We start from the raw sequence: 68,226 nt of genomic DNA, 5'->3' as shown, positions 1-68,226 counted from the left end.
ATTTATCACTATAAGTTAAATATCAAACATGCCTTTTTCCTTCACAGTTTTGCTTGGCATAAGTTGTATCCCATAAGGTATTCATAAAAATATGAATTATGCATGGTGTAAGTTTATACACATAACTTGTAATGCAGTGTTAAGTTAAGGGACGTGTGTGTCCACAAACATATGCTTGTCCCGGAAGAGCATAGAATATTCGATCTAAATGTACAACAAATTTTTAGCCCGCAATATGAACTCTTTCCTTGTCAGATGGTGATGTTACATTGCCACGTTTAAACTAGGATCAAATGTTAAAAAAATGCTTGGCCAATTTGGATAGAATTGACTCATATTTTTAATATATTTTTCAGGACATGCATGAGAGGACGAATATACCAGACACCCTGTTGCCGTGTGATCACTTTTTTAATTTCATTTTTACTAGATATAATCCGTTTTATATTGGTTGTGATCAGGGAGGATAAAGTTGTATTTTCCCCTTTTTGTGCATTTTTAGATGTATATTTTTCAGAATATTTTACCAATTTTTGTGCGCGCATATTTTTTCTATACCAGTAAACCTTTTATTTAAAATTATTGTTGGAAGCAACTTTTATCACGTTTCCGCCACCCATTTCTAATCCCACCTCTTTCCAATGATCCCGAATGAATTTGACCCGTTAAGAGAGAAATTTACCTTGGAAACCGTAAACGCACCGAAAAGCGAAACCTGGAGGTCGGAACTGGGGAGAACGCGGTTTCCAAAACTGGCTTGTCGGAGATCGGTCGCTGCGGACCCTCCTGGCGCGCGCGCTAATTAGGGATACCCACGCACGACACCTTCCTACAACACAAAAGTTTTCTCTGTACACTAGATCCATCCGGATTACGGGTAGGCCCAGCGGGGAGGCCCAGCTTAATGTTTGTCGAAAAGGCCCGTATAGAACTGTGGCCTATCCCGATTTTGCAGGGGTAGGCCCAATTACGAATTCTGAAACGGGACCTCAACAAAAGGGGCTACAGGGCCCTACCCAGTTTCTGAACAAAAGACTGACTAGGAAGCTTCACTGTCGGTCACGGGCTCACGGCGAACAAGGAGCGGAGCGGGGCGCGTCGCGTCCGCTCATCAAGTCATCAGGGCAGTTGGCACTGTCGGTGACGAATTAAAAAAAAAAAAAGCTCTCCATCACTCCATGCAACGTATGCTCGCCTTCCTCGCCGTTCTGTCGGTGCGCGAGTATCTTATTTGCTCATGGCCTCATGGGTTAGTGCTAACAACTCGATAACCATATTCTTTTAGCCCGCGGCCAGTGGCATGTCCCCTTCAGTTCTCTCCCCCCATCGCCCCGTGCCTCCCCTAATCAATCCGATCCGTTGCATACTCACTGTAACCGACGCCCGCTCAATACCACTAGTACCTCTGATTTTCTGAATGATTGGCAGGCCAGGGCTTGCTCAACTCGCACCAACAAAAACTCTGATTTAGCAGGTTGCTTCTGATTTTTTTTTCTTTCTTTCAGAACCGTATCTCCTCGCTAAATCATTGAGGCGTTGTGTCGAGACACCCACACGTCAGCCACCCAGTCGGAGCTTCAGTTCATTCCCTGGTGAAACGTACGTTCTTGACCTTCACTGCGTGCCTGTGTACACCTTTTTCCGGTGAAACGTCGCTGTAGAGACGGTCGCTGGACGAGGGCTTTTGCCAGTTGCAATACGAAACTGGCTCTGGCTGGAAGATGTGTGTGCATCCAGCAGGCAGCCTCCTAGTGGCCATAGGAATTAGAAAAAGAAGAACAAGTTTCAGGGATGGATTGTATAATTGGTGCCAGCCTCTCGCCAGGCTGAACATATGGGGATGCCGGGAATCGTAAAGAAATCAGAGGAACAGGACGAAGGCCGCTGCCTGCCTGCCTCACTCGCATTCCATCATGTGTCCCCATACCATATTTGACCACGGCGAGATGGCGACCGACACACATCCGCACATGGTTGTTGAGAGCTTGCGAAACTTCTGCCTCTGATTACCGTCCTTGATCGGCGTGGCTCACACTGAAATCCTGACCTCTTGTGTCAGTCAAAGGAAGAATGACTGTAAGGCTTGTTCAGACTGAAGTTTCAGTAACTCTGGTGTTGATGACTGGAAGTCTGAATTTCTGTAACAACTGCAGCCTGAAGATTTCGAATCTAACTCTTCCTAAGCACCAGTAAACTCTGCCTGTATTTTTTTTTTTGAAAAGCTTAACTCTGCCTGTAACTATCTGGAATCTCACTCAAGCAGCAACCAGCAGTGCCTTGGCAATTGGCACTAGCACTACTGCACTACGGGCAAACTGCAACCAACACAGTAGCATCTAGCATCAACCCACTCTCTCGGTTCGAGGAAACAATTCTGGAAAGGGGTCACAGAACAGGCACATGGAACACCAAAAGGTGATGCGGACAGATTGTTTCGGCATGTTACACACCTGCGAGCATGACAAAATGCTCCCTTAAAATAGTGGCCATCATTTGGAGGTGAGGTGTGGAGAGTGGAGACGAGCAGATGCGATGCGATGCGACTATGCGAGCTCCAAGGCCAGTTCTACCCATACAACCGCGAGACGGGATCGTCCCGTGGCGCGGCGTGAGCGGCAGCAGATCATAGGGTACCCCACACGCAGCCGCCACCAGGCCGTGCTGCGTCCAGGCTCCAGTAGAACTAAAATCACGCCCTCTAGCTTAGATCTGGGTTGTTGGGTATAAAGGATTATGTACGTAATATTAAATATATATAGAATTAGATTGGAGAGCGTTGATATATTGAAAAAGTGTAAGAATTTTAGCTTGCAAATTGATCCAAACTGATTTCTTACTGCGGTTTCAAGATTTGATGTGTGGAAATATACTTGGTTGAATATAAGATGTGCGAGAGAAGGCTCCTTTTCTTTACTTACCATCTTGTCAGTTGGGTTGATGATTATCATTCCTATCGTTTCTATCTATGGTGCTGGTGGGTGCAAGTAGTATTAGGCAATTAATTAAGCTCGGGGATACTTTTCTTGTTGGTGGATTTGTTTTTTAGTTAGTGTTGATGATTCACCCGAATGGGATTGTTTTTATCAAACTGATCTGATGGTGCAAATGGATGTGTGTTAGTGTAATGGGCTTCGTGCTAATTGTTCAGTATATTGTTTGTTTAGAAGGAAAAACATCCCAAAACAGTTAATACAAGCAATTGTTTTTTTACCGGATTTTGTATTTCAATTTGAGACCGAAATTTGATATAGAACATGACGCATTGATAATTTGGCAAAGCAACAGATCCAATGCAATGAAGATTGCTGAAATTTCCTCACATTTTTAGGAGTCAAATTGAATCCATAAAAAGTCATACAACGCATAAAAGTTGTCCAATTTAGATAATTTTCATTCAAATTTGCTTCATGGTTTTGAGCTGAACCCAACTATTGCCCTTGATCTATCTTTCGTACAAGTTTGCCAAATTCTGAAATTGTTTAAAGTATCCAAATAGAATTAAAAAGAAGAAAAAGAATATTGCATATTTGTGCATTTTTCATATGAACAGAGTGACCAATGAGTATTAACTTTCTCCCTAGCTTTTTCCCTCTCCGTGCATATCCTTTGACAGGGCCTCCTTCCTTGACAGATAGTAGGCAGTAGTAGTGCAGGTTGCTGCACGAGTTGTTGTGCCACTTGCCGTATGGACAAAGAGCATAGAACAACAGATTTTTTTTTTTAACAATTGTGACTGAGGAGGCTGGTGTTTTACTGTCCATCTTCTAATTTCAATTAGAAGGTGAATATTTTTTTTTTGGCGACTGATCGCTGCTGCGACCAGGTTTCGGTAAAGATATGCCCGCCACCAAACACGAACGCATGGAAAGCGATGTGATCTACGGACTACTGATCTTCACTCGGTTTTGGGGCCCCGGGCCGGCCTCGGAGTCAAATAAAACCATGGAAGTCACTGTGTCTGCAGCTGGCCCCCTCCTGTGAGCGTGAGCGTCGCTCTGGGCCTGTGGTGAGTGGACGGATGACGGATCCGGGATCCCAAGCAATGGCACTTCCAACGAGAAGCGGTTAAAGTTTGGCGGTCCAAATGATGGGAACTTTGCAATGGTTACACGGGCGCACGGCACACACAACTTTGCACTTATGACCCTTGTGGACACAAGAGGGTGTCACTCTAGCGCCGATAGAAGGTCCATGATTATTTGGAGCTTCTCAAATTCTCTTTCGGCCCGTGGATTGTATCGTGATACTTCTTCAAAATAGATAGAGCATGAGTAAAAAAATATATAAGTTAGTCTAGACTTTTTTATATGTGAATGTGTTTATGCTAATCTCACGAGTCATCTTCAACTTTAATACTCCCTCAGTCCACAAAATTGTGGGTCGTGTTGGTTTTTCTATGCATTTAAATATAGTGTATGTCTAGATATGTATATTTATAAATCTAGAAAATTCAAAACGACTTGCAATTTGAAACCGAGGGAATAATACTATACTAGTATTGTATGAAAACAATAAATTTAAAATGCAAAAGTTGATAAATCCTGATGAATTTGCATCTAATATAAAAAAAATACACGGCTAAAAATGATGCATGACAGACAAACAACATTTCACGATTAAACTTTGGCCTTCACTGGTACAACTACGACCTGATTTCATTGCTTGTTTAAATCATAACATATACTATATTCAAATATGGCACACGAGTCACGAGTTTCCATTTCTCCTTGGTACCCGTAGCTCAAGGAGAAATTTCAACAGAAAATATTATTGCGAAGTCGGCTAAAAGAGTGCAAAGTGTAGAAAAAGTGAAAACCCCAAACCACCCTGCTCTTTCCCTCTCCTACGCGGTCACAAGAACGAACCTCCCCTAGCAGGAGCAGGAGGAAGGCCAGCAGCCCAGCACCCACCCTCCACGGGTCAACCACCCCCCTCCTCCAGTCCTCTTCAAAACTCCCCACCCCGGCCACCTTGCTCAGTCCGCAACCCACCGCCAAGAAGGCTCGCGGCACGCCACCGCTCCCGCCCCGCATCGACCCAAAGCGCCCGGCCGCGCGGCCCCTCCACGCGCCGCTGATCGCGCGCGCGATCGATCAAGCCAACCAGCCCTGCCCAGGGGAAGGCGCGAGGCGCCGCGGCTCACCTCAGCTCCGCCGCCGGCCGGCCGGCAGCTAGGCGGCTAGCTAGCAGCCATGTACTCGGGGAACCAATGGGGCGGGTCGTTCGAGATCGGCGACGGTGCGGCGGAGGACGACCACAGCCGCAACATGGACCTTGACCGCGGCGCGCTGTCGGCGCGGCAGCACCACGAGCTGGACGAGACGCAGCAGAGCTGGCTGCTCGGCCCGCCGGAGGCCAAGAAGAAGGACAAGTACGTCGACCTCGGCTGCGTCGTCGTCAAGCGCAAGGTCCTGTGGTGGGCCTTATGGTGCCTCGTCGGCGCCTTCGTCCTCATCGGCCTCCCCATCATCATCGCCAAGGCCATCCCCCACAAGAAGCCCCGCCCGCCGCCAGATGACCAGTACACCGAGGTGCTCCACAAGGCGCTCCGCTTCTTCAACGCCCAGAAATGTGAGTGCTACTGCTCTGCTACTTTCGTCGATCTTCCTCTGCTTTACTTTTGTGCTACGATGGGTTCTTGAAAGAAAAACAAAAAAACTGAATTTTGGGTACTCTGCAACTGATGCATCTTCGTCGAAGTTACTTGCTGATCTGCTGGAACCAGTGTGGATCTGCCATTTTTGCTAGTTTGCTACAACCTGAGACTCTGCGTATCAAATTTGCTTGAACGTATGAGTAGAAAAATTGCTGCCTTTAATTAGCCGTGTTTGATCGGTCATTATCTTAAGCTCCTGCGCTGTTAGATGTTGATGATCCAAAGCCGGAGAGCGATTGCAACCCCTAGCTAGCACGCTCAACAGCTGAGTACAGCTGCAACCCCACTAGTGGAATGTTCTGTCCTGTTTCCCCGTCACTACACCTTTTGCAGAAAGTGACGGTCTGAATCCGATGTGGGGGAGAAAACGCCCAAATCCCAATTGCTCCCGGCTGGAATCTCTGCACGTTCACTCACATGTAGGGCACCAAGTTGATCCATTCTTTAACATGGCGCAGAAAATTTCGTCTTTATGATCTGGATCAAATGTGCGTACAGATCTTGGTGAATAATTAGCCAGGATATCTTTCCGAATAATTTGTACTCTGTACCTGTAGATCTTTTATGCTAGTATTCTCCAAACTGTTCAAATTGCAGTACAGTCTTTCCTACTGCTGTGAATTCTTTAACATACAGATCAAGAAATGTGGAGAAATGGATGCTGTTGAATACATCTAACAACATTTTGATCCCTCTTCTTCCTGACAGCCGGCCGGCTTCCGAAGAACAACGGCGTCCCGTGGCGCGGTAACTCTGGCCTGTCGGACGGCTCCGACGCCAAGGATGTCAAGGGCGGCCTCGTCGGCGGCTACTATGACGCCGGCGACAACATCAAGTTCCACTTCCCGATGGCCTTTTCCATGACGCTGCTGAGCTGGTCGGTGATCGAGTACAGCGCCAAGTACAAGGCCGTTGGGGAGTATGACCATGTGCGCGAGCTCATCAAGTGGGGCACAGACTATCTGCTACTCACCTTCAACTCCTCTGCTTCTACCATCGACAAGATCTACGCTCAGGTAAGGAACACTAGTCCAAATTCTCAAATGCTGAAATTTGCAGTGTGAAATGTTGATTACTTCTTGACATATTGTGACATTTTTATCTTGCTCTGAAATTTTACAACTAGTTTACAGAAATACAGGGATTATAATTAACTAGGTCCATAACTGGAAATTTAGCTCTGCAGTTTATTGACGGGCACACCTAACAACCTTTGACTTCGCACATGACTTTATCATAGATTATGGTTCAGCTTCCGAACACCTACATGTGCTTAACGGGCCACGCCATGTTCCTAGAAGAAAAAAAATAGTTGCTTGCTTTGTCTGTTGTGTGATCCAGAACATTATTTTTTAACTTAACTGTGATATAGAACATGGCCGGCCACATGATAAGTACCCAAATGCTAGTAAATGTTGATCATTATTAGCACAAGATAATTTCAACCACTCCGAGAAAGTGAGAAACGAAGAAGTAATAGAAAATGAAATAACTTCGATTAATCGATTCTACTATCTAAAACTCACTCTAAAACATGTGAAGCAGTAATTACGGCAGCATCACACTCTGTTATGACTGACTGATTTGTGCAGTGTGGCGTCACGTATTGATCGATCTGGCTTGTGCTTAATTTGCTCCAGGTGGGTGTTGCAAAGATCAACGGCAGCCGGCCGGACGACCACTACTGCTGGAACCGGCCGGAGGACATGGCGTACCCTCGCCCCACCCTTGCCGTGAGCTCGGCCCCCGACCTCGGCGGCGAGATCGCCGCGGCCCTGGCCGCCGCCTCCATCGTGTTCCGCGACAACGCCGCCTACTCCAAGAAGCTCACCCAGGGCGCGGCCACGGTGTACAAGTTCGCGCGGCAGATGGGCCACCGCACCCCCTACTCCCTCCGGCAGCCGGACATCGAGTACTACTACAACTCCACCAGCTACTGGGACGAGTTCATGTGGAGCGCCGCCTGGATGTACTACGCCACCGGCAACACCAGCTACATCACCTTCGCCACCGACCCGCGGCTGCCCAAGAACGCCAAGGCCTTCTACAACATCCTCGACTTCTCCGTGTTCAGCTGGGACAACAAGCTCCCGGGCGCCCAGCTGCTGCTGTCGCGGCTGCGCATGTTCCTCAACCCCGGCTACCCCTACGAGGAGTCGCTCATCGGCTACCACAACGCCACCAGCCTCAACATGTGCATGTACTTCCCGAAGTTCGGCGCCTTCAACTTCACCAAGGGAGGGATGGCGCTCTTCAACCACGGCAAGGGCCAGCCGCTGCAGTACGTCGTCGCCAACTCCTTCCTCGCCTCGCTCTACGCCGACTACATGGAGGCCGCCAACGTCCCCGGCTGGTACTGCGGCCCCAACTTCATGTCCACCAACGACCTCCGCGCCTTCGCCAAGTCCCAGGTAAAAATTATTTTTTGGCTCAAGCTAGCAGACTGCATTTCTCTCTATATAGCTAATCGTTCCTGACAATTAATGGCGTCTGTTTGTTCTGTGATCGAGCAGCTCAACTACATTCTTGGGGACAACCCGAGGAAGATGAGCTACGTTGTGGGGTTCGGCAAGAAGTACCCGCGGCACCTGCACCACCGGGGCGCGTCGACGCCGAAAAACGGCGTCAAGTACTCGTGCACCGGCGGCTACAAGTGGCGCGACTCCAAGAAGGCGGACCCGAACCTGCTGACGGGCGCCATGGTCGGCGGGCCCGACAAGAACGACGGGTTCAAGGACTCGCGCAACAGCTACGGGCAGAACGAGCCGACGCTCGTGGGCAACGCCGGCCTCGTGGCGGCGCTGGTGGCCATCACCAACAGCGGCAGGGGGGTCGGCGTCACCGCCGTCGACAAGAACACCATGTTCTCCGCCGTGCCGCCCATGTTCCCCGCCGCGCCGCCGCCGCCGTCCTCGTGGAAGCCGTGAGGGAGAGCTATAGCTGCTGCTGCTGGTGCACCGGACGTTTAGTTCCAGCCGGGTTACCTGATCGGTGGTTCGTTTGGTCGTCATACGATTTTTGGTGATCCCGTACGCAATTCTTTTGTACAATACAACGTTAACTTGTGAGCAAATACTGCGGACGGTGGCATGCATCATGCGTGACCTGTAGATGTTTCATGCATAATCGATTACGGTTAATGAATGGATACATACATATCTTCTCAAACATCATAATCTAGTATCTATTTACCATTCACCTTCAGCAAACTGCAACACGCGTGACAGATACTGTATATATGTCTATAGACAGAATTTAACTCCAAGTTCCATTAACAAGATTTTGGAAAAATGTTGAGGTAATCTTTAATATGTTACTTAAATAAATTAGATAGCAAATTGAAGTGTACCACATCCAAGAACTCCTAAGTTACGTATCAACTAATAATCCGGCCCCTACTTCTTTTTTTTTGATTAATTGGATATATACCATTACAATTGTCACACTTTAGATGATATTGTAAAAGTGCCATTACAATTTCACAACTCTTGAAGATATACCACTACTTACCCCTTCAATGTGTTTATAAAAAAAATTTGGACCAAAATACCCCCGTCTTCCTCTTCCTCCCATCCTCTCTCCCCTTGCTCCCCGTTCTCTCTCTCCATTTCTCCCCAATCATCGCACCCGCTCCATCTCCTTCCTCCCTTCTCGCGGCAGCGAGCACGGGCTCCGAGGTGGCGAAGCTTAGGCTGTCAGGTGTCTGGTGGCCGCCGCCGCCGCCCCTGACTTCTCTCCTGCGCCGCCAGGAATCCCAGCCCTTACCTGGATGGCGGGGGCGACGGGAGAGCGGTGGCCTGCAACAAGACGGGAGCTCGCCGCCGTCTCCAAACCTGGCCCCCCTGCAGCACAACACAGTTTCTCACTTCCTTCCTCCCCGTCTGACAATGAGGCCATTTGGTGCCACGAAGCTCGGCCATGAGTAGTGAAATTGGATTTTTTTTTTGTGCCCCCTATGCCTAAGCTTAATTTTGGCATTGCTGGGTTTCATTCAGATAGTATATAGCTCGATGACAGCAGGACATCCCTTTTGCTCTTGCGGAATTTGCTTGGGAACCACCACGCTCCTGCTTTGTAGAGGAGATTGACTTGCCCTGTTCGTTGATGCTAGTGCGCGGGGGCTTATCCGTTCGAATGGGTGCGGGAACATCGGCGGAGGCATCCTCATCTCAGCAGACCTGCGACAAAGAGAAGAACCGGGATGAATTCTTCTCGCCTGCGCTGTTGACGATTGGGGAGGAATGACGGATCTCAATGGTGGGGAGAGAAAGGGAAGAAAGGACAGCAGGAGGAAGAAGGCGATAGGGGCATTATGGTCAAAAGAATTTATAAACACATCGATGGCATATGAGTGTGATGGAATGCTTACAGTATCGTGAATGGTAATGGCATATCTCCAAAGCGTGATAATTGTAGTAGCATGTATCCGATTAATTTTTTTAAAAGCAAAATTCACTTTTGGAACATGTATTAGTGCCCTTGGTGTATTTTGAACCACCTTTTAGGCTTTAGTAGCCCAAAATCAGTAGCAGGTTGCTAGGCAGCCGCAGCGCTGCAGTGATCACTGCCAAATAGTTGTGTAATAATAAGGGGTCACTTGGGAAGGATTCTTCCAAAATAATTTCACCTAGCTTCTAATTTATTTTAGACTCGATTTACAAAACAATTTGATTGTTGAAGTGAAATAAGCTCTTCCAAACTGTTAACGCAAAATTTGGACCTCAAGCTTGTGCGTTGAACAACATGGAGGACTTAGGAAATCTGCTTAACTCCAATGCAGGCTCCAAATCGGCTCGCGAGTGGTGCAAGTCATGCTAGTCAATTTAACCTAAAAATTGACAAGGTAAACGTTAAATTTCTGAGCCGATCATGGCGAAGCCTTTCGAACTCATGGTTACGACTGCGGTGTGAATAAATAAAATATTAATGGCATGTGCCATCGGCTATGCAGCCGATGGGCTACGATAAAGCATTGTAACACAACAGCCATGAAGGAAGCTTTTGTCAACCATGCGCATATCAGATAGATTAACAGATCTAGTCAATATCTTGATAAGTGTAATTGAACTTAGACAAGATAACACGAATGAGAGGGCATTGACATCAATCTAGTAACCTAAAAGATTAGAACACAGCAAACAAAGATCTCTTACCTACCGCTTACGGGCAAATTAAGCTAATAAAACCTAATCAATATCATGACCGTCATGACCGTGTAGTTGAACTCAGATAAGGTAACACGGTGAGGGGGCATTAATTTTGGCCCATTAACTTAATCATACAAGCTCGCAGCAGCAAGGCCTCGTACGCGCTCCTATCGGCTTAGTGATGTCATCATGCTTCCATGAGAAACGGATAAGATCCGATCGAAGCATCGGCTCTCAACAGCAGCATGATGACATTAGAGGCCCGACGATTAGCAATACGAGGGGTAAGGATAAAGATCTATCGGACCTAGCATATATAAATTAGTAAAAGCATGCGATATCTACCAGCCAATACGATTTGATAATTGTGAAAGTTTAAACAAAGCAAGGGAGCTGATGAACAAACCTAGCTAGATCTAAGCCGGTCGATAACTGCGAGCACTTAGGAACAACCAAGGAGCCGATAAAGACAATCTAGATAGATCTAAACAAACTAGATAACTGTGAGCAACGACAAAGGCAAGCAGAACATTGGACAAAGCCTAGAAAGTTCTATTTGCAATCTAAGATAGCTCGATAACTAGCCACACAACAATATCAGAAGATAAGACTTAACTTAGAAAGTTTTGATAGAGGTCATAATGACCGGGTGACGGTACTTACAAGCTCGCTTGAGATCAAAGCCGATGCAGCCTTGCGCGCTAGAAGGAACTCGTCGAATCTACTCTACACCTACTCCTAGGGTTTTGGCGGCGTGACGCCGAAAGGTTGCATTTGTTGATTGACGATTCTTCATTACAAGGCTCACGTGTTTATATTTATACCCTGGAGCAAGCTAAAATCCTAGTCGATTACGACATAACTATTACAGCTATTTCTAAAAACTACTAAAGATAAATCTTCACACTTTTCCTTATTTGGTGGAGTCAATTTTGTTTCGGACTAAGCCTGCCTAGTCTTCCATCGGATTTTGGAATCCTGATCAACTGCGGTTAATCTTAGTCAACGCGGGTTCACAAACAAACCCTTTTCTCTCTTTCATCGGCTGTCAGTATCTTATCCACGGTGGTTGACTCTAGACAAAAACTGGTGTCAACACAAACAAGACCTGAAAGCTATCTGTTTGTTTCCAATTTATTGCTCATAAAAAGAGCTCGAAATCGAGGGAAAATAAGCATGTTATTAGCCTTATGATAAAAGATATGTTTGGAGGCAATAAGACATCGCCTTGAATATGCGTGTGTTGTACAACGCCATTGCCCGCCCCCTATTGCCCTCTTCCCCTGCGCCGCCATGCCTCCACCAGCTGACACAACAGCCCCCATTTTCACCGCCCAAAGCTCCTTCACCACGCTGCCCACCCTGCTGCCTCCCAGCCCTAGATCCATGCTAACAGTGGCACCCCAACCTCGGATCTGGAGGAGTTCCAGCTCACCCCCTCCACCACCGCCCAGATCCAACCGTCCCACCCAAGATTTGGTTCCGGTTGTCCCACCCAAGATTCGATGGAGTTTGTGCCGGATTCGCCTATATCCTAGCCTCCTTTGTCCTACGCAGATGCCGTGCGGAGCCGTCACCTCGCCACCTTCAAGGAGGAGCTACGACGCCACCCACCAAGCCGACCTCCATTTTCTGCGGATGGGAGTAATTGCTCCTCTCGTCAGGCTGACCGCCATGAGCCGCGAAGGGGAGATCCAGCCTGGGTTCCACCTGCTGCCTCGTGTCCCGTCAATCGCTCGCCGGACCCCGACTAGAGCAAGGTACGCTCGAGGTATTGGTGGAGGAAGAAAGAGCATTCAACTCCTCATCTAGCATCGCGTTGACATGACGAGCCATCAAGCTGCGCCACCGGCCACCGCGCTCAACCCACCTTCCCAACCCTAGCTTCATTCAAGAGGAAGACTGTTGGCCGCTGCTTCGTCTGCCTCTCTTCCACCCACAGAGCTAGAGATGTCGCCACCCCATCAGGTGCTTCACCTGCCGCCGGTCAGGCACAAGGCCGCCCAGTGCTAGGAGCGGCGCCCACCGCCGCACCCTCACGGTTGACAGGAAGCACGGACGCCCCCGAAGCCGACCCCCTCATGCCCCCAAGACCGACAAGGCACGCCACCACAAGCGAAACCCCCACACCACAGGCGTGAACTAGCCTCAAAGCGCCCCGGAATTCAACGTCGCCCGTCATCGATAGAGCGTCGGGCATGGCCCTCGTCATGCCATGCAGCGACATGCACAAGCTAGCGGCCGGCCTATACCAACCGCACCACACTCCCTCCTCCACTTCGACGCACGCCCACCGCGAGGATGGTGAGGATCGGTGACCCCTCCCCCAGGCCCGACGAGGTCAGCTACCTCGTGCCCACCTCCTTCGACCTCAAGCAGGAGGTCCGCGAGTGGGAGGGGACAACACCGGTGGTGAAAGCAATAAGCACACCGTTGACCACCGGGGCCACGAAGATCGAGGCCGTCGTGCTGGACGAGCTCTACCTGCACCGCGGGGAGGTCACGGTGTCCAGGCATCAACTGGAGCCGTTTCTCATCAAGTTCAACAAGGAGCATGCGGAGGCGATGGCAAGCATGAGCCGCTTGAAGCACCATGGCATCATTATCAACGTTCAGCCATGGTGCCGCCTACAGGCTGCCTTGGGAGTGGCACTATTCTTCCGCGTGTGCCTATACCTGGAGGGCGTTCCCATCCATGTGTGGAACCTGGAGTTGATCAACAGGATCATGGGCATGATGTGCTCGCTGGAGTGCATCGACACCAACCTTCTCCACCACGACGACACCAGGACAATCGATCTCTGGGCTTGGATGGTGAACCCGAGCAAGATCCCTAAGTATCTCTAGCTGGTGTTCACCACTCGGGCACATGTGTCCTTCTCCACGACGCCGCCGGAGCGCTGGCAGCAAGGGATCAAGTACTACATCATCATGCACCTAGGGTGGATCTACGACTACACGGGGACCTTTGTCAACCCGCACGGGCTGCTGGGCACCGGCATCCAGGTGGCCATCCCTGTGCCGGAACGATGCCACCTGACCTAGCACAGGGGCGCTGTCATTGGGGCCGAGTCGCTGGCCTTGGCATTCCCACCGTTCAACGTGCCACTGCTGTACCATGATCGGCGCAGGGACCAGCCTTCGCAGGTTGAGTCCTTGCACAGGACCAAGGAGGCGGAGTGGGATGATGCGTGTCAGGATGACAGACGCTAGGGCGACCATGACGCGCGTGGCGGCAAGAAGGTCTACAACAATGAACTGTGGCACCCGGTCGACTATGATGATGACGATGGTGACCACCGTCGGGGCAGCTATCACTGCAGCGGGCTGCACGGGGCTCGATCAATGTAGCAGGAGCTAGTGTTCAGGCAGCGCGAACGCTCCCCTCGACATCACGGTGGTGGCTGCCAGTACGAGGGCAACGCCACAATGCCTCGCCGTCGAGGGATCGGGACGACAATCCGCGGCAAGACCCAGAGGTATTCAAGTTCCGGTTCTTGTTCAAGCTCCACTCTTCGTTGCCAGTACTGATAGTGTAGCTCCAACAACTATCAACGCACCATGGCATCATCAACAAGGCCCTCCAAATTGCCAACATGCTGCAGTGCCGGGGTCTAGGGCGGCAGAGGCGAGCAATGAGCAGATCAAAGTTGCGGGGGACGTGGGCGGGGGGATCCCGCTGACGTCGGTGTTCCAACATCTAAAGCTGGGCACCTCTCCAGCAGCAGGACGCGACGGCTAGGGATCCGGCTTCCTAGACCCAGGAGGCATCCGCTCACCAGGGCGGTGGAGCCCCAGCCGACATTCGCGACTTCTTCACTAAGCCGTTGGTTCCGGCCCTGCCACTGGTGACCTCACCTGCAAAGGTGCCCCGGTAGTGCTAGGTCTACGACATGACAAACGTGCGACACAGTACGCGCCTGGCTAAGAAGCCGATGATCCCAGCGGAGGTGAAGGCATATATCAACTTGTGCCGTAAGCTTCAGCTCCTCGGTATTGACAATTGACCTGATTGAGAAGGTCATCGCGGAATACGTTGCCATGTACAATGGGCTGCTGCCGGAACAGGTGGTGGCCGCCCTCTCCACGCTCTTTGGCCTCGACGACGACTACGTGGAAATGCTCGACGACGCACTCCTGGAGATGGTTGGACAGGAGGTTGATGACCTCCAGGAGAAGGTGCTGCAGGCCGAGGGAGCATAATGGTGTTCCTATTCTACTCAGAGCTCTATGGTTTCTTAGATGATTGCTTCACTTTCTTCTGCATTGCAGCGATGCCTCTTGCGAGTATCAGACTCAGTCACCTATTGTCTTTGGTCGACCATGGAGCATCTGCACGCTGCCTTCAGAACTTGTTCATGTGACGATTTGCTGCATTTTGTGTGTCTTCACCTGCCTAAGTCTATGATGGCAACTTCACGTCTTCTGTGCTCTATGTGCATCGTGATGGCAACCTCTACGTTGGGGATGGCTTCACCTCCACACTTGCTGTGATGTATTATTCTTTTCCATGGCTGCACTAAATTTAGATGTTATTTGTTGGAATGTTCGGGTCCTGAATACAGTAGCATGGTGCGTGACTGTGCACGAGCTTCTCTCCTCGATACGCTGCCAGATAGCATGCTTCCTGGAGACTAAGTTGAACAACATCGACGGCCATCTAACTGCGTTCTTGATGGGTATCGCCTTGACAATTTTACTTTCAAACCAACTGCGTGCACTAGAGGAGGGATCTTAGTGCTATGGAATAATAACTTTGTCGATCTGCACAACATCATCATTAGGCATTTCTCCATCTCGGCGACGGTAGAGCTGAAAGAATCCAACCTTTCCTTCCTTATGACGGTGGTCTATGGGCCGACTAGGGGCATGCTTAAACCCTCATTTCTAAGAGAGCTGCATCGTTGCAAGCCCGACGAGGGAAGCAAATGGCTTCTACTCGGCGACTTCAATTTGATTTATCGAGCTTGAGACAAGAATAACACAAATCTCAACCTCGACCGTATGTGACAATTCAGGGTGACACTAAACTTTTGCAAGCTACGGGAAATACACCTACAAAACCGCAAATACACATGGAGCAACGAGAGATGTCGGCCAACCATGTGCCGGCTTGATAGGGTCTTCGATAACGAAGAGTGGGACCTAACCTTTGAGCAACACGGATTGCAAGCGTTATCCACCACCTCTCTGACCATTGTCCACTGCTGCTAACAAGTCTCTTAGGGCTAAGGGTGCCAAGACCGTTCCGCTTTGAGGATTTCTGGACAAAGCTACCAAGCTTCGCCGAGGAGGTACAAGCGGTCTAGAAGCAGCTGACGACGCATATCTAACCGGTGCAAATCCTCTATGAAAAGATGGCAATGACGGTTAGACACCTGAGGTCATGGAGTCAATCCATAATTTTAGAGAATAAGCTCAAACTCCTAATGGCGCAAGAGATCATCCAGAGGCTAGACATCACCCAAGACTCTCGGTAGCTATCTTCGACCAAATTTCGTCCAAGACAGGGGCTTAAACGCAGGGTTTTGGGCTATGCGGTGATTGAGCAGGCTAGAAAGAAGCAGGCTTCAAAGTCAAAAACATGAGAGAGGGAGATGCCAACACTAAGTACTTCCATTTAAAGGCTAACGGTCGATGGCGTATGAATCATATCGCCTGCTTCCAGGATGGAGCGGGTTCGGCTATCTCTTATGAGGACAAAGCGCGACTGGCCCAGGCATATTTTGCCACTATGATGGCCCCACCACAACCTTGTGAGCTGGATTTTGACGGGAACGCTCTCCATCTCTAGTCTTTCGACCTCTCACACCTAGATGCACCGTTCACTGAAGAAGAGACCCTAGCTGTAATTAACCACACGGCTCCTGATAAAACACCGAGACCTGATGGTTACACGGGAGCTTTCTTCCGCGCCTGTTGGGAGATCATAAAAGGGGACCTCAAGACGACACTCCACATGTTACACAGCCTGCGAAGTTTAAATTTTGACCTACTAAACACGGCAAACATAATTCTCCTCCTGAAGAAAATTGGACTAGAAAAGATCACCGATTATAGGCCAATCAGCCTCATACACAGCGTTGCGAAGCTCTTCACCAAGATGTTGGCACTGCAATTAGCCCCAACAATGAATGACATCATCTCAAAGAGTCAGAGTACGTTCATTAAGGGCTGCAGCGCAACATCCATGACAAGTTCATGTATGTCCGTAGTATGGCCAGATGATTCCGCCGTAACAGAGTGCCCATGCTCATGGTAAAGCTTGACATCCAAAAAGTTTTCAACTCTGTATGATGGGACTACCTTCTTGTGCTCTTGAGCCACTTGGGATTCCAAGTAAGGTGGCGGGATTGGATCACTGCATTGCTAACGACTTCCTCTTCTCAAGTGCTCCTCAATGGTATACTGGGCAACCCAATCATGCATGGTAGAGGGCTCCGCCAGGGGGATCCGCTTTCTCCCCTACTCTTCATTCTTGTGATTGATCCTCTACAACGGTTGCTGCAGCTTGCAACTGAAGCCGGTTTCCTCAGCAAGATCAGTTGTAGTCCCTACAAACTGCGCACATCCCTATATGCAGACGACGCAGTTCTCTTCATGAAACCGATTAAGGCGGAGATCAACAACCTCGCCAAGCTCCTAGAATACTTTGGGAAAGTCACCGGCCTACACTCCAACCTCCAGAAATCCACAGTGGTGCCCATAAGGTGTCATGACCTTGACCTGGACGATATTCTGCAGAAGTTCCACGCTCAACGGGGAAAATTTCCAATTAAATACCTTGGCCTACCCCTAACAGTGTGACGTCTAAGAAGGGCAGACCTACAACCCTTAACAGATAAGGCAACTGGAAATTGAAAGCTTGGTGGGGATGCAATTTAACGCAAGCTGAGTGAGTTCAATTGACCAAATCAGTTCTCTCATCGCAACCTATCTACCTGCTTACGGTCATTTTTGCTCAGCTGAATTCCTGGAAAACCTTGACAAAATTCGAAAGCGCTTCCTCTGGCGGGGGATCAGGCAATGTCGGGCAGCAAATGCAAGGTGAATTGACCAACGGTGGGACGGTCGTTGCAGCTAGGAGGACTTGGGGTGCTCGACCTCAAACTTTTTGCAAGAGCGCTTAGGTTGCGATGGTTATGGCAGGAGTAAAACAAACCAGATAAACAATGGGCGGGTCTAGGAACACCATGCTCAGATACTGACAAATTGCTCTTCGCGGCCTGCACAACCATTCATATCGGAGACGATTCACGCCTATCCTTTTGGCACTCCACCTGGGCGCAGGGGAAGAGGCCCAAGGACACCGCACCGAGCATCTATAGCACTTCTCGAAAAAAGAATCGATTTCTTCGAGAGGCACTCCATAACCGCATGTGGGTGAAGGACTTGAACATTCCCGCTTGTCTTTCAGTGGGACACTTACATGAATTCGTCGCATTATGGACTGAGGTCCAAGCAGTGCAACTTGAACAAGGGGAGCAAGACCGGGTAACATGGAAACTCATGCCATCCGAGGTGTACTCCTCGACTTCGGCTTACCATGCACAATTCTTGGGATCAGTGAGAACCGACCTTCAATGGCTCATCTGTAAGCCATGGGCACCGTCAAAATGTAAATTTTTCGTATGGCTAATTATTCGAAACATGGTGTGGACGGCAGACAGACTTGCCGCGCGGAATCTACCACGAAATTCAAGGGGTGTCGTACCGTGGACTAAACTTTAGTCCCTGTCACATCAGATATTTGCACACTAATTAGGAGTATTAAATATAGTCTAATGATAAAACTAATTGCATAAATGAGGGCTAATTCGTGAGAAGAATCTATTAAGCCTAATTAGTCCATGATTAGCTCATGTGATGCGACAATAAACATGTGCTAATTATAAATTAATTAGGCTTGATAGATTCGTCTCTTTAATTAGCTCTTGTTTATGCAATTAGTTTTATAATTAGTTCACGTTTGGTGCTTCTCGCTGGTATCCAAACATGGATCACCTCAGTGTGCCTGCTGTGCAGGAGAAACTGCCCATCACATTCTTGCCGGCTGTCATTACTCAAAGCGCATCTGGGGCCTACTGGCCAGTTGGTTAGCCCTTGCTATGGAGGGGGTACCGGCGCGTGGATTTCGGTCCCTTATCCTTCTCGTGGATTGGGAAATCTGAGAGGCCAGTGCAAGGATTGTTGTTCAAGATCAAGGATGAAGCTAGGACCTGGCCAACGCGGGCGCCAAGCACCTGGCTGCCATGTTAGATGGGGCGTAGACCTCCCTCCGGATTTGTACAGTGTATATAGAGTTTTTTTTTCTTGTAACTCCTGTGAACGGTCCGCTGGGACCGATTACTTGTCATTCACTTCTATATTAATAGAAATGGCACCGTGTTGTTGCTGACGGATTACAATTTGGTGGGCTCCTGCCTGCCTCAAGGCCCTGTACGACAAGAGAAGAGCTATCCACCCCACCACCAGCCCACCCACCTACACCAGGCCCACGGGAGCAACCCTTTTGGAATTTGATGACGGACTGGGCCTATCCCTCAACGCGGCGGGTCCCCAGGCCCCAGCCCCGCAGCCAATTCCCACCAGTTCAACGGCCCCTCCCCAAGACCGCTTCCCTGCCTCCCACTTCACTCGCAGGCAAGACGCTTTGCGTCGCTCCTCCGTTCTCCCCCGATCGGCGACATTTCCAGCAATCCGGTCGTAACGCGAGCTGCGCGCGACGCGACGCAACCGCCCATCCCCTGCGGCAGGCCGGCAGTCCACTACCTCCTCCCACCCCCCTCCCTCGGGCTCCCCCGATCCAATCCGTCCCCGCCACCAGCGCGGCCGCCGCGACGGGGCCCGACGCCCGGCCGATCTCCCGCCACCGCCAGCGGCCCCGGTGAGTGAGCCCGCCCCACCACGATCGGTTCCATTGACCGGCCCGCGGTTTGTTTCACCCTTCGCCCTCCCCATTCCTTCGGGACTCTGCTGGGTGGTGTGCGGGCGCTCGGCTGGTGTATCCGCGACGTGGATCGCCGCCTGCGCTTGTCTCGGGCACGGAATGGTTTGACCGGACGTGAGGCGTGGTCAGTGGTTAGTGCTCGCTGGATGCCGGGAATCTGAAAATGATACGGTTTTAGATGTAAGGGATAAGGCGCAGCGTCCATAACAGCAGCAACCATAAATTCATAATTCGGCCGTATTGCGAATCTGTTGATGGCCTGCGCTTTCTTCCTTCCGTATTTGATTAGCGAGATGCTCACATATGTTTTACCATTGCCTACCACAAACACTTCTATAGTTCTATGATGAGTGCTATTGGTGTGCCACCCATGGAATTTGTTGACTCGTCTGAAACAGCTATTGCTATCGTAGCTTTCAATGCAGTTGCCTTTAAGTGTTGTTAAAGAGACGTAGAATGCATCTTGGATGCTTTGTTGTCTGTATATGTTCGACAAAGTTGATTTTAGGCATGAATACTAAATTTGCCTCACTTGCTTGATATAAATATTTTTTATTGGCCAAACAAGAGCCAGATTACTTTCAGGTGGGTGCTTTTCCCTTTGTTGATTTCGTAAACTAAGAACTGAGGGAGATTTTCCGCAAAACATACACATCTGGGTTTTAGACATTGAAAATGAGATGACACAGCCATGCTCAAAATGGTGAGTAGTATCTTGGTCTTGGGTCATCTGTTGGGTTCGGTGGCCTAACAACCAGACTTAAGATTTTCATATGGTTCAAAGTTCATATATGATGTGGATTATTTTCTATTTTTCAGAATTTGTTTGCACCATGGAGGATTCATAATCCTATTGGCACTATTTGAATGGCCCTTATCACACTTACAGCTCAGTTGTTTTATGAGGAATGTAATGTACAAGTATGTTCCTAAGGATTCTGAACTATTAGTGCTATCGCGCAAGTCCATGAATGCTATAAATTTTCTATTGCCAAACTAGTGTGGTGATGCCCAAATTTCAGGGTTCTTCCTGGAAAGGTATGATCCTGGCATTTCCTTGAGAAAAGGAGCAAGTGAGCAAAAATGGCCTCGAGGGCTATCATCAGGAGGCGGAAGGACATTCTCCAGCACACTAATGTGCCTATTTTATCCTCAGCATCCACTAGCACAACTGGGCAAGGAAAATTTGGATGTGAGGTTGATCAGAGATATGAATGTTTGTTTTCAGAGGACAGCTTAGCTCATTCTAATCATGCTAAGGTGCAGCATACTTTGAGTAAGCAAAATCTTTATGGCCTCAGTAGTGGTTTCACATGTCGTCCAACTTTTGGGGTTTCTCCTCCCGGTTATGGCTCTAGAGCACAAAACTTTGTGTTCCCCTTGGGAGTCAGGTGTTTCCTGCAGTCAGTCCGCACCACATCAAACACAACTGGGCAACCTCAAGTTAGTATTATGGGCAAGCAGAGTGAGGATGATAAGGAAAAGCAACAAAAAAAGGAGGCGTCCCCGGAAGAATGTGATCAGGCAGTGGAAGGATTAAGAACTGCAAAAGCAAAGGCAAAAGCTAAGCTGGAGGAAGTGCAAAAGACTGACCAATCAATCATACAGAAGTTCTGGGCAAAGCTTCTGGGTATTGGTCCTGCTTTGCGACTTATTGCTTCAATGAGCAGGTCTCTTCCTCTCTTGAAATTGAAGCATCACTCTATCATTCTATTTTGATGGATAGTTTTCTGTCTGCCTCTTCAACGTTTGACGTATATTTACTTTTGTGGGTGTAAGAGCTGATTGGGCTGCAAATTTGAAGCATTGGAAGGATGAATTTGTTTCTACACTGCAGCATTATTGGCTGGGCACTAAGCTACTCTGGGCAGATGTTAGAATATCATCAAGACTGTTAGTGAAACTTGCTAGTGGAAAAAGCCTTACAAGGCGAGAGAGGCAACAGCTCACACGTACAACAGCAGATCTGTTCAGGCTAGTACCTTTTGCTGTGTTTATTATTGTTCCGTTCATGGAACTCTTGCTGCCAGTGTTCCTCAAGTTGTTCCCAAACATGCTGCCATCCACTTTCCAGGACAAGATGAAAGAAGAGGTATTGATCCAGATCGATCAGGCTGCGTTCTCAACAGAATTACTAAATGCTGACATGATTCATGAACACGTTGATTTTCCTACATACAGGAGGCACTAAAAAGGAAACTGAAAGCAAGGATGGAATGTGCAAAATTTTTACAAGACACTGCTAAAGAAATGGCAAAGGAAGTTCAAACATCACGTAGTGGAGAAATGAAACAGACCGCTGAAGATCTGGATGAGTTCTTGAATAAGGTATCATCTTCTTACATTCTGAGTTGGTAGCTTCAAGTTTAAAACACATACCAGTAAATGCTTTAGATTTTGTCTATTGTTGATGTACTCAAATTTGCATCTAGGTTAGGAAAGGTGGGCATGTCTCCAATGAAGAAATTTTGAACTTTGCAAAGCTATTTAATGACGAGCTGACTTTGGATAACATGAGCAGGTTGGCACTTCATATACTTAATCAAACTTAATAATACCAGATGCCTGATCAACCTTTTTCTGCAGACCTCGGCTGGTAAATATGTGTAAATACATGGGGATCCAACCTTTTGGTACAGACCACTACTTGCGATTCATGCTTCGGAAGAAGCTACAAGAGTATGTCTTCCAATTACCTCAGCATGTAGACGTCAGGGAAAGGAACAGATGTGATGGATGATCTGAATGTGTGCAATTTTTTAGTTCATCTTCAATAGTAAATTTGATTGCATTGTTAACATTTGATCATGCTTTTCTACTGCATATAAGATGTGAGCCTCTTGCATGAAGATCAACTAGAGACATTTAATTGTTGCACATTTCTGTTACATTTTATCATTCAGTACAACTATAGTGCACTTATGTTTATCAGTTTTTGTCCATGTTTTAAGCATTAAGAATGATGACAAGATGATTCAAGCTGAGGGTGTGGAGTCTCTTTCTGAATATGAGCTTCGACAAGCTTGTCGTGAACGTGGCCACCTTGGTTTGTTGTCAACAGAGGAGATGCGCCAACAGGTTTGCTCATTGCTACTTGCACATCCGATGCTTTTTTTCATTGAAATTAGACAATGACATAAATTCTTGAGATATAGTAGGTGTCTTTAGTTTTCTATCTAATGATTATATGGGTGTTACTTTGCAAGAAGTATATCCGCTTAAGTTAATTATTCTAAACACTTCCTTTCTCTTCAGCTTAGAGACTGGTTGGATCTATCACTCAATCATTCTGTGCCGTCATCTCTTCTAATACTCTCGAGGTAATTTTGCTGGTAATGTCCTGTTGTGTATTGCTTCTATTCAAATTTTCACGTGTGTTTGAAAATTCCTGCCAGAGCTTTTACCGTGTCTGGGAGAATGAAACCTGAGGAGGCTGTTGTAGCAACCTTATCTTCTCTGCCAGATGAAGTTGTCGATACAGTTGGGACTGTACTGCCTTCTGAGGATTCTGTTTCAGAGAGGAAAAGAAAATTAGAATTTCTGGAGATGCAAGAGGAACTTATCAAGGTACTATGGAGTATAAACATGAATCATTCAAATACATTTTACATGAGTCTGCTTATCTCAATTCTTAAGCAGGGCTGCAGTGGCGAGTATCATAAAATGATGCCCTTCACTGTTCTTTATGCCAAATATTCTTAGGGAAACATGGAAAGTATTCTCTATTAGGCATGGCTTACAGAGACCTGTCGCTCTTCTCGCTTTCTTGTCTGCATCATGAAACTCCCTGCTCCTTGAATATTGCCCTGTTTTTTGTTTGAAAGTGCTTTTCAAGTGAAATAAAACATATCTTGAATTAAGGTTTAGCATGAGTTCACGTATCTTGCCACTGTTATATCCATTTAAAAGTTGCATAAATTCTTAGTCGTATCGTTTAGTAGTGAAATAAATTTTGTTCACCTTGTAATTACTTCCCCAACTTGAAGTTGTATATTTCATTTTTTATTTTTTTCTTTATGCAATTCAGCTGTCCAGTTTAATATGCTAGTCACCTATCCTTCTATGTATACTCTTTGGCTGAAGAATCAGCATAGTTATACAACTTTTCTGAATCCCACCATGGGATAATTCAATGTCATTTTGTCGACAATAAATTGTTACTGATGCTTTTGCATATTGAATAATAATCAGGAAGAGGAGAAAAAGAAAGAGAAAGAAGAGAAGGCAAAACTGGAGGAGCCAAAGGCTATTGAAGAAGATTTGGCTCTGAAGGAAATGACCGAGCCTACTGCTAGGGAGGAAGAGGAACTAAAGAAAGCAAAAATGCATGACAAGAAAGAGCAGCTTTGTAATATCAGTCAAGCATTGGCTGTGCTTGCATCTGCTTCAGTATGATCAAGACACTTTCTTTGTTACTATTCCAATCCTGTATTTTGAGAAAAAAAAATTGTCAACATAAACTCTACCTTCTCCTATCTTGCAGTCTGTTACCAAGGAGCGCCAGGAGTTTTTAAGCCTTGTGAACAAGGAGGTATGATTTGGTGTTGCACTGAACATTTATGCACTGTCTGTTTGCATAAGTTAATGTTGGACCACACTCATGTGAAATACAGATAGAACTATATAACAACATGCTTGCAAAGGAGGGTACAGATGGTGAAGAAGAAGCCAGGAGAGCATACAGGGCTGCTAGGGAGGAATCAGACCATGCTGCAGAAGCAGCAGTAGGGGAAAAGGTCTCTTCAGCATTGGTAGATAGGGTAAGGAGTTCTTTTCTTCATCTAAATCTTCACAAGTTGATACATCCCAGCTAAAACTTATACTAGGAAACAGCATTTATCTTCAAGAGAAATATTTATTAATAACTGTAAATACTTATATCAGTTAATCAGTGACCAGAACAGCTTGAAAGCACATGGAGTGTTGGCTTATTTGTAGAAATTTTCATCTGGTAGTTGTGAGCTCTAATTATTAGCGTATAAATGGTAATAAACTTTTCAGATATGTAGAACTGTAGAAATTTGTCACCAGATAGCTGTAATCAATCACGCCCATTGTTCTGATATGATTAGAGGAATGTAATAAACACAAATGGACTTCTTTCTAGAAGCAAATTGTTGTGGACGTGTTTTTTGGCAAGAAATACTCACACAAGAAGAAGAAACTAGTGTCCACAAATTAGGCTCAGTTTAGTTATCCTTAGGGTTTAGTCAGTTGCTTGGTTGTTAGTCAATTGGAGTTTGTTAGCTTGATGCTTGAGGTTAGCCGAGTTTGTTAGGGCCAATATGAGATCGGGAGAACATTTGAGATTAAGCAAGGAAATCATCTAGTCCACTTAATTGGGTTGTTTAGAGCCTCCTCATAAGGGTGAACACGCCTCCATCCCCTTGCCTATTCCTTCCACCGCATCCAGACAAAACATAAAGTAGTTGCTGCAAATTACTTCATAGACAGATAGAAAACAAGTAGATACCCTATGTGTTATGTACTAGTCAGTGCTGACTACTTTGTCAACTTTATTTGTATGCACTAGTCAGTTCTGACTACTTTGTTTATTTGTTTGCAAGTTATATGCTGAAAAATGTGCGCACACACCATCCTGATTCTTGTGTTATGCTTCAGAAGTTTTATACTGGTTGAGTAGTAAGCCTATCCATGTGATGACTTTATTTTTCCTGCATTTCAGGTTGATGCTATGCTTCAAAAGTTAGAAAAGGAGATTGATGATGTTGATGCTCGAATTGGCAATCGCTGGCAGCTGCTGGATAGGTAGGCTCATTGCGCATGCCTTTATTTTGAACCACATAGTGGGTTGCACACACCAACAGAGAACTGCGCCATATCCCAACACTGTGCACAAATTGATTTCAAGGCCATCAATATGTTGATTTCTTTGCAGGGACCGCGATGGCAAAGTGACTCCTGAAGAGGTAACAGCAGCAGCAAATTATCTCAAAGACACCATAGGGACGGAGGGTGTCCAAGAGCTTATCAGCAATCTTTCCAAAGACAACGGTGCTTACATTCAACACTACTGTCTATCGTATTAGTGAAAAACATACGGCATATCTTCTACTTCTGCTATATCGCTAAGCCTTTATGTTTTATGCCTTACAGAGGGGAATATCCTTGTGGAAGACATTGTGAAGCTGGCATCACAAACAGAGGAAAACAATGATCATGAAGAAGCGCCACGATGATGTGAACAGCAGTCACATTCTTGGCTGTTAGAACTCAGCGGTCCACTCATTTCGAGGGAACTTAACCCAGTGAGCTCATCTGCTCGTGGTTCCATTCGTAGATCAAAAGGCAGGACGGTCATTCTTTTTGTTCCGACTGGCTGCTGCGGAGAAAGTTTTGTCCAGTAGCATAGCTTGCTGTTACTGTCTGGCATTACATCCATACAGTTTTTTTTATATTAACATACATTCACAGTTAGCACCGGTGCTCCCGATCACCAGGTGAAGTTTAAAACCGAGGTAAAATGGCAACTGAAATTTAGAACAGTTGCCCTGGAAATGGGAATAAGCTAGTGGAGCGGTCCGATCTTTTTCTCTGTAATATGAATAAAAGTATATGCACTGAATAAGCTTAACTTTATTGCTTTTTGAATGAGAATGGATTAGTTTTGCAGTCTCAGTTTGTAAGTTTGTTGTTAATGGTGATTGGCATGCACATGGACACGATGAAATAAGGACGGAAGAACACGCTCGTCTTGGTCGAGTGTGTTAATCCTTGTGAAAGTATCATATGTTCAAACTCCATATCCGTTCATACGCACTCTCGTCTACCGCCGCGAGTATTCATCACAATCCTTATGAGAGGCAGTTTTTTTTAACAAAAAACGAGGGTTTTTTAAAAAATGTCGAAGTCGCATAAAACAATTGTGCGGTAGCATAGGTTGCATTCTTCCCTGCACCACTGCGGACCGTCGGATCGCAGAACCAGCGGCTCAGATTAAACCAGCAGCCCAGAAAAAAAGATAGCCCCCTTTCTCCCTGTGCGCCTCTCGGTCACCTTATCACCATCCAGAGTCATAACTCACGGCAGGCGCGTGCCACCAGGCCAGACTCTCCAGAGAGAAAGGGATCTCCACTCCCCGCCCCCGCCGAGGCTCCTCCGTCCTCCCCTTTTCCAATCCGGGCTCGGCGGCGAGGGAGACGAGATGGGGAAGAACCAGGCGTACAAGGCGATGCAGCGGTCGCGGCTGGGCTCCTCCTCCGGCGCGCCCGGCGCCGCGGACGCCCCCGAAGACGGCATGGGTCGGTCCCCTTCCTCTGGCCCCCCCCCCCCCCCCCCCCCCCCCCCCGCCCGCCCTACCAGATCTCTGATTACCCCCTGCCCTTCCAAGCTCCAGATTGATCTGATGATTTCCACGGCGCTATTAGTATGCTGATATGTGATAAGAGTAAATAGTATCTGTTGAGGAATTTTTGTTAACCCTCCACCCACCCCTCTTCCAACGGAAAAAAAAAGAGAGAACTTTGTCTAACGAGGGCCGTCGCAGACGGACGGTTCATTTCATTCTCCAGAGTGGCATGCGGCGCGCCTGGCCAGCCTCAACAAGACGCACACCGTCACCTGGGAGGAGTTCAAGAAGAAGCAGAAGGTACGGTGGCGCACCCACTCACTTCCTTTGCATTAGCTTAAGTTCGTCTCTTGCTTGCATGTTTAGAGCAGGCTTACGTTCTTGTACTCCCAATAGTAACTGTTTCGACATGCTCCCACAGTACTGAATTATCTTTGTCTTGTGTTGATGATCCTGATTTCCTCATGTAAGCTTGAAAACATATATTGCCTTTGTACTGTTGGAGACTAACCTGAACTTTGCATTGGCAGTCTATACATGCTCGTTCCTGTGCCATTCACTCTTTAGTCCCCTCTCTTTTAGTTTGCAGACTTCCAGTTCTCCATTGTTAGACACCATCATACAAAGTTAATGCTAGTTTTGAGCACCATGTGCTCGAATCGACGGTGCTCTATCATACTATTTAGCACTCTATTTTCCTTGATTGACATGTAGAATTGGCTTGGATAATGCAAATTTCGAATTGATTATAATTCTTGGCCAGTTTACATAAACAAACCTTATGATAATTCCAAAAGAGACCAATCAAGGCCTTTTCAGCAATTGTCAGGTTTTCTGCATTAGGTGCCACTAAACATATGGCGCCTGCTAATATTGACAAAACATGTGTAGTTACTTCAAGACTGTACCATAATCATCAAAGGTTTTTATCAGTACTTCTGTAGTTATTCATGATATTCATCCCTTTTAGGAAGATGAACTGAAAAGGGGTGAGCTGGAGGCTGACAAAGATAAAATGATGAGAGAGTACAGAGCTCAATTGGATGCAGAAAGAGCTCAGAAGCTAGCACATGGAAGAAATCACTCTAAGTCAGACTCAAAATCATTTTCTTCCAAGAAAGGTAAATGGGCAACCTGCCAGATGATGTTTCCTGCAGTCTTATGCACTAGACTCTGAATAATTCCATTGCTCCCCGTTTCTTAAATTTATTTCATATGTCGAATGGATCTTCTGACAAAGAATTCTGAAAACAGAGAGAAAGGATAAGGATGCAAAGAAAAGAAGTAAGAAGAGGAGAAAGGTAGCCTCAACTTCTGATCTGCTCTTATGGATATCATTGTTAGGATTTCACCTAATATAAACATGCAAAGTTGGGATATTACTCCCTAGAAGAGTTGTCCTAACCCAATAAAAAGACAAAAAGATTGTACTACTAAAATGAATCTTATGAGTACATTTGCTTACAGCAATGAGTTAAATTTGTTTGATATACTCACATTTACATTTTTAACAGCACAGAAGTTCTTCGGAGTTTAGTTCCAGCTCATCATCAGAATCGTCAAGCAGCGATGATGAGGACAGAGGTTCAAGGAAGTCCAGATCACGGTCGAGATCAAAGAGAACAAAGAAGGACTCGTCATCAGAACCATCAAGCAGTGACAACGAGGACAGAGGTTCAAGGAAGTCCAGATCACGGTCAAGATCGAAGAGAACAAAGAAGGAAAAGAAGCAGCGGTCAAGGTCCAAGCACACCGGCGGTGATAGTGAGGCAGAAGGCCCAGTTCGCCTCTCTAAATTCTTTGGGAAGTAAAGGCGTGGCTACTGTACCCAAGGGACGCCTCAATCAATTAGATTGCTCCTGGAATCTCCTTTCAATTTGAACTATACATCAGTGGATGTGGATGTACTATTGAATTCAGAATACTTCCGAATGTTTGAATTCCGGTTACCATGATGTTGTTCTCGAGTGCTATGAACGATTGGAGGGCTTGGTTAAATTGTATTGCGTCATGCGACTTGTAAGCAGCATGCAAGTCGATTGTTAAATTGTTGTACCGTAGAGGTTTGGTGCCGGTATTTGAAACATTGGGAATTCAAACTGTTATGTTTTTTTATACACTTCACACTTCAAAAGCCCTTTCTTCGTTTCTCTGTTTCAGCCTTTCAGGTATTGGCCGGCTAGTCGCGTGCCCATCTGTAACAAATTTGTGCGTTTATCTACAGTTCTCACAGAAGCTTGTGATACGCTCTCACGGAAGCTTTGCCAATAGCTTGGTATTGGACCTTAAATGCTAGTAATGCTCTAAATAGAGCCGTTGCTAGAGCGAGCTCCACTATCCTACATATACCCATAAGCTGAAAAACAAAGTCAATTTTGAAACCTAACTCTGCTAGAATAGAAACATATTCCTTTTAACATTGAACTATGAGGAAACACAACTATACAGCATGTACTATTTTATCTTTTCAGTACTGGAATAGAAAACTTTACATCTCATTAGGTACTTCAGTTAATTATTCAATGACTTATGGTCTTATATAATGGCAAGTAAAATTATACTATAGTTGGTTGCTCCCATTTCAAGGTGCAAACTCAGAAATTAGGGGGAAAAAAGCAGTACTTAGAGTTCAAAGTAGGACAATCATACAATTGCCCCCATTTCGCATTCTCTTATCTGCTACTATAGTCTCTCTGTAACATGTTAAAGTTTTATACAAATATTAACTTAAAAGCGTGACGAAGGGTAGCTCCCACGATAGAGTACACTAGCTATTTCTAGGAAGCGCAGGCCATGCCATGAAATTCTCTATGTAAAAGCTTGTTCTCGCATAAACCTACCTAATTGGATTGTCTGATGACAACAGTACTTGTGTTTGCAAAAGTTGGATGGCCTGAAATTCTAGGCGGAGTCTAGATTAGATATAGGAGCTAAATAAAATTTTCTTTTCTCTTTGTCCACAATGTCTGGGTGGTGTAGTTGGTTATCACGTTAGTCTCACACACTAAAGGTCCCCAGTTCGAACCTGGGCTCAGACAAAAATATTGTTGTGATTTTTGTGTGTGTGTTTCGTTTTGCTGCGCCGTGACGTTAATATGTTATTTCTTACTGGGCCTAGCATTTATCACTTCCATGGGCTCCTCGGCAGATCTGGTGCCGTAGGTGGTCCAATACGAGGATGCTAGTGTTCGTACGGAAATCCTAGGCCCAAACCCTCGACAAATTAATCACATCGGCCCACGTTGCCAGTTACCGCGAAGCTCTGCAACGCTAATCTGCGCGGATCCCCATTTCACCACTTCTCGAATCTCAAAATCAACCAACGATTTTAGTAAAAACAGAATGATTGTTGTTACTTGCAACGTTTTGTTTAAGCTCAAGCCACATTCGGCTCACGAGAAGCTTCTTCTTCGAAGCGGGGTCCACAGGAAGCTGCCAAAGTCGCAAGCAACGGGAAGATGCCCTACCCCGCTGCGAGGCGTCGCTCGCTGCTCGCTACCGACACGCGGGCCCGGCTCAGTCCAGTCCACGCCACGGTAAAGCCAGCTTGGCCGCGCGCCTCCAACGGCCGGCCGCGCCCTCGCTTTCCAAACTAGCCGTTGCGCGCGTTGCCTTGCGCCCGTCCCCGTCTCCTCTCTCAAACGGTCGGATCCAATCCCCCCACCCCCATTTAAACCTCTCCGCCATTGCCCTCCTCCTCACCTCACTCCACTCCACTGCCCTCCACTCTCCCTCTCCTCGCGCCTCCTCCCCATCCCCTCGCTCTTCGCTCCCTTCGCCCTCATCAGTCGCCGTCCCCGCGCGCGCAAGAGAGAGACGCCATGGGCGGCCTGTCGGTGATCGCTCCCCCGGCGAGGGACTCCGCCTCCCCGCAGCACCGCCGCGCGCGCCGCGCGTTCCTCGTCTCCAACTACCTCATCCTGGGTTGCGCCTCCGGGTGCGGCTTCCTCACGCTGTCGCTCCGCCTCGTCCCCTCCGTCGACGGCTTCCTCCTCATCCTCCTCCACGCGCTCACCGTGGCGGCCGCCGTCGCCGGGTGCGCCGTCATCGCGGCGCCCGACCCGCCCCGGGGCCGCTGCTACACCGTCCACATGTCCGCCACCGTCGTCGTTTCCATCCTGCAGGGCGCCGCCGCCGTGCTCGCCTTCTCCCGCACCGCCGACTTCCTCTCCGACGGGCTTAAGTCGTACGTCCGCGAGGAGGACGGCGCCGTCATCCTCCGCATGGTCGGAGGGCTCGGCGTCGCCATCTTCTGCCTCGAGTGGGTCGCCCTCGCGCTCGCCTTCGTCCTCAGGTACTACGCCTACGTCGACAGGGAGTGCGGCGGCAACCCGCTGCGCCGCAGCGCCAAGGTCGGCGGCGAGGACGGCACCAGCACCTGGCCGTGGCCCTTCCAGGTCTGAAGTGTGTGATCGGCCTTCGCTTATGGGTCGCGAGAAGATGAACTGAGAACCATGAGTTCTTGGAAGGAGAAAAAACTAGCGTCGGGTGTTGTTCTACTGATAGAACTATGTGCGTGAGGATGGGATGAGAAATTGTTATGTTATTCGTTTATTGGTTTATGTAGCGTGATGTAAAATCATATTGTTATGTTGTAACGCGATTACATATTATGAATGTGCAATTGCAGTCAAATCAACTCCTTGTCATTTTGAGCCTCCAAAGGAGTGACTTAGTCTGAATTTCTGACGAGATCTGGTTTACCAGCTAATTCAGGTAGCACTGTAGCAGCGCATTGAACCTGAGAATTTCCTGGCGAGAACCGAGATTTCGGTAGCACATTTGCCACTGTGTCTGAAATCTGGAATGCGATACGTCAGTTGAATCTCAAACCACGAATTTTCAATCTGAATCATCCGGATTTCTTTCCATGTAGCTGAAACAGATGAAGTGGCAAGCACCATCGGATGTGAAATTTCACTCTCTTGATTGCCTGTCAGATACGGTGATTCATTCTTTGGCAAAGTAAGATCGTGACAGCGATTTCACCATGACACTACTTTTCAGCGAACTATCCTCATTTCTTGTTCAGTATCTCCCATACATTCGAATTTGGTCGTGGATTGCTCGAACTTTCTTTTCTCAAAGTTTGTTCGAGAAAGACATCAGTCGAGCCAGCACTCAGCAATCCTTTTTTTTTCCCCCGGAAAGAAGAAACAAGCACATCAGCGGATCAGCCAACTCCGTGATCCATCAGGCAACAATAAATTGGCCAAACCACTGAGCTATCACGATTAACATCTCGAGTTCTTGACTGACCGGCGACAAGGCCCAATCTTCCCGTACGTGTGACTGCCCCGCGGCCGAGGTTAAAGGCTGTGCTTTTCTGCCGTGGCCACTTTGCCCCACGACCTTGGCTGGCTTGGTGCTTGGATAACTACTCTCTGGACGTGACACCGAGGCTAGTTTCACCCTTAGCCGAAGTTTCCTCTTTCACAAAGCAAGCCAAACTTTCACCGGTGGCAGCAAAGAAACAGAGGGTAATTTCGGTGAGGCTGCGTCGAAACGTCTTGCTATTTTGCTGGTCCCTAGCCCTGGACAAGGAATTCCACCGATTTACGACGACCCCAGGACGCGTTCCCCGGAGGAAATTTTAGCCCCCCGACAATGATGCCGGGTTTGACGAACCGTAGCGTGTTACTACGGCGGATTACGTGCCCGTCATGACGCCAAGTGGTGTCGCCACTGGCCTCGCGGGCAGCTGCTCTGGAGCCCGGGGATTGATCGGATCGGGCCAGCCACGGGCTCGGATTCGGCAGATGATGCCATCATGGACAGCCCAGGCAGGCCGGCACCCGAGATCGCGACCTGTTCGGGGTCTTTGGGTCTTTGAGATCACCGAACAAGCGTCGCCATCAGGCGTCTCATTTCACACCTGGTGACCAAAGCTAGCCGGACCGATCACACGCACACGTCGCGGGCCCCGTTCATGTGCCGTACGCTGCCGGGAGAGCCGGAGGAATCATCATCAAACTGGCTGCGCTCAGTCTCTCAGGGCGTGATTGGTAGCCCAGCTCGCACCATCCCGCTCCACACGGTGCAGGTTAGTTTTGATTAGTTGCTAGACCTGCATATTTTTGCTGCATGACCTCGTTCGGATTCCCCCTCCATCTCGACCAGCATTGCACGCAAAATTTGATCTTCTCTCGCGAGCCAGGATAAGATGATACAGGTAAGATAATAGGCTCCACTTGCAGCCACACAAAGCAGCCTTTCATGCAGCAACCAATCAACAACTCTCTCCATCCTAACTCAGACTATACGCAAACCAATCAAGTTTGTATGTATGCTTCTGTACTGGACACGATGAGCCTGAATCTCGTCACCATCCTGAACCTCTCCTTGAACTGCAACCAATCACGCTCTGTGTCTCACACTGGAATCATCAAACTGGTTCCCGACGCGAGCGGAAAGTCCTGCCTGGTTAGGCAAAGCGCCTTTCTAGCTGAATTGGATCAGGTGCCGTTGAGCTGCTCCACGACGGGGGCATTTTTGTATGCCGGGGTCGCCGAACGCATGGTCGGCGTTGCCACTAAGTGACTAAACTATGCCATCTCCGTCCATCCTCGGCGGCCAGTAGTGCAGCGCTGCTAGCCTGCTACTAATAGCGACCACCTAACATTCTAATGCTGGCCCGTGACAGTGAATCCCACTCGCCGGTTACGATTAACTACTGTGCCCTAGTAGACCTTAGTGGTTACCCTGTCGCCTGACAGACTTGTGGCACGCACGCAATCTCTTCATCGCGAATGGACCCGCGAACTGCACTGGTTGACGCCCCCACAAAGAGACGACGCATGCTGTTGTCCCACGCAGTCCCAAAACGAACTTCTCGTTACGCCGTCGGAGATGTTGCCGTCTGCTGATCAAATCGAGCGCCGCAGCTACAACTGCAGGCTATGGAATTAAAATTTGCTAGCGGCATCTAGCGCGGCGCCGCTCGCCCGTCAAATCGTGGCACCCACCGGGTCTTATCTTTTGGTTTGTTTTGCAGGGCGTGACATGACGGCCGGGGCAGGCGGGACTGCGGGATGAGGTCACCCGGCGGAGTGGCTGGCGCGCGCGTACATACCAAACGGGTTGAATAGTCGATCGTGCACGCTCGTCGCCGCCTCGCCGGCAAAAACAAACACCCGGTGCCGGAGCAGGTACGAGCGCGCGCGCGCCGCATGTGCAACTCATGTAGAGTAGTCATGTGCTCTGGAAGTCTGGATCGAGTCGAGTGGCTGTCCACTAGCCTGAGCCGGCCCGAGCTCCCAACTCGCGCGTGTACCTGTAGGCGGCAGCTGCAGGCTGCAGCCTGTGGCCCGCGCGCTCCGGCCGTCTGACTCGGAGGCGCCAGCGGCCCGGCGCGCGCGTGTATAAATATCTCCTCCGTCTCCCTGCCCCCGACGGCCACCCCGCGCGCTCCCCGCACGCCCGCGTCGCCTTACCTCAGCAGGAGGGCGCCCCCCGAGCTTGCTCTCCGCTGCGCGCGATGGACTTCTCGAGTACCAAGGAGACGCCTCCGGCCGGGTAACCTTTCACCACCTCCTTTTGCACACTCGTCCAGCTCGCGCGCATTCTTTGTGCTCAGCTCCCGGCGGCGTGCCTGCCTCTCTCGCTTGGCCGCTAGCTTCGCTTGACTCCGCGTCTCCGCTCGCGCGCGCAGGGCCTGGTGGTCGAGGGAGACGGTGGCCGTGGTGACGGGCGCGAACCGGGGCATCGGGCACGCGCTGGCGGCGCGCCTGGCCGAGCACGGGCTCACCGTGGTGCTCACCGCGCGGGACGGCGCGCGCGGGGAGGCCGCCGCGGCGCCGCTCCGCGAGCGCGGGCTCGCCGTCGCCTTCCGCAGGCTCGACGTCTCCGACCCCGACTCCGTCGCCGAGTTCGCCGCCTGGCTCCGCGACGCCGTCGGCGGCCTCGACATCCTGGTAAGCGTGGTAACAAAGCGCCCCCTTACCAACCACCCCGTCGATTTCGCGCTGTGTTACGGACGGAGAGAGAGCGCGGCTCCTCTGGAAAGATTTCAGCAGGAAAGCCGCCGGCACGCGCCCGGTCTCCGCTCTCCATAGCCCAGACGCCAAACAGTTCCGTAACCATGATCCATCCCCTTGACGTACGACACACCAGCAGACATGCACCCGCATCCACTGCCCCCTCGATACGTGTCGCGACCCCTTAATAGCTCAGGGCTTCAGCAGGCGGGCCTCGCTCCGGATCAGGATCCCCGTCTCGTCTCCCATGATCCCATCCCATTACACACCGGCCGGCATTATTGCCGCGGGCGCCCGCGCCTCCCGCAGCACGGCAGCAGTGACGACGTCCCACCACGCCCACGCCCGCCCGGCCCCGGCCCCGGCCCCGGCGCGCACGCCAGCGACCAGACGAATCAAACCGTCACGTCGCGTTCGCGTCCGGTCCGGCCCAAAGGAAGGGGGCAGAGCGTGTGGCCAAAAGCCGCGCCGGGCCACCCAACTAGTACGCCGCCGCCGCCACCTCCCGACGACCTGCCCTTCCGGTTCCTGCATGCCTTCCCTTCGTCCTCGTTCGTCGGTCGCCTCCCGCCACGGCGCCGACGGACAGCGACGGCCTGTTCCGTGACGGCTGACGAGCAGGGGTCAGCTTGTTGCGAACTCTCGATTGGCTCCGGAGTCCGGAGAGACCAAACTGGGCACTCGACCGCGACGGATTTGGAGAGAATCGTAGGATTTCGATGCGAAATCCTACTGTTTAGGTTCATGTAGCTTTCGCCTTGGCTCTGGCTGCGGCCCTGCATCGGGCTAGCTAGTGATAGCGATCATCGGCCACACAAGTTCTCGCAACTTCTAGCATGGGCAACATGTTACTCGAACGAACCAACTTTCTAGTTTTCACCCTGGCTGTGACCTTTGCAATAAGATGATAGGCCCCAATCATTGGATGCGATGGCACGATCGTGCTGTCCTGCCTGAGCCAAGGTCTACTGTTGAAGAGCTATTGGCCTGAACAGTCCAGAGTCTGGGCCAGGGTCAGGCTAGGTGTGCTGGCGTCAATCATGGCTCGAGTGCCGGTCCATTCCCTGAATTACTCACTAATGAGACCATTCGCTGTGCACTCGAGTCGAGTTTGGATTTTTCAAGGTTTCAGTCCAAGCGGTCTCTATCCGGTTACCGTAGCCCACCGAGACATCAAACCGGGAGCTTTCCCACAAGTCCAGTTCAGACTCGACACTCCCGATGGAGAGGGAAAGTCATCGTCGTCGTCGCGAATCACCACATACCAGCCAGTGGGTGCTAGTGCTGTTGCCAATTGTTGCTCTGGCACTTGAAAAGCTATCGTGGAAAGAGCTGTTGCAGTTGTAGACCCTCCAACGGCTCCACTTTTGCTCTTTGGAGGAGGTCACTGAACTTTCCGGTGGTGCTGAAATCAAGTTTCGTCTTTTTGCTCTGTCTCGTTGCTGTGTGCAGGTGAACAACGCCGCCGTGTCCTTCAACGAGATCGACACAAACTCGGTGGAGCACGCCGAGACGGTGCTCAGGACCAACTTCTACGGCGCCAAGATGCTCACCGAGGCGCTCTTGCCTCTGTTCCGGCAGTCGCCGGCCACTAGCAGGATCCTCAACATCAGCTCGCAGCTTGGCCTTCTCAATGTAAGTGCCTCATCTTTTACAGTATTTCTTCAGATGACCTAGCAATCTTACTATTACTGCTTTCGTTCTGAAACAAATATAACGTTTTATTGTGAGTTTGTGACCCTATTCGTCACACCGTTAGAATAAATAAATGAAGACTACTTCAGGAGCTTTAAAAACATATTTTTTTTGCGGGTATTTAAAAACAGAGTTACCCTGTGCAACAGAAGTAGATGAGGATTATAGCATGTACAGCGCATTGCCTCTGTGTGCTTCTTTGTTGTACCTCACGTATCATTTGTAGGCGCAAGGAAAAGTTGATCGATGATAGTGACCCAAAGCCTAAAGTTTCTTGAGATTATTTCAAACCCTATTAGTCTGAGAGATTTAGTCGCCCATAGTCAACTTCTGAATCTTATCACTTGAGGAGCTTGAATTAATAGTGAAAACCATCGGTGTCGTTACCTTCTGCGTGTAAGAGCCAAGCTGAACTTGAAAGGTGTAAACTATCATGTGAAGGCTCTGGTTTGATGAAAATTTATTGACTTCATTGTTATTGGACCAAACTGAATCATTGGTATTCACAGCATACAACACATCAGCCCACATCAGTAAATAATAACAGAAGCAGCTAGTTAAAGAAAAAATTGGATGATCTTGAAGTGTGAACCGACGAGGCGACCTAGCTGTGGACATCTTGACAAGTATGAATTCTATCTTGAAGCATATCGCATCGAAATGCAGTACCCTGCCACTAGCTACTCGTACATTGTCAGCACCATCTACATATCTAAGGCCGTTTGAATTATTGTGCAGAGGCTGGAAATAGTAAGACATTTGAAATAGAGGACAAGGTGACGATAATAGGGAAGAAAAAATTGTAACAGCAGGAGGACGTCAGTGGCTCTCATCTAGTGTGTACGCGTCAGCTGACCAAAAAGGGAAATTTACAGCAGCAGCAGCAGCAGTCTACACCATGTAGTACCTGTGTAGTACTGTAGTAGAATCCTAGTCACTCGTTTGTGTGCTATATAACAAGAAAAGTGCCAATTCAAATTGCCTGAAATTTTTGGTTCCATGCATGGATTCTTTGTGCAGAAGGTGAGCGACCCGTCCCTGACGGCGCTGCTCCTGGACGAGGACACCCTGACGGAGGCGGCGATCGAGTCCATGGTGTCGCGGTTCCTGTCCCAGGTGAAGGACGGGACGTGGGGCGGGCAGGGGTGGCCCAAGGTGTGGACGGACTACTCGGTCTCCAAGCTGGCCCTCAACGCCTACTCCCGGGTGCTGGCGCGGCGGCTGCAGGCGCGCGGCGCCCGCGTGAGCGTCAACTGCTTCTGCCCCGGGTTCACGCGCACCGACATGACCAAGGGCTGGGGGAAGCGCACCGCCGAGGAGGTGGCCGACGTCGGCGCGCGCCTCGCGCTGCTGCCGCCCGCGGAGCTCCCCACGGGGACCTTCTTCAAGTGGTGCACGCCGCAGCTCTACTCCAAGCTGTGACTATGATCGCCGGGCTACGCTACGCCGTCGGCCGCTGCGCGCCCCGGCCATGACACGACGGCACCAGGAGTATATAGCATTTGGTTTAGCTGCTCCTAGCGACTGCCTATGCAAAGAAGTCCATTCAGGAGAGTCTCTGGCTTTCCCCAGCCAAAGGTGCTTTGGTTGTACAATGCATCCAAACCATCCTGTCTCTGACTCTCTATCAGCAATCAATGTACTATGTGTTCTTAGCTATGTAAGATTTAGGACAACTTCTAAGCATTGGATGAAGCTGAATGATTGCTGTCTCTGCTTCTCTCTCACTGTTGTTCATGGTTATTCTGTCAACTGGCGCGCGGATGGGCTTGTAGCCCAGTTATGAGCCGGCGGAATTCAACCCATTTTTCTTTTCTTTTTTCGCGGCTTTCGGCCTGCTAGATTTGGCCCGGTCTTAAATGTCATCCAGTGTGGGGCAGCAGCAGCGGCAAGACACTGAGTGCACAGCATTAGAGCCTCACGAGTTCACATTTCACAACACGACTATCCAGATCCACAGCACCGTTCCTGAACGAGGCAACAACAGAACTGCTATAACAGGTGCAAATTATAATGCTACTCCCTCGTTTTGAGTTTTCTAGATTCATACCATTTACTATGCATCTAGAGATAATATATATTTAGGTGCATGATAAAATCTATGAATTTTAAAAAGCCAAAATGACTTATAATTTGAGATAGAGGGAGTACTACTTATCAAACAAAAGATCACACGAGTCAAAAAGCTAAAAAAAATGCCACTGTGCACCACCGTATTAATGAGTCAGTTCTAAACATGCGCTCAGTAATTCCTAATTTCCGGTACATAGATATACAAATAAGCTGGCGGTAAAAGTAGACAGCAGCACTAACACCTACGCGTCCCGGTGTGCATACCCAAGTGGTATGTCATCACACAACCACAAACATGCGATTATGTCGGCTACAACTCTGGTGTGAAAAGCTACAACTTTATTTGATGAACCACCAGGAAGTGCCGAGCAAGAGTTGGAAGGGCATAACAGGGGTCCACATAGGACCGCCACCAGGCTTATGAGGTTGCAGTGCAGGCGAGCCAGAAATCAGCATCATATCGATCAGGCATAGTCTTTCACTCCTCGTGATATTCTGGGTTTTTCTTGAGAATTACAAAGCCCTCCAGTACTGGTGTCAGTGGAATGTATCTGCACATCGCAAACCAACAGTAATTAGCTTTCCTGGGAGAAACGTATACAGATGGTGTATAACACATTATTAGTTCAAAATTCAGTATTACTTTTCAGTAGCTAGTTCAGCACGCTCCCCAGCTGCAAGCAAGACAGGTGTGGAATGTGTCTGGAAGCCCGTAATTGTTTTGGGCCTTCCTGCCTGACCAACAACATCGACAGCTTGCCCAACCCGGACTGGAACAGGCAGGGGCTTCAGATCCTCATCCACAGTCAACAGCATTCGAGGCTGTGTAAGTAAGCAGAGTAGAGTTCAACCACAATACCCAACAGTTTTCTATTGCATTGATAGATTTTGTGGCAATTGACTACTGAAACATACCTGCATTGCCAGGACAATAATGTAAAGGATGTAGTGATATTTCCCTAGGATGGTGGACTTCATATCAAGGCAGGCATGCAGAACAGTTACAAGTCCTCCCAGTGCCATCCTAGAAAGACCAAAAGGAAAACAGAAAAAAAGATTGAAGTGTAATCCAGTGGCATTCACATGTGAATTGGGTGTTCAGATATAGTCACTTACGGGGAAAGAAGAAACCGATCAGAATGGTATGGAGAAAGGGTCAACAAGCCCTTTCCAAGGTGAACGAGGCCCTGAGCAATTCTTACCTGATGAACACAACAAAATTAATCAACACATGCAACTTAAACACAACCAAGAAACAATTATAGTAAATGGATGCCAAATGATCATTGTGGAGCTATACTTACACAAAACAGATGAGCAGCTTCTTTGTAGTAATAACTTGAAAGGTTGCGAAGCATGCCAGCTATTCTGGCATTGTTTGTCCCAGCACCAATCAAACCCAATGAGATGATTGCAGCCTGGAGAAATTTTAATTAGGATGTAAGATATAGAGGATTAAGTAAGAAAGGAACGGGTAGGTAAAAAAATGTAAAAAATACGAACCATTGACACATCAGCATCTGCGTCATGACTCAATCTGCTCAATGTGTCCATCACATTAACCTGAGATGGCAAGTATTAGAAACGCAATCTTGCCTGATTGGGTATACAGTTTTGCAAAATTATGCAACCTATTCAAGTGAATGCACCGCTGAACAACCAATAAATACATGTTCAAATCATCACATACCCAAACTGACTATTTTAATGGTTCAAAAGAAAAATAAGCAACAAGAAACTGCATAGTACAAAGTTAAGAACCTTGCATGATGTAGATCACAATTTGGTTTACGATATAAAAATTACAGTGAAGATATATGGCCACACTACCAATAACGAGGCCACCGTGCAAAATTTTACACACGTCATAGTGTCTTAAAGTAAATTCTGTCTTGCTTTGATATGATTATTCTATAATATGGCACTAGATCCAACTTGAAGCATTCAGTTCTGGGCCTATATTAACAGTATTTAAGAATGAAAGTTTTAAATTACGAGAACAAATAACAAAGTTAGCCTCAGACCAAACATATATAGGCTTTATGGTCAACAATTTTTCTTAAAAAATGCCAATAATTTATCAAGACAGCACGCACACATGCTTTGTTGTGTGCACTGGTTGGTGCAAGTGCATCAAATAGGTTAGTACTCCACTTAACATGCAGCAACTGCATTCACATGGTCTCATTAGTCATTAGAGGGACATTTCCATGCACATGTAACACAATTTGGCCAATTTACAAACCTCCAAAAGGATTAAAGTATTAATGCAGTTTTAATGAAATCCAAGTTTTCCACTTCACTGATCAGGCATTTAATGATTTGAGCAGGATTTCACATTTCAGAGAGTTAGTATATAAGACCAGATCCACATACCTTGGGATTAGATATGCAGAGTATACCAAGGGCAAGAGGAACTGCCCGTCTAATATTCTGCTCGCCGTATTGCAAGAGACGCTCAAGTGAACGAACAGCCATTTCAGCTCCTAATTCTTCAGCCATAGCAATAAGAGCAATTCCAAGGACAGCTGGCCCTTGGTGTGTTTCGCCTTTCTCAAGATGCTGTGAGCAAATGCCAAGAAGTTTCTGAACCTGCAAGCAGAATTGGAAACATTTACAAGTTTGAAGTGGCTAGAAATCATTTCAAGGAAAATATTAAATACCTTAAGCACATTCCCTGTCCCGGCATATGCCAATGACATAAGCGTTACATCACAGTACTTCCCTATCTTCTCATCAAATGTTTTAGAGACCTCTGCAGTAGCCTCTACACTCTCCTGAAATAGGAATTGGGTATCAGCATTCTGTTAGCTAAGCACATCTTTGAGAGTCACTAAAGTGACCTGTAAAAGGGCAGGGACATACATCTAGACTACATTTGGAAAGTGGCATGTGGCAACAAGGTAAACAGAAATATACCCCAGATGGATATGCTTAACCAGCAACTTGTTTGAATATTATAACCTACTCAACAAAATTGCAAAAGTTTGAAATCAGAACTATCTCTCCAGGTTACTTAAAATTACCTGTTTTCCAAGATATAGGAGGCCAAGCGCAACGGGAAGCAACCGTATAATGGGCTCTCCCAACTCAGCCTCACTACGTTCCATCAAGGCAAATATGATAGGCTGTGCAATCTCTTCACTGCAAGAACCGACAAACACCAGTCCCAAGGCAATGGCTGAGAAAACCAAGACCTCGAGAGGTGATTGGGGGTCTCCCAACACAGCAGATAGATGCGTTTTAAGCTGAAATTTGCAAAACAATATAAATATAAGAAACATATAGCCAATAGTTGTGACAGTAAGACAAAGCAATAATTTCCCACCTCTTCTTTCTGGGAACCAGCATATGCAATTCCTAGACCCAATATTGCCCCAATACGGATGTTTGAGTCATCCTTACCAATATACTCCATGAGAATAGCAAGTGCCTGGCAGAAAGGTTAGGGTATTAGATGGGTGAAAACAAGATGAAGGCAGGAAGAGAGCAAGATGAGCTAAGCACATACAGGATCGCAATCATTCTTCACGCTACACGTGACAATTCCAATACCTAGCAAAGCTCCAGCAACAACATGAGTGTCATTACTATGCAAGTACTTGTCAAGCTGAGCAAGCCCAGAATCAGTATCCCACAGGAGAATCATTCCCTGGAAACAAGAAGTTATTTAACTATTATTGGATAGTTCAAATATAACAAGATTTTTCTGGTTAAATAAAACATAATGAATACTGTAATTGTACCAGACTAGCCGCTGCACTGGCTTTCCCGTGTTCCTTGTTCTTGAATAACCAGTTTCCAGAAGACCCACTGCTGGACGAATCAGATGGAGCAGTCATCAACTTGTCCTGCGCAAAAAATATATAAAAGAAAAAACTTAAGATGCACTATTTTCTCACAAATTGGACCACAAGCAACAGTTTTGTCTCAAAAGCTAACCTGGCCAAACCCAGCATTCACAAATGCATTGACAAATGTAGCAGCCAGATTCTGTCTTGCAGAATCAAGACTGGAGCTGGCACCACGGCCATCAATCAAATGGACCTACAAATTGCACAACCACAATTATTATGGATGACTAGCGCCACCACAAATATGGTAAGCAGTAAAATATACATCACCTTGTATATATCCTCAGGAGATTTAGGCTCCATGACCTCAATATCGCGAGCAAGAGTAAGGTATCCCTCACTCAGCTTAGTATTATTAACTATTTCTTGCAAAACCTCCTTATCATTGTCATCAGCAGCTATCTCATCATCAATCTCCATAGCCAAACCCTTCAGAAGAAGAGAAATGATGGTTCAAAACCAGGGGGGAAACAAGCTCATAATGAGGTGCATCTCAGTGTCATGGGCTGATTAGTTGCCATGATTGAATATATGTGCACACATGGTATCTGATATACAGAGAGGAGACTGGGGGCAGGGGGGGCTTACATGGCGTGCTATGATGTATGAGAATTGTTTCTTGAGCAGAAAATCATCAGTTGATGTGTAGACTTGCTTCACATACTGCATGGACTACAGATATTTAAACGTGTTAATATGGATTTGGTTGCTAAATGAGGTGGTATGGAATGAGATACTCTTGTACTCACTTTTTCAAGTTGAAGGGCAATTTTCAAAGCACTTGCAAGGTCTCCAAACTTCATGTAGATGGTATATGCTATGTCAAGCGCCAACATATCATCTGGAGCAGGAAGAAATCTGCAAGTTTCACATTTAGGCACAGAAAAGTGTTCGTTTAATTTCAAGAAATTCATGTATATCTAGGTTCCACAGCGGTTCCAAAATGGAGAGCGGAAGCACTACAACAGAAAAGCACACAAGTGATGAAAGAGATTCATACTTGGACGAACTAGTAAGATACAAGCAAGCTCTTTTGTAGTTTGTAGTGTCCACATGCTCAACTAGCAAATCAAGGTCTTCAACCTACAAAAAATGAAATTTATGCATCTATTTATTAGCAAGAAATATTGGGAGTGTGCTCTGAGAAGAAACAAGTAATTTAAGGATTGAAGGTACCTCCATCACAAGATCTACAGCTTCAGGTTCAGCATTATGCTAAAAATCAACGAAAGATAGAAACAAAATTAGCATAACTAAAACAACATTGTTCAAGATGAACAGAATAAATAAACACTCAACCATGAACTCTAATCAGAACAAACCTTCATGTGAAATGAAATAATTTGCTGCACAAGCTCCATTAGGGCGTCAATGGGCAAGTCATCATCCTGGAAACAATGAAAACCAGCATTAGAGGTTTGAAAGTTAAATAATGGAACAGAACAAACAGGGTTCACTACTTAATTCCATATTGCAGTCCACTATAAGAGAAATAAAACAAGAACAAGCAACACTAAAAATTTTGCAGCTATTTGCAATGAAATTTGATCGTTGTTACGAGGTGCATGGGACTAAAAATAATGAGGGAGAATAAATATAATGAGATAGGAAGGAATGAAATGCAGTTGTTTATAATATCAATTAAGACACATTGTGATTTTCAACTATTCAGCAATCAACACTACAAGCTCTAACTCGCGCGATTCAACATTCTAAAATTTTGATAATAAAAAAGATATTGATTACCAGAGGTTAGATGCGATAGGATATTAAGACTAAGAAACAACCAAACAACAAAGTTTAGAACTTTAACAGGGTGTTCAACAGAAGAACCAGGTATGCTAAGTTATGGATGACACCCACACAAAGGGATTCAAGAATTCTATTATAGGATGAGTGAGAGGGCAACCTGACGCTTATGGAACTCTTGTGCAATCTCGCCAGCCAAATTTCTGTATAAAATTATTCCTTTAGAATCCAACAATATTGAAACAAAAATAGCACATAAACTGACAACAGAAAAATTGAGATATTGAAATACTCCGTAGAGCTTAATCAACAACCACATTTCAGTATGAAGCAACTATATGCAAAATATTTAGACTTCACTGTTTGGGAGAAAGATATTAGTTACTTCAGTTTCGTATATACCTTACATACTCGTGACCCCATGATCCGATATCACCTTCGGAGCCTAATAACCGGTACTTCAGACTCTCCTGAAATGTGGGAAATAAAATTTTAGGACCTGAGGTCAAGTGGAGTTCCCCACTAAAGAAGAACAGTTCATCTACTACAGTGGGGGAGATAATCACCACAGCAGGCACATACCCTTTCTCCCTCAACGGACATTGTCAAAGCTAACACCGATAGAATGTCTGCCATGTATTTCTGCGATACAGTAAGGCGGCATCAGTACTGTATGAAACCAATCTAAATCACAGCACAACTCGGTGATCAGCACTTCGCACGTACCTTCAGCTCAGACTCCGGCATGGTCTCAAAGTAGGACTTGAGGGCTCCATAGTGCGGGCGGAGAAATTTGAGCGGCTTCGGAACGGAAGTCATTGAGCTCGTGGCAGATCGGATTTCCTGTCTGAAATGGGTCACAGCAGTACTCAGCAAAACACAACCCTAGAACTAAAGCACTGGATCGGGTGTTAAGTGCATACCTCATGCTCTCGAGGGCGAGCTTCTGCACACCGGGATCGGCGTCCTGCGCGCGCAGGACGTAGAGCTCCAGCTGCTCCTTCAACGCCAAATCTTCCTCTGGCTGCAGCATACCAGCAACATCGAATACGTCATTGAGGAGAAACAAAACCACAGATCTAAAGCAAATAACCTAATTCTCGAGAGACGAGCGGACTCACCAGATCGTCGATATCATCCTTCTTCTTTTCCTTCCCCTTACCCGGCGGCGGCGGCTGCGAGGCCTCCGGCGGAGCCATGGCGGCGGCGGCGAGGGAAGGTGGGATTGGCTCCGGAGGCGCGGCGGGACTATTTGGGGAGCGGAGCTGGAAGGGAGGTGCCTTCCTTTTTGGCGGGACTACACCGGAGGCGCGGCGGGACTACTTGAGGCGAGAAGGATGGAAGCAGCGTCCGTCCCCGGCGCCCGTCTTCCTTGCCCCTTCTGCAAGTAGTAGATGATGACTGCGCGTGTGCGTGTTGGCTGCGGCGGGCGCTTCCGAAACGAAGGAAGTCGCAACCAGACAGACCCAGACAGTGGGCCGGAGCAAGCGGCCCAAGGAGCCCAAATAACAGTTCGCGTGTGCAAGCGGCCCAATGCAGCATTGCTAGGTACAGGATGTTTTTTCTACGCGGGCTGGGACTGTCCCGTTCGCTCATTATTGAGCTAAGGCATCCTTCTCTTCTCGTAGCATCATGTCTTTGGATTAGTCATGTTCAGATTGCCTCTCAAAAAAAAAATCATGTTCATCAGATCCTATCCTAATGAAGGGGCCGAGTCAAGACAGGTCAATACCCAAATGTTGGCCCACTGCGGACTTTAGTCCGACCTGGGCCTTATTTTGGTCCTATCTTCGGTCCTACAACCCAATGACATCTCTTCCAAAAAAGATGAGTAGGTAAAGGAGTAACACTGTTCCTCTAAAAAAAACCCGAGGAGTTGTACACAAAGCAGGCCTAGCATTCTTTTAGAAAATAAAGGTTGCGACCAACACAAGTGGAGCTGATATCCTATACTAACACAAGTAGCAGTAGCTCGTTTGACAGTGGCATCAGAAGATGCTTGTTTATTTATTCTGAAATAATAAGCCAGTCTAGTGTAACAAGCTCGCCTCACACATTCTGTAGTCTCATTTAACACTAGTGGCTGTTAGCCTAGCCTGTGGCCGCAACTGCCAAACGAGATTTGTCGAGCAGCGGGCGCCGTTTCCGGGCTTTCCGGGCTTTCTGAAAACAACAAGCCCACGGGCAAGTCCAGGAGGGTCCGCGCGGCCGCCGCGCTTAAAATGAGTATTAATTCCGAAAAGCACGCTTGCACGACCGAGCGAGGGTCCACTCGAGGTGATACGGATACAGGCAGGTGCAGGCTGGTGGACCTGGACGGCAAAGCTTGTGGGCCATGTCGGTGTAGTTTACAGTCCGCAGCAGCTGTGCTGCCCGCCCATCAGACTGAGAGAATCAGAGCGAGAGAAAGAGAGCTTCTTTTGCTTTTCCAGCCCAAAAGAAAGGGGACATCAATCATGAACGTCTACTTGTTGTACTCTCTCCCTCCCGAACCTTTTAAAACTAGATTAGCCGGGAGGAGGATCATATTATCCGCGGACGAATGAAGTACTACTCCTTGGTCCTTGCTTTTCCGCAGGGCCGGCCGGACCTCGCTGCACGCCAATATTCTAGGCCTCGTCCGCGACACGCTCGGACAATTGGGAGAGTGGATGGAAGCACGCGCCCCCGACAGCGCGACGTACCGCGACGGCGACGGCCGAACGCTCCCTCCTCCGGTCCTGCCATGCAGCAATGCCTACCAATCCGTGTGTCCTGTTCCTGTCAGGGCCTCGGCTCTCAGCCTGTGCAGCGATACCTACCTACCATCCGCGTGTTGTGTTCCTGTCAGGGCCTCGATGCTCAGCCGGCATTGTCTTCTCTTCTCTTCTCTTCTCTTCCAGTTCGATCTACTCCCAAGACGCTGAAACGGCCACGCTATATTCGCCGCGCGTGACGGACGTCATAAGGGACGCGGGACGAGAACAAGCGCGCCATGCCACCCTAGTTCCTGATGCTAACACGCCACGAGCTCGTCTGCACCGATCGCGATCCCGCCGGTCGCGAGAGCAATAGCGTGACGCGCCACACCGGCGGCCGATTCGGACCGTTCGCTCCTTAATTGTGCCGCGCGTACACGCACGCACACTACTGTACTCCACCTGCCGTACCGTGCCCAACGGATCGTCTTGGTCTCGGCTCACACGACTCGCACCGGCCGCGTCGCGCATTTACTACCGTGCACGGCACAAACCGAGCCACTGGATGGATGGCACCGGCTTCCCTCACTGGCGAGTGGCGAAGAGCCCCGGCCGCCCGAGGCCAGCGCGCGCTAGCCGTTGCGCCGGTTGCCTGCCGGCTGCCCGCTCATTTACTCTGCCCGATCGTTCGGTGTCGCAGGGCAGGCGTTTCGCCCGCCGCGCACGCTGAAACGCCACGACAACTCGTCGCCATCCGATTCGGTCGCCCTCGTTCGGCGGCCGCGCCGGCGTCAGCGTCAGCGTCCGGTGCCAGCCTGCCAGGACCAACCAACCCGTGCGCCCGGGATGGACAGGCAGAAGGAACGGATAGAGGCACACGGTCGCGAACGAAACGAAACGGAGCAGGAGCGGACGTGGTCGCGGTCACAGGCGCACAGGCGCGCGCCCTCGTCGTCGGCATCCGACGCTAGCTGCTCGATCGCTAGTCTGTTTAAAACTGTGCGTTGCTCCAGAATCTCCTCCTCCTCGCAGCGCATGACAGCAGCAACCGCGGAGGAGGAAAAGGACAAAGGAAGAAAAAAACACAGAGCCGACGGCGAAACCCGATCGAAATCATCACACGGGAGAGCCTCGCCGCGCCACGCCACGCTACGCTACCGCTGCCACGGAACTGTCCGTTCCCCTCCCAGCCGCAGTCGCTGCTGGCGCCGCTTCCGTCTCATCCTCGGCCTCCGACTCCGACTCCGCAAGCGCCATCCGGCGCAGCGGGCTGGGGCCCAGGCGCCGGCGCTTGGTAGCCACCGCGTGGCGCCGCCGGATCACCTCCATCTCGTTGCGCCGCCGCGTGGCCTCCTCGTCCACCACGAACCGCCGCATCAGGATGTCGTCCGTCAGGGACTTGCCCCGGAACACCCGCCGCGCGGCGCCCTCGCCGCCGACCTTGCCCGCGCCCGGCCTCCCTCGACCGCCGACACCCGCGGCCTGCTCGGCGGCCGGCGGCGGGGCCACCAGCGGGCTGACGCCGCACCCGGACGCCGACGCCGACGACGCGCGCGGGTAGCTGTAGCTCCGCCGCGGCGCCGCGTCGGCCTGGAAGCAGTAGAGCGACTCGCTGTTGTAGGAGGAGATGGGCGCGCACAGGCACACCCGCGTGAACGACGCCGCCACGTTCAGCGACGACGACTTCCGCAGCCTCCCGGGCCCCCCCGCCGCCGGCGCCGCCGCGCCCCTGCCTGAGGCCGCCGTCACCCCCGACGCCGCCGCGGCCTTCGTCGTCGCCGTCGGCGCCGCCGGCTGCTTCCAGATGAGGAGGAGCACCTCCACCGCGCGCTGGTACCACGGGGACTTGTGGCCGCCTGATCTCGCGCCGCCATCTTTTCTGCACGCACGGCAAGCAAGCATCGATCACGTCAGCCGACACGAAATCCTCCCCGGCGCTCGACAGGACGCGCAGCGCATGGATCACGAATGTACCTTGGCTGCCGTGTGTTCTTTGCCATTTTTTGCATCAAGATGGAGTGGAGAAACATCTGGGCTGGCGCGTACCAGTTGGCGTCGAGCGACAGGAGTCAGGAGGAGAGTGGAGAAGTGAGGTCACATCAAGCTGTTACTACATTCCCCCCGCTATGGGGAAGTGAAGTGAGAGGCGAGCTTCCACGGCATGGAGGCACTAGGAGTTAGTTAAAGGAGGGGGAGTCCGGCCGGACGCTGGAGCTTGGAGCCTGGACGGGAGGGCAGTTTGGTCATGTTGCCCTCTGCCGCAGGGTGTCAAAGGCTCAAAGATCTCTGGAGGGAAAGGCTGCGTGCCTGCATGACCCAACAAGGAAGGCTTTTTTGGGGACCCTTCGGAAACTGAATCATGCGAGCATGAGAGACCACCAAGTACTGGCCCTGTGTACTGCATTTCGCCGATATATGTTTGGCAGTGTAATATGACAGTAGAACTGTAGAAGGTGTATGTGCAAGGACACAGCTGCAGCCTTTTCACTCATTATTGCACTGAAGGCGTCAAATTATCGAGCCATTTCCACACAGAGAGCTACAGCAAGAATTTAAAATACCCCTTTTAGTATCATTTAGGCGCCATAGAACCCGTTTTGGTAGGGACTCAACAAACCATTTCCCTCCAGAAAGTGGAGTTCCTAACAAACAAAACATACATTCTAGAGTGAAACAGAAGAAAATTCAGACGCAAAATCAGAAATTTCTCAGATTCTACCGAAAAGCAGAAGAGCTTGTTTCGTGTATCCACACTGTGCCGCCCCTTATGCCCATCTCCACCATGATCCAGCAGGCTCCTGTGGCCATCATCCAGTGCCGCAAACCATAGTTCGGCAATGCAAACTTTGCTGTCGGCATGTAAATGCGCCCAATTGTCATTGTTTTCAGTCACCCAACGAGTAGGAACTAGGAAACGTGTGCCAACATTTGTAGAATGCCCATAATTTCGGGATAGACTCACAATATTGCGGAATTCCTGCATCATATCAAACAGATGTCCATAACAATATCTTACAAGAAAAGGATCCAATCCCAAAGCTTTTACAAGCTTGCTTAGTGCTTTTCGCTACCTCCCTTTTCTTTGATGCATGTTACCATGCACCGATGCGCATGTTTTTTTTTTCTTCAGCCATGATTCCTCCCAACCAATGAAGCCACCACACACGGACGGACACACCAACGGGCAACGGGTACTAAAAGTACAGGGCTACCGGTCTACTGAAATTGGAGGTAGTTGAGCTCACGAGCGATTTTATATTCTGCCGTGTTCGATCGAGCTGACCTGTCTACTGAAATTGGAGTAGTTCTCGGTGAAAGCTCTAGCGAGCTGACCCCTGCTGTCGATGCTGCTTGGTGGGAGGTTTTCTAGCCACAGCAGAGGGGTGGGACCCATCACCACTGGGAAATAGGCAGTCATCTGGTCGTAGGTATCGTTGGCGGCTTTCACCGCGGTGCTGTAAGCTCAAGATGGTAGGGTTGTAGCGGCCATCGTATTTTTCGTTGATGGCCGACTTGAACGAAGCGGGCCACTCAACGGCCCTGAGGTGGGGAGTGAAGGCGGCGAAACCATCGATCGTTGTGTCGTTGTCGTCCTCGAGGTTGTACACGACAGGTGCTGCCCTGGGACATCCACCGTTGTTGCGTCTGGATGGGCGGGATGTAGGCGTCTTCAGGGGCGCCATACGTGCGGTCGTATTCGGCGCGGCGACGCATCTAATCTTCTTGTCATCAGCGGTCCTCCCGTTCCGCATCGCGGTTTGGTCCAGGAGCGCCGTAGTCATAGTCGTACTCGGCGTGATGGCGGAGCTCTGCCTCTTCCCGCTCTCAGTGGTGGTTGTTGAGGTCGGCGCGGAGGTCACGGCGGTCGCGTAGCTCTTCACGAAGGTCATGTTGCCGAACTTGTCTGCCACGGTCCTCGCCATCGCCTCTCTTGCCACGGCGGCGGTTGTCGTGGTTGTCGTTGTTGGTGGGTGGGTTGGCGGGTTGCTCCACTTCCTTTTCACGGACGGGCTCCAGCCGACCTCCCGCGCGGTTGTGGTCGCCTCGGTGGTGGCCGAATCTGCTATGCCCGGATCGGCTTCGAGAGTGCCGGGTAGTTGTGGACCGGGAGTATGCTGACCGATTGTGGGCTCACTCTTCAATTTGGGCGTTGGCCGGATTCGCCGGAGTGGCTCCGAGTCTGGAAGGTTTTCCAAGTCGGTGAAGGCAGCCCCAGGTTAGCTTGGAGTGTAGTGAAGACGTTGTTGCTGGCCTCCTCGAGGTCAGCTTGTAGATTGCGGGCGCGCAGAGGGTGCCTGCGTCTGCCCCAGGCACTGTTCTGGTCGGCGTTGTCACCGTCGTTGGCACGCGGTGGGTTGAGGTTGGTGACGGGCGGTGATCGCCACTGGTCACTTGCCGCCTCCACTCCCGCGTTAGCAGCAGATTGTTGGTGTCGCTGGGCGTAGGCTTGTTCCCGTTGGCGCGGTACTACACGTTCCTGGTTCTTGGCGTTGCGGCCTACTTCCTAGAAGAGGTTTCGCCATCCCTGGGTGGATCGTCAGCAGAGACCATAAAGGTTTCGCGATCTGGCGTGGAGGAGTTGCTCTCGTCGTTGCTTGTACAATGCAGGGGACCTGGAACTCACCACAGTCCGAAAACTGGGCGGGTGCGGGTGGGTCTCTAGATTGGATCTGAAGGGAATGCGCGAGTTTGGCAGAAAACGTGGCAGCCGAGTTCCTTAGACCAAAGGGGGCGAGGGAAGGACACTGCGCCGACCTTGTTGAGCGTAGCACCGTCTCGGAGAGATCAATGCACTCAGCAATAGTGTTGCTGATGCGGTCTAGCCTCGTGATCAGGTCGGAGGGCATGGGTGGATGGGTTGCAACAAGGATGTTCGGAATCCTCTCGGAGAGAGATCACCGACCTGCTGGGCAAGCGGCGTGATGATCCTCGGGTGAAGACCTTGCTCCGTCAAAGTAGATCCGACGGATGCTGAGCTGGCGGCGGATGCCTAGTTGGTGGAGGAGGTGGTGGAGTCAGAGTTCACCGGCATGCTCCCGAAGCGAAGCGAGATCGGGTTGGCAAGGAAATACTTCATGCTCTCGGGAAAGATGACTCTAGGGCGAGATGCTATCAAGCTTGCTAGGGAGGATCTCACAATCACCCCTACCTGGTGCGCCAACTGTTGGATTTAATAACCCAACAGTCCACCAAGGGGTTACCCAAGTGGTTGATTTGTAGGCAGAGGGGATTGCGAAACCAAGAAGGTGATCGCGAGAACACGAGGGTTTAGACAGGTTCAGACCTTCGGAGAGTAATACCCTACGTCCTATATTTTGGTGGTTTGTATTGCTTGAGAATTGAGATGCCCTCGGGAGGCGCCCTTAGCCGCCTTGTATAGGCTGACGACCTAGGGTTACAAGTCGGTTTGAATCTAATCTAGTCGGTTGTTACATGAAAAGCGATCTGAGTCAGATTACAACACGTGTCCCGTAAGATCCGGACTGATTTGAATCGTCCGACTTCCTTGTCTTGTACTCCAAGTATCTTCACGTTCTTTACCCGTACGTTTTGGTCGGGCAGGCCCACTTATCAGGACCAGCCAATATCCTAGTCGGTGGGTATAGGTACCCATATTCCTCAATCAGGTACGTAGCACCAGTACCACGGGCCGCAGCTTTGTTGTACTGTAACCTGCATCTTCAAAAGGATTTCTAGTCCTTTGTGTTGACTCGTCTGATATACTCTAGTGTACTTCCCATGTAGCCTTCCACACAGGACATGGGATGCATTTGTTAGCACTGAAATTAAGTAGGATTCAAGCCCATTTTAATTGTAGTACCAGTACCTTAAAGCTGCCTTAAAGCAGGTTTTGAAAGCTAAACTAACAACTTTTATTTTATTTAGAGAGAGAGGGAGAGAGGAAAGAAACAAAATCAACAATTAGGGGTGAATGACTCCAAGCCTAGAGCTGCCACGGCTTCGTTCGGCCGAGCCATAGGACCAAAAGCTTCCATTAAAATTTACGAAAAAATGAACATATACAGGGTCCATCGTCCCACAGTGTTACCATTTTTCTCTGATCAGTTCAGTAGTAGTCTATCAAGCTCAGCATCTTGAAAATTCAGGAGTGGACGAAACATGCACCGATGAACTCTCTTTCCTTCGGTTGATCATTCAACTAGTTTTCATGCTTGCAAAGACTTGTGAGCCAAAACCAGGCACTTGATGTATATACAACCAACTTCTCAAGCTCAACATGCTGAAAGAGTGGCGTGTCCGTATGGTTGGCTATAAGAGGGGAACAGGATGAGTATAGAAAAAAAAGCCTCCCACTCTGTTCCGACCGTGGAGTACGTAGGTACATGCATTACTACGTGCATGATGATTCGAAATACAAATAAACGGAAAAGTTGGATAACAATTCAAGCTGCTTTCAGCTACTCCCTCCATTTCGAATTGTATATCGTTTTAGTTTTTTTATTCATATATATTATTATACATCTAGATATATGTATGTCTAGGAGTATAATAATATCTATGAATCTAGAAAAATTAAAACGACCTACAATTTGGAACGGAGGGGTACTAAGTAATAAGAAGAAGCCAACCATTTCATATTAGCTTAACCTACGCTGGAAGTCAAGCTAATGATCATGCCCCCAGGATGTGCCCAGCTTTTCCCCTCAGAATTAAGCCAAAAGCAACATGCTGAGAAACCGCCGTCCATTGTACGTTTATATATATACATATATATCTGTTCGACTGCTCGTGCCAACCTCCTTCGCTCGTACTACTACTGATTAACCTTTTTTTTAAAAAAAATCTGATAGAAAAGTTTGGAGCAACGCATGCCACACGTACACGCCGTCAAGTGCTTTATTGTAGGTTTGGTGAGGTGAAGGGTGATCAGGGATCAGTTAGTAGCAGCTAAGTTCAGGCCATGCATGCATGTCTCCCACTCTCCAAGATGTGTGTCCAACTGTTCCTCTCATCTTAGGGCATGTTTGGGAGGAAGGTGCTAAAATTTAGTCCTGGACTAAACTTTAGCCCTCCCAAATAGAGTGCTAAATTTTAGCCCTTTAGGGTGTTCAGGGGCGGATCCAAAACGGGGCTGCACCCCGGGCTAAGGTGCTGAATCACAACTAAAACAGTCTAATCTTGCCTCATAAACCTCCTTTTGTTAGGCTAAATACCACATATGTTAAAGGGACTACATGGGCTCGCCCCGGGCTGCAGCCCGGGCACTAGATCCGCCCCTGAGGGTGTTTGGGTGAGGTGCTAAATTTTAGCACCTGTGTTGATAAAAGACTATTTACCCCTGTTCTCTCTCCTCTTCCCTACCCCTCCTCTATTTCTTCCTTCTCAAGTGCAAATCTTGCCCACACCGTCCCATGCTCGTGCCGGCATCCCCGACTCCGCCGTCCGCACCGGCCCGTGCTCGCGCCGTCCGGTCCAAGGCCAAGAACCCCGCTTTCGTACCTACCAACCCGAGTCGCCCTTTCCCGCATCTGGAAGCTACGGTTTTCCTTCCCCAGCTCAGATTCGACTGGGCTACGGCGGTAGCTAGATGGCCGAGCAGGGCGGCGCCACCGGGGAGGCCGGCGGCAGCGAGCCCCCCGCGCCCGCGCCTGTCGCGGCACCACCGCCGGTCGCGGAGGCAGCGGGGCAAAGGTAGTTTCGGCCGTGCCGGCAGCGGCTTTAGCGACCGTCGCCACCGTGGCGGCGTCCGGGGCGGTGACGGTGGCTGCGGCGCCGATCCCCATGGCCCTGCTAGTGACACTGCCGGGCTCGCCGGCGCTTTCCTCCGACGAGCAGGTCCTCTCCTCCAACTCCGGCTTCGCCGAGGACCACCCGCAGGCGGTGCCTTCCGGCTCCGGGGGCGCGTCTGCGTTGGGCGACACATGCGAGGAGAATGACACGGAGGCCGCGGGGGCCGGTGGAGACCGCGGGGGTGGGCGGGGCCGGCCGGAGGCGGCGGCGGCGAGGCGGAGGCGGCGGGACCGGCGGGTGAGGCAGAGGCGGCGGTTCGAGCGAAGGAGGTGGGAAGAGAGAGAGAGAGACTGAGGGGAGGAGACAGAGGGGAGGGGACAGAGGGGAGGGGGCAGGGGGAAAGTGGTCCGGGGGACCACTTTTTAGTCCATTTAGTCCATTTTAGCTACCTCCAAGTGAATAAAGGATTAGTTGGGAGCTAAAATTTAGTCCACCAGTTTTAGCTCACCTGTTTGGGAGCACAAGTGACTAAAATAGACTAAAGTGGGAGTGCTAAAGTTTATCACCCTCTCCCAAACACCCCCTTAAACAAACATGCAGAAACAGCATTACCTTCCTTTTCCTTTTTTCTAACAGTATTCTTCAACCTATCTGTTTCCCACCAATTGATCGCAACGATTTCCCGATCGATAGAAATGTATGGAGCAACACATGCCACACGTACGAGCTCGAGTGTTTTTCTGTAGGGTTAAGGTGAGGTGCTGGGGTGTTTGGATCCTTAGCTAGAGTTCAGTTCGGATCACATCAGATGTTTGGATGCGAGGATTAAATATAGACTAATAACAAAAATAATTGCATAAATGAGGGCTAATTCTGAGATGAATCTATTAAGCCTAACTCATTTATACAATTATTTTTGTTATTAACTTATGTTCAATCATCCTAATTGATATCCAAACATCAGATGTGACCCGGACTAAACTTTAGCCTAAGAATCTGAACACCCTCAGACCCACTAGTGGCAGTTTAGTATTGAGACAGAAGCATGCAAATGCTACTGCACACGAGCATGCTTGTAGTTTGATAATCTCCCCGGCCAGCGGCCGCAACCATGATGGTAGCCATGCCGGATCGATCGCTCGGAGGTTGTAGAAATAAACGGGGGAGATTGGGAAAAGTCATGCAGCTACAACGAAGCAAAGGCAAAGGGGAAAAGGAGTCATGATCGCTGCGACCTCGATCGCTCGATGCTTTGGGCCGCTGGCGAGAAGAAAGACGCATCATGCACCCGCGCTTTAGCTAGCTTTAGACCCTCTAACCACACAGGCTCTAAGCATGTCGCGAAAGCGGAGGGCACGCAGCGTGGAATCGGTGGACGCCGAGGGGAATCCTTGATGCGTGTGGATGGACCACTGCTGGGCGCGATTCGGTCCGGTGATATTCTCTGCAGGCTGGGCATCCCGGCAGTTGGATTTGGCTGGTCTTCATCAGTTTGATTCAGCTCATCGGCGCACTTTAAGTGGCCTCGTACTGACATGGCATAGGCGTAATTGCTTCTGTGTAATGAACAGTGGCTCGTGGAGTGTGTACAGGCTACGGCAGGGGCTTGCCCAGGATTTGTAGTGTGGGTATCCAAATTTTCAAATGGTAAAAGAAATTAATGCCAAAATCTAGATTTTAGCATCACAAAATAAATTGTATAACAACTAGAATGTATAACTCAGAGTTGAGCATTATATCCATAAATTCATAGGCTTGAGATCATAATTTCAAAGTGTTCAAGACACAAATTGTTTGACAAAAAAATAATAAGTATTCAATTTGAATACCCTTGATACACGCTAGGCCCGCCCCTTCTACGGAGGGTTACATTAGGAAATATCGACAATGATAGTCCTTCAAGTTTTTAGATAAAATATAATGGTGCCAAGATGAGCTCGCCACCAGGCCGCTCTACGATCTTGGCATCTGCGTATGAATCCTATTGCTTCAGTTTTCAGATATGCATAGTCTTTACAGCTCGGGACGGATCCAACCCTGACTAAGGTTTTAAATTCTAACAGATTTAGACCCCATTTTGATAAGCCACAAAGACTCATACGCTAACAGCAAGTTAATTATGTTCCCGCTCAATTTTGGACTGAATGTGTTCTTTGTTGTTCCTCCTCTCGTCAGCAATTTGTGGACGGACTTACCTGACGGGACAGTTCATTATCATGTTTTAGAAAAAAAGTCTATCTAACCCCCAACGCATGGATGGTGGCTCACTCCACCCTCTAACCTATAAAAATTGGGGGTTTTACACCCTAAACTAGTGAAAACCATTCATCTAACCCCCTCCCCCCACCAAAATAGTTTTGCACCCTGATTTTGATGACTTGGCATGCCATGTTGGATAGGGATAACATCTAAGGGGGTGTTTGGATACTAGGTGCTAAACTTTAGCAATGTCACATCGGATGTTCAGGTATTAATTAGGATGACTAAACATGAGCTAATTATAAAACTAATTGCAGAATCCTGTGCTAATTCGTGAGATGAATCTATTAAGCCTAATTAATCCATCATTAGAAAATGGTTACTGTAGCACCACATTGTCAAATCATGGACTAATTAGGTTTAATAGATCCGTCTTGCAAATTAGACTCCATAATTAGTTTTGTAATTAGCCTACGTTTAATAGGCATAATTAACATCCAAACATCCGATGTGACAGGTGCTAAAGTTACTCCATCTGTGCAATTAGTTTTGTAATTAACCTATGTTTAATAGGCATAATTAACATCCAAACATCCAATGTGACAGGTGCTAAACTTTAGAAGGGAGTATCCAAATAGGCTTAAGTATTTTTGGGTCCACTTGTCGGTTCTTCGTAGACTCACAAATCATGCTAAAGTTACAGGATTTTCGAAGGGTCTTTTTGCAAAGATTTGGGAGCTTGCTCATCGCTCCCATGGCTGACGGCGACTCTGAATGTTGGCCTCACCGGAGCTCCAGCAAGCCATGGGCGCCAAGATTGGTGCAGAGAGTAGAGAAGAGGGAGAGGAGGCCGTGGCCCATGGGTGTGCTCACCATTCACCAAGGTCAAGCGACGGACGGCGTATATGAGCATCTTGGCGGAAGCTTGAACGGCGGCGGCGGGCGCGCCGCTCCGGCGGGGAATCGATAGTGGAGTGGGACGGAGGAGGTGCGCGGCAACTCGGCAAAGCTCATGGCGGTGACGCATTGCTCTATGCCGGATCAATGATGCTGAATTTTGAGGTGGAAATCAGCAGTAAGGCTCGTTTTGGGGACGGATGTCTTCTCAAATAGCACGTCCATGCATGGACAGATTGGTCGGCAGGAGGCAATTTTGTTTAGGTCTTGTTTAGTTGCCCAACTTTGGGGTGCCAAAAATACTATATCAACACTGTAGCGTTTCGTTTGTATTTGTGAATTATTATTCAAATATTGACTAATTAGGCTCAAAAGATTCGTCTCGCAAAGTACAACAAAACAGTGCAATTAGTTTTAAATTTCGTCTACATTTAGTACTCCATGCATGTACCGCAAGTTTGATGTGATGGAGAATCTTCTTTTTGCATAGTGCTAAAGTTGGGATTTGGGGGTGAACTAAACAAGGCCTTAGTTAATAAACACTTTTGACGATGTTGGGCAGGAGACAAGGGCCGGCACAAGTGGCAGCATAGCGAGGAGATTGGTGGGGCTTGTGCGCGCAGCTTCGGCTGTAAACCTGAGATGGGCATGCACTAGGAGAAGCACGCCAGGATGGCACTGAGCTGGTCCTCTCCGCCGCCCTCGCACCCCGATGGGCGAATCGAGAAACCTCATGGTGGCACAACTCCTTGCCGCGGGCGGAGGCGGCGGCCTGACCGGAGCTCCATCTCCATGGCTGGACTGCTGGAGCTGAGGAAGAAGGATTACCTTCGCACTTACAAGCAGGACCCACATGCATGTCAGATGGTCCAGTCAGCAACTCAGTCCACCTTAGCATTCCAGTGTGGCAACACCACTATCCAAGTCAGCAAAACCGGGTGCAAAACCACCTTGGGGTTAGGCGAATGGTTTTCATTAGTTTATGGCGTAAAAAATCCTTTTATAGGTTAGGTGTGAAGTGAGCCACCATCCATACCTTGGTTGAGCCTGTTTTACTCTGCAATGCTTGAGCCTGTGAGATCATGCATGCAGAGTGAGGGAGACCGCCACTTTAGCATGGCATCGATTTGGTCAAAAGATCGGCCGGCGTGGCCTGCCATGCAGTGCCGAGCCAAGACGAGGACGCTTTGCCCGGCCGGGAGTCCGGGACCGAGCGAGCCGGGGCGCGTGGAAATGGGCCTCAGCTCACCTCATCATCCTGCTGGCCGCTGGTCCTGGCAACCTCATGTAGTCATGTGTCGCCATGGTCGCGATACCGGTGCATGGAGATGGGGGCAGCTGGGGGGCAACCCGAACTTGCAGTAGGTCCGAGCAATCGAGCTCGCTATTCCTCTAGCCCAATCGCCGTGTCTCTAGTTCAGCAGTTCCCTGTCGTCTGTCGCGCTGTCTCGAACTGGTTGGGGGTCTTGGGGACGCTTGGATTGGATCCTCGGACGAGCACTGCCTGCCAGGCTGCGGGTGTGGAAGTGGTCAGCGAGGAGACAGCGCCGCGGTTTGACTGTGTTGGTGGTCTGGTGGGATGGTGTGCCTCAGCGCCTGCGCGGCGCGACTCGCCTGGGCGGGCCTGGATACCATTCGTCTGTTTCCTGATTCCGTCAGCCCAAACGCTTTCTTGCTGTGGGGCCGTATTACTTGTCTAGCTGGCTCGAATTTGTGAACCAAGGCCCAGTATCCACCCCCAATGCAGCCTATGTCCGGCCCTTTTGTCTCCGTAAATAAACCAAGTTGTTTACTTGCTTGGTATGCCGTGTACAAGGCGAAGAATTTGGTAACCAAAATGGCAAATTATATGAAAGAAGAAGAACAAGGTCGATTACATACGTAGTAACAAACTGATTTTGCCCACAAGAGCAACTTCAAAAAAGTTACTAATCTTACCCCCAATATCTTTTATAAGAGAAAAAGAGAAAAAAACAACTCCAACAGTTCATCCAAACCTTCCCCAATTTTTTAGCGAAGCTAAAAAACAGCCTGCCACCGCATATATTTAGCGTTGGCGTTTCTCCCCCAATCCTGATTCCTGCACGCCCATGCGTCCCTTCTGATGGGCCCAATACGATGACGTAGCCTGTTTTGAAATATTGGGGGCAATTTATTAGCGATCTGCTGTGGACTGATATGTTTTTGGTGGAATTTTTTTTAGAAGAACCCCCAATACATAGTTTTGGGGAAGAATTTTTTAGGGTACTCTTGGAGTTGCTCTAACATTTACACATAGCCATGTGGCTTTAATTGCAGGCTGCAGATTTGAGTAAACCTTTCTCTACATACAGCCCCCTCCCCCCGTTTTTTTTTTGAAAAAACTAACCGTCACTTGGGTATTTTAGAGCTTCCCGTAACCTGAATTTCTCTTCCTCCCCATCTGCACGCTCTTCTCAATTCTAGTTAAGTTACGATAAGAATAGGGCGCCGAGGTTAGAGGTTTGAGGTTTTCGGAGTGGGTGCTCACCAGCAGCCCTAGAGGGAAGGCTCACGGCAGTAGGCTGGTTCGACGAAGGTGGCAGGCACAGGGGCGGTGAGGCGCGGCGGCGGGGGCGTCGCCGACCGAGTGGTGGTGGACGGCGGATGGGCGGTGCTAGGGTGGGGGACGGTGGCGGCGGCGGCGGTGGGAGGGGCAGGAAGGCGGCCGGTGCGGGCGAGCTAGGGTCCCGTCGGAGCTCTGCGCCGGCTGACAGGACCCTAGCTCGCCTGCGCCACACGGGTGGAGGCACGCGGGGGCGGCGGGGAGAAGAAGTACGTCAGAGAGGGTAGAAAAATTAGGTGACGGAGTTGGTGCCCTTTTTTTTCTACCTCCCCTGTTTTTTTCCTCCTCTCGTTTTGCTCTCTTCCCACGATTCCCCATTATTATTTTTTCTCAAGCCATCACCTCCCCATCCTCGACGTGGCGCCGGTGTCGCCTCCCCACCCCCGTCGCCGCCCATCCATCTCGCCAGCGGCTAGAGGACCGAGCAGCTGCCTGCCCTTACCTTATCTCCGGCCTCCAATTCAATTGGATCCGCCTTCCATCCCGCCAGCGGCACGTTACCCTCCACCGCACCCTCGCTCCCCTCCCCCAACTCGGGGCTCACCAAGCTGCACCACCACCACCCGCACCACATCTCACCAACGCCACAACAGCCTCTGCCTCGATGTCGCCCTTCCGCCGCTGTCGCCTTGATCTCGCCTGCCCGATGGTCGCCCCAGTGGTTGAGGGTCCACATCAAAGGATAGCCCCGACGCTGTGCGGAGGAACTGGGACGCACTACCACGGCGGAGGCAGGCCTATCTCAGGGCAGAACGACAAAGGAGACGGACGCTATGATGGCTTCGGTGCACGTCCCCATGGAGGACGCAGCGGCGGCAACTTGATCCGGTAAGGCGAGGGTGCCTAGCTGCACCCATGAGGGTGGAATCGTGGACGGAGAAGGTCTTGCTCCCTTCGATCCCAACATAGGCAGGACCCACAAACGCAAGGTTTCTTTCTCTCGCTTAGGGGTGGCCATCGAGGCAAAGGAAACCTGACAATTTGGGTACCCAACATTTCAGGTTCAGGTAACCCCGAATTGCTCGACTATAATTAGCACTTCGCAGAATCCTCAGCAATTCGTAATCATTTAGGGGGTGTTTGGATACGAGGTGTTAAACTTTAGCAGGGTCACATCGGATGTTCGGATGCTAATTAGGAGGACTAAACATGAGCTCATTACAAAACTAATTGCACAGATGGAGTCTAATTCGCTAGAGAATCTATTAAGGCTAATTAATCCATCATTAGCAAATGGTTACTGTAGTACCACATTGTCAAATCATGGACTTTTGACTAATTAGGTTTAATAGATTCGTCTTGCAAATTAGACTCCATCTGTGCAATTAGTTTTGTAATTAGACTATGTTTAATACTCCTAATTAATATCCAAATATCCAATATAATAGGTGTAAAGTTTAGCGGGTGGTATCAAACACCCCTTAATTGAATCAATAAGAAATTTCAAAGAAATCCAAACAAAGCGCACTGGACAAGACAAGACATCCAATCAATTGATGAATTTCCAAAGCAAATTAAACAAGCAGTAAAAGCTCAAGCATCCATCGAACAGGACAAGGCATAAACATTCGAGAAGAGGAGCAGGGCATAAAAGATTATAAAGAGCAGTCACAGAACTGAATCATTAGATAGGATAGGAAGTCGCCGATGCCTCTGGCCCTCTGCGCTGACGAGCACGAGCTCCAAGCGAACCTGGTTCTTGCCTTCTCACGGTAGATTGTGAGGTGGCCCAGCTTCCCGTCCTTTTGCAGGCTCGAGTACAGCGAGCTGGAGATGGGGACTGGCACCAGCGGCAGCGGCCGGCATGAGTCGACAACACGGGAGGCCAAGCTGTCGAGATGCAGCGCATGGGGAGGGGGCGGCGCGTGGTGGCGTGGGGATGTCGCTGGAGGATTGGGGGTTGGGGGTGCTATATGGGCCGTGGGAGATGGAAGCGTAGTTGGGCTGGGCTGCTATGCACGGCTGGGCTAAACATCGGGTTTTTCGAGCTGTTCGGGTACCGGAGTTCTTAACCCGAACAAACCTAAATATTTTCGTTTTTTAGACTCAGAAACCGGGTTCAGGTAATTCGGGGTCGGGAGTGCGGGATCAAAAAACATGAAAGAATCATTGCTCGTAGCCTAAGAGGGGAACGGGATGAATTAGGCAACTTAAAATCCTTAGCCTATAGCTTCCACTAGTTGCATCAAAACATAAACTAAATCATGCTATCTAGATGTGTAGTCTACGGTTGATCTAGTGTGAAACCCTCATCCCAAAATAAGTTTTGCAACCTATAGCCAATCCTATCAAGATACTACTCTAGAAAAGTAAAGATACACAAGAGTACAAGTATGAAATGCGGAAACATAAGGATGGCATGAGGGGAAGTAAACTCTTGACGCAAGAATTTATCCTGTGGTATCGGTAGGCACTAAGCCACCACTAGTCCACATTGTTGAAGTACTCACACAAGAGTATTGCTTCCCGGTCACCAAGTCTCTTCTAAGGTGCTCCTTGACTTGCCACAAAGGCTCGGCCACAAAGGCTCACGCCAAGTCCCTCGGTCATTTTGATGCCGTCTTCACTAAGGAGCTTCTCCACGAAGGAAGAGGGTCTCCACGTCCCTTGCACAAGGTCATCGACGCTGCTCCACACCAAGCCGGAGGGTCGAAGATTGCCGACGAGCCACCAGGGCTCCAAGGCGCTAGCACACCTCTTGTACAGCGGTGGTTCACTCTAGAACCTGATCACAAGGTCGGCACACCTTGCACTCACTCCTCTCTCGGCCTATCCTAGCACTAATCACTCTCCTAAGCTTGTGCTAACCCTTTGATGGATCACTTAAGCACTTTTGGTGGTATGGATGTGTTCTTGATAAGTCTTGGTCTTCAATGCATCCCAAGACACTCCAGCAACTCCAAATGGGTGAGTAGTGGGGGTATAAATAGCCCCAAGGGTTCAAAGAGCCGTTGCTCCAACGGCTAGTGAAAAGTATACCATCGGATGTTCCGATGGTCTATTTTTGGCCTGCATCGGAACATCCGGTGCAACTAACCGTTGGACTCCCCGCGCCCAAGTTCTTCACTGACACATCCAAAATTCATCCGACGCTTCATCCGATGGCACCATCGGATCATCCGGTGCTGAAGGATTTTTGCCCAAAACCTCTCTGGAAGTTTCTGAAGTAAATATGCTTCGTCCGATGCTTCCCTTAACCTAGCATCGGAACATCCGGTGATCTAGGGTTTCCTCCCCTCTCTTCTGGCAATTGCTCCAACGCTACTAGAAAAGAGGCCATCGGAATATCCGATGGTCTGTCTTTGATTCAGCTTCTTTGCTGCGTACCAATTGTTCCGATGCTTGTTCCGACGCTATTCTGGGGGTCATCGGAACATCCGATGGTGCATTTTTCATTCCAATTCGTCCAATGCAAGCACCAAAGATACCGTCACTTGGATGGTCTAGAATTATTTGAATTTTCTCTATCATTTAGATACTTTAATACCACAGAATAATCCTAGATATCATGACTTGGTCACTTAAATATCATACCTTGAATACTCGAATACCATGACTTGGATACTCAAATACCATGATTTGGATATCAAGAATATCATCATTTGGACCTTGCCATGATTTGGTTTGCATTCTTGGAACCTAGAAAACCTACAAGGTACATGCTAGACAAAACATTAGTCCCAATGATTATGTTGTCACTCAATCACCAAAATCACAAACTATGGCTTAATGAGGCCATATTTGGTACAAGTCAACATGTCAACCGAGCATAACGAATTGGAGGAAACTAGAAGATGAACTGCACAGTTACAACATGGGGGAAATCTCATCGCTGGGGATGTAATCGTGCGAGAAAAACTGATTAAAACCAACTAGTGAATAAGCATCGTACAGGGATCGTCTATTGGAGTGCAATCACAGAAACAACGGATGAATCGATAAATTCAAACGAATCACCAAACCCTACAACGGAAGCGCACCTGGGAGAAGCCGAATAGAAGCCAAAGCGGTAGCCCCCAGCTACAACGGGCGCGACTCCCAAAAATCAAAACACTGTATATGGCACAACGGGCCCACATGTCAGCTATAGAATAAACAAACAAATCAACACCGGCAGGCAGGGTAGAGCGGAGAGCGGAGACAGCCGCAGATGGCAGATCGGACGGCAAAGAAATCAAGCGCTGAGGAGCGTCAAAACGCTCGAGCGCCGTATAGATTGTTCGATTTTTTAAAAAGGTGCAAGAACATATAGTAGAGAGAATCTCAGACGTCTCGTGCAATGGCAACGACTTGATTGACGGATTTGGAGCCCGAGAACCAAGCGATACGCTTGGCTGCGATTCGCCTGCCTGCCACTGGCGCGGTGCGTTCCGCAAGCCCGCACGCCACTGCGGCCGTCGTCGACGTCGCCGGGGGCGCATTTTTCCCCCCGGTGACGGCCGGCTGGGCTCGCACTTGGTTGGGTTGCGCGGCGGGGAGGAGATCCTTCCTGGCCTCCTCCCACTAAAGATAGAGATTTACGGAGAAGTATCTGTCTGGGGGTAAGCTCGCTGACCGCAAAAGCCGAGGGGAACAGGGTCCCGTCGCATCACGGATCATCATCGGCGCGGCAGCAGATGCCCGTGCGCACCGGACAAAAACGCACCCGGATTCTGCCGGCCCACCCCGCAGATCTCCCTCGCGTCCGCACGCCGGGGTGCTCCCCTCCGGCTTCCGGGAGCCTGGGACCTGGGTGTGCGTCTTCGAACTTGGCATGTCCACAGTCATAGGACTCAAACTAAAAAAAGGTAAGCTGATTAGCTGTAGTCGTGTCTAAAAGTTGCAGAACAACAGGTATACAAAGAAGGCTAAACTAAAAAAAAAATTTAAACCCAAGGGATCGAGTGCCTAGTTTTAAGTGGCAGCTAGCGACAATCTGATGGCCATGTTTTCCCTCGAGAGTAATAGCGACGAAAAAATGAACAAGGCAGTCGTGCATTTCACCGTCGACCGTGTGATGCGCACAGCCGCCGTGACAGCGATGCTGACGACGAGATGTGATGCGAGGCCGTGGAATATCGGAGAAAGACTTGTGGCTACGAGCTGGTTTACCGGTTTCTAGGACAATATAATCCTCCACCAACTGCGGGTGAGAACTGAGAACCCTTTCGTCAGATGGTACGGTTAGGAACAGTGGTTACAGGGATACGTGATACCGTGCGGGTTGTTTAGCAGGTAGCGTTAGTTCTATATAGTGCGAGTAGTGCGGCTGCTGGCGAAGATGCAAATTAATTAACAGCTAGCTAGAGCTAGGTTTTAAAATTGGAATCCTGCTGTGCGCCAGCGACACGACGGGGTCGTCTACGAGCCACCACCAACGTCTCTCGTTGCGAATCCCCTGCACAGAGATCTCGGAGAAGTTAGTCTAACGTGCTCCTACGCTCTTAGAAAGAAACGTGCTACGAACGACTACCAATTTTTTTTTGTTTGCATGGGATCGGAGGAGGATGTGAGCAGCTTGCAACCGCTACCGGCCACATCGATGCTCCCGTGCAATAAAATTGGTGCAAACTGCTCGCAACCCACGGCCCTCCTCCCACGCGATGTCCATCTCGTCGATGTACGTGCTACGTACGTAGACGTAGTTGCTGACAGAAATCGAAGCCGGCGGGAGCTCAGCAGCTGCGGCTTCGCCTGATGGCCCTGATATCCTCCACAAGTCGGCATGCTTGGCTAGTTCTGCCGACAACAGCCAGCACCAGCGGAGGAGCAGTAGTAGTAGCGAGCAGATCACGGCTAGCTGGCCAAGCTGGGCTGGGCGTGCCACGAAGGAACGTACACCAGCTAGCGCAGCAGAGCTCGGCTGACCTCTGCCTGATGGCAACAACTCCAGCAGGGCGCGTCGAGGCGGGGCCTGGATTTTCTTCGGCGGGTCTAGCTGGCGCGAGCAGGCCTGCAGCGCGCGACATGCTCCTGTAGCCTGTAGGATGTTGGCTGATTGGCTGCGAGTCCCGGCGCGGGCGGACCCGCCGTCCTCGGGAAACCCGGGATCTGCCGACGCTGCCGCGCGCGCTCGCTGCGGGATCCGCCGCCAGCATGGGAGCCACGTGTGCCCCGCCGCTTAGCTGCTCGATCCCTTTGAGGCTTTGAGCTCCTGTTTGTCCTCGTGCGCGCGAGAGAGCGGCAACGACGGCAGCGCGTGATTTGCGCCGGCGGCGGCTCCGTCCTCGGTCCGTCACTGCTCACGCCATATACGCCGATCGCGATACGCGTCGCGCGCGCGGTTCCTCTCGCAGTCGCAGCCAGAGGGGAGGAGTTGGGACGCTGCTAAACTCTGCGCGGCCTCGTTTTTTTAACGCTTCTGAGCTCGATCGTGTCCTTTTTTGGTTTAAACTCTGCCCATCTCGGGTCCTGCCGGCCGGTGCCATACCGTACGTGCGCCGTACCCTGTTGTTACAGCCTCACCGCGCACCGCAAAGTTGGACGGCCGCGGACCCATACCTTGGCGTCGGGCGGCGACGACCTGCCCGCGCCGTAGCGGGATGCCAGCAGACCATCTTGCGCTGCGTTAAGACCACGGTGCTTCCAGCGGGAAGGGAAGTATATCTATGTTTTAGGCTTAGCTCATTTTGAACTGAAAAAACGGGATGTAAAAAAACCCCTAAATGCCATCTTGGTTTTTTTGTTAGGTTTTTTGTTGCAACGCCCCTCTAGTTTACTAATTTCAAACACAAAAACCACTTCGCAGCACATGTAGCTAACCAAGTCCATGCAATATACATCGAGATGGAGCCACCACAGGCTAATCTACCGAGATAGGTTCGCCGGTGCTTAGGTCTATGTAGCCATGTAGGGATAGAAATGAATAGTAGCGTGGTGGAAAAAGACTCACTTCACCTATCCAATTTGTCCGCTTAACCATCAACAAAATTTAGACTCACCCTACTTCCCTGATTTATTTTCATTTGGTCCAATCTACCCTTTAATCATATTTCTCTTTTTTTTTCTCCATGCATGAGTCGAATTTTGAAGTCAAATTTTGTGAGCAGATATAAGCATGATGCCTTATATTAAAAAGTTATACTAAAATTTTTCATGATTTTAGAAATATTTAATACAAAACTGATCTTAAATATACAAAATTATACCAAAAGTAATTATGAAAAATTTCTAAAGTATTTCTCTATCATAGAGCATCAAGTTATAAGTGAAGTGACAAAATCTGAAATTAAAACTCAACTTATACGCGAAGAAACAAAAATATTACAAAACTAATGGATGATCTCATCCATCCGCATGATGACGGTTACCACAACCGGCGTCGGCACGGGAGGACGCGACGGTTTCCATCGCGTCCATCCAAGGCCCCCCACATCTTGTATAAAAGTGGATACTATCAGTTTGAATAAAGTTTGATTGTTCCCTCTCAATTGTCTCTTGTTTACATTCATGCTCAAACAAAAAAAAAAGAGATCTAATTAGGGCTAGATTAGACCAAATAGTTTAGGGAAGTAAAGTGAGCTTAAGTTTTGCTTAAGGAGTTAAGTGAACAAAGTAAATAGGTGAGAGGAGTAAAATAGACTTTTTTCATGAAAAATCATATACCTTTTTAGGTTTCTTATTTTATGAACCAGGGTGAATCAAAAAAGATGAAAGGAAAACATGCATGGGAAGAAAATTTGCTTTTTATAAAAGCTGGATGATTTCTCTGTCAAAAAGACATGCATGGGAAAGGCGGGAATCCAAAACGAGTTAATGCAAAAGAAAAGGAAGCTAGTGGAAGAAATT

The 68,226-nt window shown here is 49.1% G+C and overlaps 7 protein-coding genes and 1 non-coding gene across 10 annotated transcripts; 6 read left to right on the top strand and 2 right to left on the bottom strand.

The window, feature by feature from the left end:
- The first annotated feature begins 4,893 nt into the window (after positions 1–4,893).
- Positions 4,894–8,854, top strand: LOC101771288 (endoglucanase 12). Its single transcript, XM_004976041.4, has 4 exons — positions 4,894–5,571; positions 6,365–6,672; positions 7,297–8,067; positions 8,170–8,854. Exons 1-4 carry the CDS (start codon positions 5,193–5,195, stop codon positions 8,581–8,583), a joined length of 1,872 nt encoding a protein of 623 aa, XP_004976098.1. The 5' UTR covers positions 4,894–5,192; the 3' UTR covers positions 8,584–8,854.
- Positions 8,855–19,436: 10,582 nt separating this feature from the next.
- On the top strand, positions 19,437–26,392 carry LOC101769821 (mitochondrial proton/calcium exchanger protein). Of its 3 annotated transcripts, XM_012847194.2 has the most exons (16): positions 19,437–20,456; positions 20,573–20,674; positions 20,776–21,423; positions 21,533–21,845; positions 21,935–22,081; positions 22,186–22,274; positions 22,340–22,432; positions 22,705–22,831; positions 23,009–23,073; positions 23,149–23,320; positions 23,945–24,142; positions 24,237–24,284; positions 24,367–24,513; positions 25,440–25,522; positions 25,653–25,768; positions 25,871–26,392. In XM_012847194.2, the coding sequence occupies exons 3-16, from the start codon at positions 20,837–20,839 to the stop codon at positions 25,951–25,953; spliced, it is 2,268 nt and encodes a 755-aa protein (XP_012702648.1). In that variant the 5' UTR covers positions 19,437–20,456; positions 20,573–20,674; positions 20,776–20,836; the 3' UTR covers positions 25,954–26,392. The 3 variants fall into 3 exon arrangements, with proteins under 3 accessions (XP_012702648.1, XP_004976097.1, XP_012702649.1); XM_004976040.3 differs by lacking the exon at positions 20,573–20,674 and having other exon boundaries at positions 19,437–19,690; XM_012847195.2 differs by having other exon boundaries at positions 19,437–19,690; positions 20,573–21,423.
- A 398-nt stretch (positions 26,393–26,790) lies between these two features.
- LOC101769138 (serine/arginine-rich splicing factor 6) lies at positions 26,791–29,181 on the top strand. The gene is made up of 5 exons (XM_004976034.3): positions 26,791–27,014; positions 27,261–27,362; positions 28,033–28,183; positions 28,317–28,363; positions 28,577–29,181. Exons 1-5 carry the CDS (start codon positions 26,919–26,921, stop codon positions 28,871–28,873), a joined length of 693 nt encoding a protein of 230 aa, XP_004976091.1. The 5' UTR covers positions 26,791–26,918; the 3' UTR covers positions 28,874–29,181.
- Positions 29,182–30,026: 845 nt separating this feature from the next.
- On the top strand, positions 30,027–30,100 carry TRNAV-CAC. The gene has a single exon. It is a non-coding gene; the product is annotated as a tRNA-Val (tRNA).
- Positions 30,101–30,750: 650 nt separating this feature from the next.
- LOC101768733 lies at positions 30,751–31,701 on the top strand. Its single transcript, XM_004976033.4, has one exon. It carries the CDS (start codon positions 30,884–30,886, stop codon positions 31,463–31,465), a length of 582 nt encoding a protein of 193 aa, XP_004976090.1. The 5' UTR covers positions 30,751–30,883; the 3' UTR covers positions 31,466–31,701.
- A 2,553-nt stretch (positions 31,702–34,254) lies between these two features.
- On the top strand, positions 34,255–38,458 carry LOC101768330 ((+)-neomenthol dehydrogenase). Its single transcript, XM_004976032.4, has 4 exons — positions 34,255–34,577; positions 34,714–34,975; positions 36,491–36,673; positions 37,754–38,458. Exons 1-4 carry the CDS (start codon positions 34,540–34,542, stop codon positions 38,153–38,155), a joined length of 885 nt encoding a protein of 294 aa, XP_004976089.1. The 5' UTR covers positions 34,255–34,539; the 3' UTR covers positions 38,156–38,458.
- A 429-nt stretch (positions 38,459–38,887) lies between these two features.
- LOC101767925 (26S proteasome non-ATPase regulatory subunit 2 homolog A) lies at positions 38,888–45,823 on the bottom strand. Its single transcript, XM_004976031.3, has 25 exons — positions 45,531–45,823; positions 45,333–45,433; positions 45,136–45,256; positions 44,992–45,051; positions 44,812–44,879; positions 44,570–44,612; positions 43,983–44,048; positions 43,837–43,875; positions 43,661–43,743; positions 43,410–43,518; positions 43,249–43,332; positions 42,931–43,089; positions 42,749–42,853; positions 42,553–42,657; positions 42,318–42,458; positions 42,135–42,239; positions 41,833–42,054; positions 41,470–41,583; positions 41,183–41,398; positions 40,310–40,369; positions 40,111–40,224; positions 39,923–40,008; positions 39,722–39,830; positions 39,450–39,628; positions 38,888–39,357 (listed from the first exon to the last, which is right to left on the bottom strand). Exons 1-25 carry the CDS (start codon positions 45,606–45,608, stop codon positions 39,285–39,287), a joined length of 2,640 nt encoding a protein of 879 aa, XP_004976088.1. The 5' UTR covers positions 45,609–45,823; the 3' UTR covers positions 38,888–39,284.
- Positions 45,824–48,070: 2,247 nt separating this feature from the next.
- LOC101767523 lies at positions 48,071–49,613 on the bottom strand. The gene is made up of 2 exons (XM_004976030.3): positions 49,062–49,613; positions 48,071–48,966 (listed from the first exon to the last, which is right to left on the bottom strand). Exons 1-2 carry the CDS (start codon positions 49,115–49,117, stop codon positions 48,237–48,239), a joined length of 786 nt encoding a protein of 261 aa, XP_004976087.1. The 5' UTR covers positions 49,118–49,613; the 3' UTR covers positions 48,071–48,236.
- Between the last annotated feature and the right edge of the window lie 18,613 nt (positions 49,614–68,226).

The sequence above is a fragment of the Setaria italica genome, chromosome VII (genome assembly GCF_000263155.2).
Source record: "Setaria italica strain Yugu1 chromosome VII, Setaria_italica_v2.0, whole genome shotgun sequence".
Classification (NCBI taxonomy): Eukaryota; Viridiplantae; Streptophyta; class Magnoliopsida; order Poales; family Poaceae; genus Setaria; species Setaria italica.
The sequence above is the reverse complement of the archived record's forward strand: the minus strand, read 5'-3'. Positions and strand labels throughout refer to the sequence as shown.

Excerpts from the sequence above, each read along its gene's own strand:
- LOC101771288 (XM_004976041.4), top strand. The coding sequence starts at position 5,193 with ATGTACTCGGGGAACCAATGGGGCGGGTCGTTCGAGATCGGCGACGGT. Across the intron at positions 5,572-6,364 it reads CTTCTTCAACGCCCAGAAAT|CCGGCCGGCTTCCGAAGAAC; the intron begins GTGAGTGCTACT and ends TCTTCCTGACAG. Across the intron at positions 6,673-7,296 it reads TCGACAAGATCTACGCTCAG|GTGGGTGTTGCAAAGATCAA; the intron begins GTAAGGAACACT and ends AATTTGCTCCAG.
- LOC101769821 (XM_004976040.3), top strand. The coding sequence starts at position 20,837 with ATGGCCTCGAGGGCTATCATCAGGAGGCGGAAGGACATTCTCCAGCAC. Across the intron at positions 24,285-24,366 it reads TAAGCCTTGTGAACAAGGAG|ATAGAACTATATAACAACAT; the intron begins GTATGATTTGGT and ends TGTGAAATACAG. Across the intron at positions 25,769-25,870 it reads CAATCTTTCCAAAGACAACG|AGGGGAATATCCTTGTGGAA; the intron begins GTGCTTACATTC and ends TATGCCTTACAG.
- LOC101769138 (XM_004976034.3), top strand. The coding sequence starts at position 26,919 with ATGGGGAAGAACCAGGCGTACAAGGCGATGCAGCGGTCGCGGCTGGGC. Across the intron at positions 27,363-28,032 it reads AGTTCAAGAAGAAGCAGAAG|GAAGATGAACTGAAAAGGGG; the intron begins GTACGGTGGCGC and ends CATCCCTTTTAG. Across the intron at positions 28,364-28,576 it reads GAAGTAAGAAGAGGAGAAAG|CACAGAAGTTCTTCGGAGTT; the intron begins GTAGCCTCAACT and ends CATTTTTAACAG.
- LOC101768733 (XM_004976033.4), top strand. The coding sequence starts at position 30,884 with ATGGGCGGCCTGTCGGTGATCGCTCCCCCGGCGAGGGACTCCGCCTCC.
- LOC101768330 (XM_004976032.4), top strand. The coding sequence starts at position 34,540 with ATGGACTTCTCGAGTACCAAGGAGACGCCTCCGGCCGG. Across the intron at positions 34,578-34,713 it reads AAGGAGACGCCTCCGGCCGG|GGCCTGGTGGTCGAGGGAGA; the intron begins GTAACCTTTCAC and ends TCGCGCGCGCAG. Across the intron at positions 36,674-37,753 it reads CGCAGCTTGGCCTTCTCAAT|AAGGTGAGCGACCCGTCCCT; the intron begins GTAAGTGCCTCA and ends TTCTTTGTGCAG.
- LOC101767925 (XM_004976031.3), bottom strand. The coding sequence starts at position 45,608 with ATGGCTCCGCCGGAGGCCTCGCAGCCGCCGCCGCCGGGTAAGGGGAAG. Across the intron at positions 41,399-41,469 it reads GGACAGGGAATGTGCTTAAG|GTTCAGAAACTTCTTGGCAT; the intron begins GTATTTAATATT and ends TTCTGCTTGCAG. Across the intron at positions 39,629-39,721 it reads TTATTGTCCTGGCAATGCAG|CCTCGAATGCTGTTGACTGT; the intron begins GTATGTTTCAGT and ends TTACTTACACAG.
- LOC101767523 (XM_004976030.3), bottom strand. The coding sequence starts at position 49,117 with ATGTTTCTCCACTCCATCTTGATGCAAAAAATGGCAAAGAACACACGG. Across the intron at positions 48,967-49,061 it reads AAGAACACACGGCAGCCAAG|AAAAGATGGCGGCGCGAGAT; the intron begins GTACATTCGTGA and ends CCGTGCGTGCAG.